The following is a 72,089-nucleotide window of genomic DNA, read 5'->3' on the forward strand; positions in this document are numbered from 1 at the left end:
TAGTTGTAGAGAGCAACTAAGTGTCCTCTCAGCCTTCTTTTCTCCAGGATAAATACCTCCAGCTCTCTCAGCTATTCCTTACTCTCAAGACCCTTCACCAGCTCCTTTGCCCTTCTCTGGACTTGCTCCAACACCACGATGTCTTTCAGGAAGTGAGGGGCCCAAAACTGGACACAGTTGCACAGGTTCAGCCTCACCAGTGCCAAGTACAGGAGGACAATCAGAGCCCTGGTCCTGCTGGCCACACTGTTTTGGATATAATCCAGAATGCCATTGACCTTCTTGGCCACTGGGGCACACTGCTGGCTCATGTTCAGCCACTGTTGACCAGCTCCTCCAGGTCCTTTTCTACTGGGCAGTTTTACAGCCACTCTGCTCCAACTCTGGTGTTGTTGTGATGTAAGTGCAGGACCTGGCACTTGGCCTTGTTGAACCTCATACTATTGGCCTTGGCCTACTGATCCAGCCTGTCCAGATCCTCTTCAGAACCTTCTTGCCCTCCAGCAGATCAACACTCCCACCCAAATTAGTGTTGTCTGCAAGCTTACTGAGGGTGCACTCAATCCTCTCATCCAGATCATCAATAAAGATGAAATAGGACTGGCCCCAACAGTGAGCCCCAGTGACTGGCCACCAACTGGACTACCCTCTAGACCCAGTCAGTTCTTAATCCAGTGAACAGTGTACCTCTCCAAGACATGAGCAGGCAGTTTCTCCAGGATAATATGGTGGGAGACAGCATCAAAGGCTTTGCTGAAGTCCAGGAAGACTACATCCATAGCTTTTCCCTCTACCCACTAGGCAGGTCACCTGGTCATAAATGGAGATCAGGGCTGTCAGGCAGGCAGAACATGCGTTTTGCAAACCTGTGCTTGCTGGATCTGATCCCTTAGTTGTCCTGTATGTGCCATGTGACCACATTCAAGATGATCTGTTCCATGACCTTTCCACCAAGGTCAGGCCAATAGGTCTGTACTTCCCTGGATTCTCCTTCTGACCCTTCTTGTGGATGTGATCACTGGCTAACTTCCAGTCACTTGGGTCCTCCCTGGTTTATCAGGGATGATGATCAATGATGGAGAGTGGCTTGGCGAGCTCTTCTGCCACCTCTCTCAGTACCCTTGGATGAATCCCACTAGGCCCAATAGACTTGTGAGTGTCTGAGTGACACAGCATATCACTAATTACTTCCTTCTGAATTACAGGCAGTCTATTCTGCTCCCCATCCCTGTCTACCGGCTCTAGGGAACTGGTTGCCCCAAGGATATCCAATCTTACCGTTAAAGACTGATGCAATGAAGGAATGAACTACCTCAGCCTTTTCCTCATCCTTGGTGACAGTGTTCCTCCATGTATCCAATAAAAGATGGAGATTTTCCTTGGCTCTTCTTTTGTTGTTAACGTTTCTATAAAAATACTTTTTATTGTCTTTCACAGCAGTGAACAGATTGAGTTCTAGCTGAGAATCTGCCTTTCAAATTTTCTCTCTACATGACCTAGCAACAAACTTGTACTCTTCCTGAGTTGCCTGCCCCTTCTTCCAAAGATCATAAACTCACTTTTTTTTCCTACAAAAGCTCCTTGTTCAGTCAGGTTGGTCTTATTTCCTGACAGGGAACGACTGGTGCAAACATTTTAACAGGGTCTGTTTTGGTAGAATAAGGGCTAAAAGTTTTAAGCTAAAAGAGGTAGATTTAGTCTAAATATAAGGATGCAGCTTTTCACAATGGGGCGGTGAAACACTGGAACAAGTTGCTCAGAGAGGTGGCAAATGGCTCATCCCTGGAAACATTTAAAGTCAGGTTGGACAGGGCTCTGAGCAAACTTGTATAGTTGAAGATGTCCCTGTCTATTTCAGGGGGATTAGACACAATGACTTTTAAAGGTCTTTTCCAACACAAGGTATTCTATGGCAAATATTTCATTCTACACAGAACACTTTTTTGTTACTAACTATATAAAATGTATGGTATATCACATGATTAAAAGTGAAAGTAAAAAATTAAGCACTAGCCACCCAACTATTAGAAAAAAACAACTGCAGCAATAACTAAACAGGCTCAAGCAAAGCTCCAATCAGTCCAAGTTCAGACAAAACCTGACAAGTTCTGTGACCTTGTTGGGTCAGCTTAACCTGCTGTCTCTTTACTAGTGATAGTAATTCCACATTTACCAGGCTGTAAGGCTACAACTAGGCCAATCCTGGAGTGCAGTTGCATGTCCAGTTGCACACACACATAATATTCCTCATCCAGAGAGTGGAATCAGCTCTAAATTGCCAAAGACTACAGGGTTATTGTCTTTTGTGTACAGTTGTGTCCCACGTCATACCAGTGATGAAATACCAGTCTCATCCTAACATGCTTGTGGTTGAGCCATGCTGGGCTTTCAAACAGACCAGAGCTCAGCAGTTTTGTAAGAAATCATAATTGAACTGCCTAATGGTAAGTGTTCTTCCCCCAAATTAGCACTACTATTTTCTTTCGTTGTCCTGTGTAATTTCTGCTCTACCCCATTTATGAACATTTTGTACTCAGCACTGTTCTTTTCTGCTTTAAAATCAATTTCAACCCACCTGGGAACTGCCTTTTCTTTTTTTCCCTTTTCTAAGAGTATCTCCTCCCACCTCCTTAGATCAAAATCAGACACAGTGACAGATCTGGATGCTTTGAACTATGACCTACTGCCCTAGTCTACTAGGCATTGTTTCTTCATATTTCTTATAGACACAGTTGTTCTGGAATTGTTTTTTAATACAGCTAGCCCATAAACACATGTTCTGAAGCACAAAGAAGCGGGTAGACAACCTTTTGCATGAGAATTTGGGGGGGTTCTTCCAAAAATTTGGGGGAGGAGGATTCGGGAATAAAACTTTTTTCGAAGGACATGCCAAGAGATGTAACTTCCCAGACCCAGTTGTTTTGAAAAGGAATAAATTAAAACAAAAACAAAAACAAAATTATTTAAACAATTTTTTTCTCTTACCTATTAAATTTCAATTCATGTAATCCAAACATTACTAAAATTGTCTGATTTACTTTGGAAATGTTCTCTACAGAAGACTTTACAAATTATAATCTTTCATGTCTGTAATGTGGCTAGAAAAGACAGTAATTGGCTAGAGCCCTCTCCTAATTCTACCTTATTAAAATCTTTGTTAGAAACCAGTTGAGAAAACAATTTGGCCTCCATGTGCCAATCATCCATCATGAAGCTTAAGTCCTTCTCATTTTAAATAGCTTCCTTTGCATTCTGAATATGAATGTGTCTGTTGATGCTATCACCACTTGACTGGGATTTTCCTCAGCTCACAGAGCTTGTTTCTAGCTGGACACAGCAGATGAAGTGGAAAACAGCTGGTAGATTCTCACCACCACAATCAAACACAAGACTCTCCTTGTGGCATCATTTAGGAGGGCTCAGTTTCCATCAGTGAGATGGAACAAATCCTCTGAAAGAAACATTGACTTCAAGGGACGTGCTTTTATTGCACTACTTATCTGGGTGAAGAAGTACCCAGAGGACTCTCACACTCACGAGACACAAGAATTTCCTTAGCTGTACCTCCACAGTGGTGTGAAGTAAAGCCCCTCTAGCCACAGTCAAACTCCATTCTTTGGCGCCTGGTGCAACCAGGTAAACTAAAGCAAAAGGGTAATTTCTAGGTAACCTAGCCAAGAAAGTGCCCTAGCTAGCACTTGAAGCTTAGCAGCTGTGATTAAAATCTGAAACAAGCTCAAACAGTTGTATAATAATATCACAGCTGATGGATTTGCATGATGGAAGATGGAGTTCATTACAGCACTGTCCAAAAAGAGAGTGAGATAATGTTAAAGCGACAAGAAGCCAATGCAAAAGTGCACACTTTGGTCTTGCTAAGTAATCTAACAAAGGCAGACCGAAGCTGCCATGGATTACTAAAGCATAGTCCCAGGTATCATTTAGGGTATGTTGGTTTATAGCTTTCACCAATTCATTTTCAATGCATGGGTTTATTCTGTATTTATATAAAAACTTCAAACTTCATTATCTGCCTCTTCACATACCTTGAAAAGAGCTTTCAATCTCCTGAACAAGTTATTCAGCAATGTCTGTGAGGGTTTTATTTTTTTTTTATGTTTTCATCAATTTTTACAGCTTTATTTATGAGGCCCCACTGCTGTGCTGCCTCAGAGGTTAACAGATTACTACTATTGTAGTCAGTGAAATAGGATATTATTCTTAGAATACAAACCATCCTCCTAGGAAAACTCCTTGAAATAAATCTTTAACTCTGAATATATTTCCCTTAAGAAAGACAGACTTGCATAGAATTACTTAGAGCCTATCAAGTCAGTTTCTGGAAACTGTCTTAATAAATAATGATCTGCTTCAAAAATGCTCCTCATTTTGAAAAGACCAGGAGCTACAGATATCTCTTACATGGAGCATTATTGAAACAGGATCTATTTTAAAAATCATGCTTACCTAGTATTTTAGGAAGTACTCTCAGCACTTCTATTGTGGGTTTTTCTTTCATTTCCTCTTTGCAGACATACCTATCTAAGATTCCTTTCAGCTGACCATATCATGTAGACAGGTTTGCAATACAGTGTTTGTCAAGGCAGTAACTAAAGCACCCAACTGACTGAGAGTAGAAAATGGAGTAAGTACTTTATGAAACTCACAAAGGAGCCAAAAAACAAATATCAGAATTACTGGCAGAAACTGGTAATGTACCAGATGCAGAGGACCACTTGCTGGAAAACATAATAATGAATAATTTTAAGCAAAAAATAATGTCATGATCAGTTCATGAACTTGCTGGGAACATTACATTTGTCTGACAGATAAATGATTCATTGTGAAATATTCCTCAGCACCATCCATGGCTAAAGTTCTCAGAGTATTGTACTATTATTTAACTAAGGACTTAATAACTTTAAAGCCTATCTTGTGTGAACATCCTAGAGTGGGGACTGCAGCAAATGTTTTGGTAAATACAAATGAATCACTCCAGGCATGAATGAGATAAAATAGATAATTATAATATTATTGATATTAAACAATCAACTTTTGGCATCTAGGTGCAGAAAATCACCAGTGATCGAGATTGGAGAAGGACAGGAACAAGTTAAAATGGAAGTATACACCTCTCTCTCTTGCTGACACATTCATACTCCTTCTGCTGTTCCCCTTCACTGATTCTCCCACAAGATGTGAATTCTGCTGCTCATGTTCTGTCTTCCCTCTAGTTCAACCAATTTTCTTCCTTCCACATCATTGCCCCTCCTCTTTGGTCTGCATCTCTTCTGTGGGATTCCCTTCAGAACAGATGCCTTCAGTTTTGGCACTACTGGACCAAAGCTGTCCAGATTTTAGCAATGTGCTCATCTGAGCTGGATGGTACTGCTGCTTCTTCATTTGTCCCTTGCCTTTCACTTTCCTAAAGTGTAAGAAAAGAGCCCCAGATGTCAGCTTGGGGAGAAAGGGACAACACACTCACCACTGAGTCAGTCAACACTCTCCTCTGTCCAAAAGCACACAGACCACCCTGAGAGGAATGTTTTGGAGGAACATCCCACACTGGGGTGGGGAGGAGCAAGAATCACATTATTCCCTTTTAAGCTTTCTGGAAAAAACTGTCTTAGTTCACAGCATTTTGTTTGTCTTAACATATAAGCCACTTCTGCCTCCCACTCCGAGGGTATTAATATGAAACATGGCTGCTAGTATTTGAAGGTTACTCCAAAACATTCTTTGCAACGTGTCTGTATGTATGCACGCACATGAACCACAACAACAGCACCAAAAAAAAAAACAAAAAACCAACCACCGAGATTTGCGTTCAAAAGGGGCAGGCTCACAGAAAAAGGTATGACACTATTGTGAGTCAACTCCACAGAAGAACTTTGCACTGTTTATTTTTGGCATTGATAATTTTTCTTCTGTCAGAACGCATCAAACACAGGCTGGGGTCTGCATAATGCTCATAATAAGATCAGGGTGAAAAAAAATCTCGTAAAAATACTTTTAGGCAGGTGGTTGGAAAGCAAAGAGGCTTTATGTGTTCTCCCTGTAGCTCCAAAATGCCAGCTGTACAACTAGTATTATTCACCAATACATCTGCTGGAACATATTTCAGAAAAGTAATGCTTCTTCCCTTACCCCCTCAAAAGACTCAACACAGGATGTCTGAGAAATGCAAAGACTTGCAGATGCTTTAAGACCCACTGTTGGCCTGCTGTTTCCAAATGTGGCACAGGTGCCAGAACTGCTGTTGGAAAAGTTGCGCAGAGCACACTGAGATCCAAATCCAGCCAGGGTAGTCTTGGCTCCTCAAATGCATCCAGATTCTTTGTGTTGAGAGACATCTCAGCTGAATTCTGAATCTGTCTGGGAGTTAGCTGTGGCTCAATCCAGAAGTTGCAATGAGATAGTTTTCCTTGCAGCTTTGAGTAAAAGCGAGGTCCCATATGAAGGAACTCAGGATACCTGAAACTAAGCTATGTACTTGGTGGAAAAGATTTCTTTTCTTCACTATTCAATTTGTCCTATTAATTGACACACCAGCATTATCTCTTTTCAACACTTGCAATAGCAGAAAGGCAATCTCCCTCATTGCTTAGCAGATTCTGTTCAGAGCAGAGTTTAAAAGCCCCCCACAAATTCTTGATCTCACAGTAATCAGAGAAAAAGTGGCTTAACAACCCACTAACTAGGTGATTAACAATTTTAACTTCCCTGTATAAATTAAACTGAAATTCTTACATAATGTCTAAAATTTCTGCCATTTAAAATCTTATCTTTCTTTACTCCCTCGAATCAATATTTTTTGCTAATAAGTCTTTTATTAAGCAAAAGCTTTGGACAGTGCTCCAGCAAACATATCTTCCCTCCTAGCTGAAGCTAGTCTGCCTCTTTTGAGTGTGTGCACATTTATGTAACAAAACATCTTCTCTTCCTGCTATATTGTCTGTGCAAAAATCTCAGCAAACTTTGTACAAGATAGTACTTTAACTAAAACCTAGGTCGAGATATAATAAAAATGTATTTCAATACACAGAAGAAAAAAAATTACCTGTCCTTCATGTGGGGCCTTAGACCCAAAACTAAAATTTAAGAACAGTCACAGAACTGAAAAAAGCCTAGACTTAGGAATGTAAAGAAGTTTGTGAAGGCCCTAGAAGCACTTCTTTCATCCTGGCTGTCACTTTTTTTTTTCTCTGATCAGAATTGTTATAGGGAAGAATAAGATATGAAGAGTTTAGAAAGAGCCAAACCTATTTGTGAGGAAGTGTATAACTGAGTGTGATTCTTGATTGAATTAGCAAAGACTGAAGAGCTCTACTTCCATAAATGAAGGTACTCCACTAAATATAATATAATGTTTACCAGTTCCTAGATTCCTAAAGTACTTATGAGCAAGATGCTTGTGATATTCAATTGTCCTGGTTCCAGGCATGACAGAGTTAATTTCTGCAGTAGCCAGGATGCACACGGGCAGGACCCTGAGGTTGTTCTATACCACCTCACACCATACACAGGGGCTGGGAAGAGAAGGGGTCCCTTTCAGTCAGGCTAGTGTTGGATAAGCAGTTGGGGTAGTGCCAGGCTCTGCATGGTGAGCCTTCACATGTGAGTGATTCGCCTCTCTTGTACACTCTTTTATTGATATTGTTGCTGTTACCTTTCATTTCTTACGCCATTGCTCTTTTTAGTAAATTGTTCTCATCTCAACTTGTGTTCATTATCTTTTGACCCTCCAATTCTCCTCTCCATCTCACTGCCATGGGAGAGGAAGTAAGAAAGCAGCACATGATTTGGAGTGTTTCAGTGGGAACATTAAATTTGGGAATACCATTCCTAAACCATGACACTCATTTATCTGAACATAATTAGTTGAAAGGTCAAGTATAATAAATCAGATCTGCACCAGCACATGGAGGCCCTGGTCAAAGTCTGTGTGCTAGAACTCACGTCATTCTCTTAAAACTTTTTACATAAAATTCAAGTGTTCATCACTAGTTATTTAGCATACTTAATTAAAGTGTATAAAAGGTACCAATTTATGATATACATGCTGCTAATGAATGTGTTTCAATGAGAAGAAAATAACTTTTCCTAGCCGCATCATTGGAAATATTGCATTATAAATATGCAATAAGGGTGATGGGTTTTCTTCCTTAAGAGACAACATGAGACATTGTTGGAAAGGAGATATGTTTCATCTTAAAGTGTCTGTGCCATCCTTTGATTGTAAAAAAATAATAATTTTATGAGACAGAGAAAACCAACCTTTTCACAGTCAGATTTCTTTAGGAAAGTTTAAGAACTACAGACATTTTACTCTGCCCCAGCCCAGTTGCACTGCTGTCTCATAGGCCCTAACCTAGTCAGTTCCTGCAAAAATACAGCACTCACAGCTTATCCTAACTACAATTCAACCAAGTAGGAATTTCTGAGGCAGGGTAATATCTTTTCTGATGACAAAATACAAAAGCTTGGTCAGTTCTTTTCTGGAGATATGCATTTGCAGGAAAAAGTGACATTTTTCAGAGGAAGTTCTCTGAAAGAGAAAGTTCCCTTTTTTCTCGGGAAAGAAGGTCAAACACAAAGAAGGTCAAACAGCAGAATTTTATTACAGAGGCAGCCTCAAACCTGACACTGATGGGAATTGCCAAGGACTATTTCTCCATGTTTTGAATACAAGACTTCTGAAACAGATACGCACTGTCATGATCCAAGCAAATACTCACAGTATCATGATCTTAAATCCTGCATTCCTTGTGATCCAGTCTGTAGTCATATCAAACCATGATTTTTTTAAAGTTATTACATACATAGCTATCCCAATTCAACAAGAAGATACTCTCCACCTTATTAATAATGTAATGTTAAACTGTTGAATCTGCTGCCTTTGAGCAGTACTTTACAAAGTAGATGAAATTTAAATTGGCAATCAGAAAAGCTACTTCTCAAAAAGAAGATCATTTTTTATGTGTTCACACACTATTTCCCTTATTCTTGCTAATGAGAAGGGATTACTTTCATTATTAAATATTCATAAAATACATATAGCACCAGAAATGTAGTTTTATGTTACCAGCTGTTACAGCATAAAGTGGAATAAAGACCAATACACTGAATTAAATGGGATCCAATCCACTCATACAGAGTGTCTAAATAGACAGTTTTTGGTGTCACCTTGACCATAAAGATATGCCCATATAGAGGAGAATCAAAAGAGGAAACCAGTTCCAAGCCTGGAAACACTCTAAGCTCACAGCAAGCTGGTAGCTGGCTCCACATTGTGACTCCAAGCACTGTCAGGAGTTTTCTCTTACAGCAAAAAACAACTTTGTAGAATACAAAAAAAATAATGTTCTGGCTCATCAGAAAGAGAACCTGACACAGCACACAGTAACCTGGGAGGGCTTTGCCAGTGATTTACAGCGTGTTTCCAACACCTTAAAGTTTTCCTGTCAACTGGAAGCCACCACTTAGTAAGTGCCAGGAGCTCACATACACAATGCCAACAGACACTTTCTTTAATTGCTTTTCTCTGTCTCATTAGCACTGCTCCAGGGACGCTTCCTCTGATGGGCTCCATAGCCCATATCATTAAAAACTACTGAATTTTCAAGAGAAAAAAGAGAAGAGCCAAAGGCAGTAACTATTAGCAGCTGATTCCAGCCAAGTTTAATTTCATTTCTCTTGAGGCTCAGCAGATGATCTTGCAGGTGGAGGAGTCAGGACTGCCAGCAGGTATTTGTTACCCATGCTGTACCATCCTCTGTGGGCTGCTGTCAGCCCACCTGAGGTGAGCAGGAGAAGTCGGAGGTAGCATTTTGGCCACCAAGGTTTATTAGTATAGACTGAGACAACCAGCTATCCATATTGACCTTATGCATTCATAAAACTCATGCCTGGTAAATAAGTTTTCAATATTAACATTTATTAATACCTGATATCTCTTCCCAAAGGCCTCTTTCAGTGACCCCTGTAAACAAAAGAATTAGTCATTGTCATGGTTTGAGATAGCCCCAAAAATCCAATTCCCTAGCTCCATTTCCCCCTCCCACATCTCAACCCAATGTGAGATGGGTTTTTCCAGACAAAACACAACCAGACTCAGAATGGGGAAAAGGGAATATATTACAATGACTGTACAAATAAATACTATAACACATTATACACACGATCACAACTATCTCTACCATGACATATAGTATTTACAATGGATCAGATCTCTTCTTCCCTCCAAATAAAAGTCCAGGAGGGAAAGAAGGACAGATCCCTTCCAGTCCCAAAGCAGCATCATCTCTTCCAAGGCAGCAGGTCTTCTCATCTCATGCATGCAGCAGCTGATAGCTGGATCTCTGCCAGCACTCACGAGGGAGGTATCCAAGCCCCCCCTCGGCCCCGTCGTCAACCAACCAAAGGGGTCTTCTGTGGGCTTCATAACCCCAGACAAGGCCGTTTCACCATGTCATATCACGAAGACGCAGGGGGTCTTCGTGACGGTCTGGTATCTCCAGGAGATTCAAGCTCCTTGCAGGGCCTCTGTGCCCTGCCTCAGGCTGCGAGCTTCTTTGTAGCTTGCAGCAAGGGAGGGCCTCAAGGTCAACCTCCACACACCGTCCCGGCTGAGCTCTCAGGATGACTGAGCTTCTTAGCTCCTTTACTCCATCTAGGACTTCTAATCAGTAAAAGTCCACCCCCTCCATTTTGGAGGGATCTCCAAGGAAGTTTAGGGGAGTTTTGCAGTTCTTACCCCCAAGTTTTCTCTCTGTAGAAACTTAGTTCTGTTCTCTGCTGCCGTTCTTTCTCTCTCAGGTTTGCAGAAGTTCTGCCTGCTTTGCTGCATGGTTGTTTTGCTGCTCTCTTATCTTTTGGCTCTGCGCCACCGCTTTTCCTCCGGTCCGTGCTGGCTGCCATGGCTTTCAGTATCTCTGGTTGCTGCTCACAGTGGAAAAGCATCTCCCAGCTTAACTACAGACACTTAGCCCAGTCTAACACTGTTCCAAGTCTCTGCAGTCCCCAACTGGGGCTGGGGGGGGGCCCAGAGGCCCCGAGGGGCTCTGGGCCCCTTTCCTCGAAGCTCCTACAACATGGCTACTCTTCTACCAAACCAAACTACAACTCTTCTCTTGTGATATGTTTACATTTCTGCAGGAGCGCTCATTGGACAGAACTTCAAAACTTCCAGGGGTTTCCACCCCTGGGGGTTACCACTTTTCAGCCTCTGGGGGAAAACAAGGTTCAAACCACTACAGTCATGTTGAATAAAAAAATTTTTCAGTAGGGTGTTGAAAGAGTGGTTTCCACTGCAATTAAACAAGACAAATCCCAAGAAGCCTACCCAAACCCCTAAGCGGTAACTTTTGAAAAGCAGTGATGTAATGAAAAGCATATTAGTAATGACTAATAAATTATTGTTGAATTCCTATGGGATTCTTTCCTCCCTCTTAAAAATCATAGCATCAGTCATATCAATACAATGACTATTAAAAAAACCCAAAAAAATCAGAAGTAAATAATAATGTCTTTTAGGCATTAATATTTACGCCATGAATTTTAGTTTCCAAATATTCCATAGTATTTATTCTCACAATATCTTTCCAAAGACTAAAACCAATGAGAACTGAAGGTATTAAAATGGAGTTATGAAGATTGTGGGTAAACAAGGAAACAAAACTGTATTGCAGATGCATTTTTACCCTCTGTCTGTACTGTTTGTATTTTACAACCTGCAGAGATGGCTGAATAACACAAGAAGCTAGACACTAAGACCGACACATAAAATGTATACTTTCACTTAACTGCTGCTCTTTGCTGGGAGTGGGATTGGAACAGTTTCTTTGGAGCATACTTAGAACTGTGCTAATAGATCCTTGTCTCAGCCCAATCCACAGAATACATCAGGCTGCTAAAAGCAAGGAGGCAAAAGGAGTGTTTTCTGTTGCAGTTAAAGAAAGTTCTGCACCACCCAAAGCTACATAGGGCCCCACAGAGCAATCAGGTTGATGCAAGGATGGTTGTCGTGACCAGTCTCTCACCCCGTGGCAAAAACAGGGAGATGGACCTGGGCGTCTCTTGCCCTATGTATCCTATGCAGTAAGGCCTTAACCCAGCCTTTCTGAAATGAGGAAGGCCATGCTGATAATTAGTCTCTGAGCAGTGGATGGCCTCTGATATATCCCTAGGTCATTACTAGCAGAATCCTCAGACCCTGTTCAGGAGAGCATGGACAACTTAACCATGGGGGATAAGCAGTTTAGAAGAGATGAAGGCAAGAAGGGACAGAAACAACACATGTATCTCTGCTTATTGAATAGAAAGTGAGAGAGAATGACAGAAAACTACAGTGCACTTAGGTGTATGCAACAAGGAAGGGTCACTATGCTGAAGAGTATTTCTCTGGTTCAGTCACCACTGTGCCAGCAGAAAATGGAAGCATCATAGACATCATGAAAACAATGAACAGTTTGCACCTCTGGTCTCACTACATGTTTATGATCTGAGCTCCCTGGTACGTGGCCTGTTGTCCTGCAGCAGGAGTACAGCCTGCTTAAAACACTAGCCATCAACAGCTATGGCCATAAAAACACAGCGCTGAAAGTCATAGGAACACCACACAAGAAAAATCTTAGCCTAAAATTAGTATGCTTGAAACTTTCTCTGGTTGTACTCTATTTACAAACAATTTAAGACAATTCTAAAAATATTCCAGTAACTGATTCACTATACATAATTATGAATAGTCCAATCATCTCTAACAATTACACTGTCTTGTTTTGGAAAGTTTCACTTCCTACAAAATTATATATTGACTCTTTAGAGTCCTAATGAAAACTAATATAATCTCACAATACTTGCATCTGATTTTTTACAGTCCCTTTTGATTGTTTTTAGAATAAAAAAATATCCTTTTCTTTAGCTCTGCTAATAAGTTTTATTTTTTTATTATTTTCTGCCCTAATACCTAGAACCATATTAACTGATTTAACCACCCTTTTTTTAAAAATACGTACCATTATAGAGACAGACAGTGCTAGAATATTAAAAACAAGTACAACAAGTCACTGTTAGTTTTATGGACAATGTCAGTCTCTGATAAACTATAATAATAAACTGATTAAGCCATACTCCAATCTGTAAAGACATTTTCCTGTCTTTTTAGATCCAGACAAAAATTATCTCTAGTTGTTCTTCTGTATATTTCTAATAATAATACTCTACTCGACTGTTCAATTAAAGGACAATAAAAAAACCCTTCACGCAGCATTAAAATAAGCTCAAATTCTGCAACGGGAGAAGGGTTGAGCCTTGAGGAGTTGGGGGTATCACTCCAGGATCCGTCATCATCACTCAGTGATCCTCTGAGTATGGCAAACAAGTTCTCTAGCTCTGAGAGGCAGATTGCTGGTCACAGCCTGCTGCAGTCCAGGAGAGCTCAAAGGGTCTCACTTTGGACTGCTGTTTATAGGGTCACAAGAGAGAGAGCTTTAGACACGGTAATTTTCCATCCTGGCTGCAATTCAGGTCAATAACTTTCTTTGTAAGTTTGATGAAAAAAGTATAATTCCTCTTGGATTGTTATTCAGGCAAGAAAAATAACTTTACAGGGCTGTTCATTAAAAAACAGGAGCTCATTAGACAGCACTAGTTCCCAGCAACAGACACTGTTTCTGAGAAGCTCAAGGGGGGCTTAGCTAGGTGCTGTTCGTCAGTGTAGAGGCCTAATGAGCATTTCTTAGATCACAGTGCGGCCTGGGGGGCAGAGGATGCACCACCACACCAGCAGAGCCCGTGCCAGCTGGCTCCAAGACAGACCTGCTGCTGGCCAAGGCCAACCCCATCAGCAACAGTGGTAGCACCTCTGGGATAACATATTTAAGAAGGGGAAAATATTATTGTGCAGAAGCAATTGCAGACAGAGAGGGGAGGGGAGGGGAGGGGAGGGGAGGGGTAAGAAATGTGTGAGAGCGAGAACTGCACACACCAAGGCCAGTGAAGAAGGAGGGGAAAGAAGTGCCAGAGCACCTTTGCAGCCCATGGTGAAGACCATGGTGAGGCAGGCTGTCTCCCTGCAGCCCATGGAAAACTCCACACCTCATTAAAGCAGCAGCCAATTTTAGCAATGAACTATGCAGATTAACATCTACCCTCAGATTTGCCTCATATATTTTTCATTCTGCTTTTACTTTTGTACAGTATGAATAAAAAAGTTGTGGCTGCCTTTGAGTGGAAGATGAAGCAAATCAATCACTTTTCACTCAGCAGAAGAAAAGCAGTCTGTCTCAGTTTGATGAGACTGGAATGTTTGCTAAAGAGGATGAGTTATGAGACAAACCAAACTTTTCTCTCTCAGCAATTGTAAATCCAAAATTAAGGGGGTTTTAATCGAGGAAGTGTGGAAAAAAAGAAGAAATAACAACCCTTTATTAAAAGATATATGTATGTTGGCAAAAACAGTAACAGAAAAAAAAAACAAAAAAACCCAAAAAAAACGAGACAATAGTCCTGTACCCAAAAGTCCCCCTCAAACAAAGGAAAAAGAAAAAAGTCTGAATACTTCTCTGTCCTTTAGTGCAGTTCTAATCACGGTCGGCAGGGGGCGCTGTTGGGCTCTGGCGGTCACCACACAGGGAGGGGTCTGGGGGGTGGTCTCGGGTCACGGGAGAAGCTGAAAAGAAAAACGAGGACCCTTCTCCCAGTGGAAGAAGGGCAGAAGGAAAAGCAGTCCACCCCCACAAGACTCACTGTTGTTCTCAGATGACGGTGTCTCAAGGCTTCTCCTTTTTTCTCCCAGTGAGCACAGAGCTCTCCGATGAAAACACAGTAGGTTCCAGCTGGAGTCATGAGGCAGCATGCAAAGCCAGCCGAGGACGGTGGTCAGGCCTCATCAGGATGAAAGTCAGAAAACCTGGCCTCCAGGCTTTTCCTCCAAAAGCACACACACAAACCCTGTCCCCGTTCCAGAGAGAGAACCCAGCAATCTAACTTCTCCATTGTGAGGAGAGCCAGCAACCCCCCCCAAAACTCCTCCCCTCTTCCCCCAGCCTCTGATAGGCCATCCATTAGGAATGCGGTTCAGCCAGCAAGGTTCTTTTGTAAAGCTAATTGCCCCCCCTTTCCATTCAAACTCCGTCTTTCCTACAGTGGGGGTAGGGGGAAGAAAAATTCCCCCCCTCGGATTTCTAACCTATAACACAGTCACAACTGAGTTAAAGGTTGTTGATTTCTTCCCAACCCTTTTCAAGACAAGAACTATTTGAAGTATTCCAAAGGCAAGAGGCAGAGGAAGGACTTCTCAGGCAGCTGGGTCCTTACAGGCAGCACAGACAATGGGACAGCAGAAATTCTGAACTACTGATTAGAGATTGCAGCTGGTCACTGATAATCAGAACATGAGGCAAAGTAGCCTTGGGCTGTCTCGAGACACCATCTTTCTGCAGGGAAGTGCATTTTTCTTTACTGATATGAAAAGCTCACCATTAGGCATTACAGAGGTTGATATGGAGCGCTGTCCTTTGCAACAGATGGCAAGGCACAGATATTGTTATTAACTCTTGGAATAATAACTGGATTCATCTGAATACTGAAAAGACTGTTTAATAAATAATGCTCTGACAGACAAAAAAATCTCAAAAAACCAGGACATTTGTAAAACGTGCTATAAAATCATCTGCAGAAGCAGTCACATCGCTATACATGCTTTGTCAATTGGTGAGCAAGAAATATTCACAAATGTCCAAAATATTTTGCAGCTAATTAGGGTAATGATACCAACATTTTATCACATAATTACTGAGGAGAAACCCATGGGAACTCAAGTCTGATTTCTCTGATGATATCCAGTCTCATGCTATGGGTTCACCACCAGCCAGGTGCACTTCAGATTTCTTTGTTGCCCAGTTGGCAGGCTATGGTTAGTTGGATGTGGATTAGCTCGCACTGTGGCCTCTGACACACAGAAAAAAAAAAGTGGTTGTGAGCTGTACCATGAATTCCTGAACTTTGTCCTGAATGAGTGCTAGAGTGCTGGGCATGCACACTACCGAGGATGTTACCAGGAGATGGCTCTTATTCTTCTGCAACAAAAATTATCTTTGCAATTCAGTTTCCTCTCTCTTCCACAGTTTTTTATGGACTTCAGATCAGAATGAGATTACATCAGTTAATGGTTGCATGCTGACTCAATCATCCCAGAAGGAAGTAGGTACTTTCTATTCTTTCTCTGATCATTATGATGGCTGAGTTACCACAGCATCAACAACACAATAACATCTGCAAAGGAAATCCTTTCAGGACTGCTTTCTGGATATACCTGTCCCAGAAAATACTTTGCACACCTGGACATGAGGAAATACTCTTCATAGTCTCCATGAAGGTAAAGGGACAGCTGAGTGGGATCAATACTTCTTCCTCTGACCCTCTTTGCCCTTCTTCAAGTTATTACAGCCCAATTCCACCTGGCTTGCAAAGATTTTGGGCCAAGCCGTAACACAGTATAAGGGAAATTGGGTTAGAGGGGGCCACATTCTCTCTGGTGTAATAGAGAAGACAAGAATGCTGCACTGTTGCTCCTGGTTCGGCAAATCTTATTATACATAGCTTTTTCTCTTCAGGAAGACAAGCTGCCCATGGAAAACCTCCAAATACTTTTACATAAATGCTTTACAGCCCACATCTACTAAGTTGAAATAAGAAGGAAAAAAAAAACACATTGAAAGAAAGAAAGAGAGGCTATGAGCAATTCTTTCTCTGTTGAACCTAAAATGAAAGCCAATAATAACCCAAATGATTTCAGGAGTTTTCAAGATCATTTATCCATTTTTTCCAGCTATATTAAAATGAACTCATGTGCTCAACTGTGCCTAATCAAACAGTTACTATGGTCACAGGCGAGTTTTTTTCTAAAGGTAGTACAGTATATGAAATAATCAGCCAAAATGACTATGTATAAACTGAAGGCAGGTGGGCAAGCCATTTTAAAATGCTAAGTAAACAGAAAAAACCCTCAGTAAAAATAATTCCTCAATATTTATGCCATTACTTTATTACATTGTAAATATGAGTGCGGTAGTGGAGAGAGGAGAGGTAAAAGCAAATGCTTGAAAAATCATCCATTTAACATTTGTAATACAAGCTACAAAGGAGCTAACTATAAGATAGTATACAGAGATAAGCAAATTAATATACACTATAAGACATAATTCAGTGGAACTACTCTTTATAGAGAGAGCTGTGTGAGATGTATAAGAACATTATTAATCAATGCAGGTATATTGATTCACAGACAGAGAAAATAAAGCAAACCAGACAGACTATATTTTACAGTCAGGACTCTGTATAGGTTCAGCAGTTTGGCTTACAGATGACCTTTCCTTCTCCACAAGAGAGAAAAACATCCACATCCATAACAAAAGAATGACCAATATTCACAGGAATAAAACTTTGTTAACAAGACTGATTTATGTATGAGGGTACTTCCCTCCCCCTCACCTTTTTTTTTTCTTCATTTACAATTCAGATCAAATTTTGGGTTGTGTGAGGTATTTCTATAAGTAATGGCCAACATTTGCCTGCAAAGGACCTAATAACTGACAGGAAACAAGCATTTTGTGAAAAAAGTCTCCTGTTATCTTGTTCAGCACTATGGTATTAGAGCTTAATAAGAGCAAAAAGTATTAATAACTTGCCTTGAAACAAGATGACAGAAAGCAGTCTCAGTCTGTCTACATTGATGAGAACTGTGTAGCATGGCAGCAGCCCCTCCATCTGTAGCCATTACCAAAAAAAGGCAAGCTTGTAACAGAGTCCGTATCTTCCCCTCAGTGCTGGGAAAAATTTATGTTATTCTGGCTTAGAAGAGCACTCAGTGGGAGTTGACTTCTGCCTTCTGGTTTATCTGCCTGGTACTCCCCAATAATATCCCTTCTTCTCCTTGGTTCATATCACAAAGAGCAGCTCTGTGAGCTCAACACCTGCTACGCTGCAGGATAAAACTGGAGACCTCTAATTTGTAGGGCAATTCAAGGAACCACATTTAGAATTCCAGAGGACCAGGCTCATTAAGTACTTGCTGTCATGATCTGAAATACTGTAGGCTCTTCCAGCAGTAGAAATAGTGCCTATTCACGCACAGGGTCACATCCTGCAGAGAAAATTAAGTCCCTCAGTTTGGAATTCCTTACTGTAAGGCCACAGTTTAACAAGTAGCTCAGGGGAATGGGGGAGGAGGAGGGGCATGGGAATTGACTGATTGACCAGGAAACCCATGGTAAGTCGTTAAGACAGTACAAAGAAAAGGATACTGAGTGAGGGGGCACACTGACCATAAATTGGATTTCTTATTAGGAGGCAAAGGGAAGCTTTCCATGACAGAAGGGATTCTTTCTCCTCCGAAAAATTTTCTCATTTGCAATTGCTATTCAAAAGGTGCTTGTTTGGTGCTTTCAGGGAATGTATTTAAAGGCACACTCCTTCAGAACTGTGTGCAGTGTTATGCAGCTTGTTACCTCACCTGGATGTTGGCCTACAGAGAGCATAGTCAGGCATCACAGAGCAGCATCCTGCCAGCCTGGCCTGTGCAAACTCTTGAAAATATTTTCAGTAGTATCTTATCATTTGAGTGTGATAACTAACTTCCAACTAGCCTGTAGAAACACATAATTAGCACATCCTACGGTACAATATTTTAACAGGAAATCAAGGCAAGTTGTGGAGCAAAGATTTCTCTAAAGACTACACAAGTCTGGAAATGCAGAAGGGTGATATTACTGTGCTGAATCTTCCTCCCACAAATAAGCAGGTTTTCTCATTCCAAAAGAGGACATTACAGCTTCTCTATTACATCTAAGGTGCATTGATGGGTGGAAAGTTGGTGACTGTTGAGCTGATTGGCATTCTTCTTGCATAAATTTCATTACATTCCCTTGCATTGTACATTATATGTAAATTTACTGTCTTGGCCCTAGGTTCGTAGTCCAGAAATAGAAAAGAAAGCAAGTGACAATTGTTCATTTCAAAATTCTCTGCATGATTATGACAATACAAATGGGTCATGCAGTCATAAAACCAAAGATAGGCCAAGCATCACAGTAATTAGGAGCCCACCAAAAGAACCTTATATTGTAACATAAAGGACCACGACTTTGCCTGAGCAAATGTAAGTAGAAATATTTTTTATTGTCTTTTAGACCTGAAAGGTATGTCCTGAAATCTTTAACACCAACAATTTACAATGAGGGACTAAAATGTCTCTTCCTCCTGGCCGGTTTTCCCTTCATTCCAAAATGTTTTCACTCACCCCTCCCTATCCTGAGCCTATGGAGCACATTTTGGAAAATTTGGGGCTCTATGGTATCATTTTGGAGTGGTTTTGTTAAGCCAAGAGAAAGGAACTGGATGCCCACAGTGACCATTCACAAAGAATACAGCAAATGTGACTTAGAGCAAAATACCTCCAAGCCCTCATCTGCCACCTCCTTTCTCAACAAGAGGGTGCTATGGGACATGGCAATGGGTGAGGCTCTACAGGGGATTTAACAGCAGTACTTTCTAGCCCATTCATATAATTTTAGATATGTATGTTTGGCTTCTTCTGGTCTCCAAGATAACAGCCTGCAAAAGAAAATATTCACTTGAGGTAAAATTATGTATTTATTTACTGGGGAACATAATTGTTTCAGTAGACATAAGCTTAAACTATTGTCCATCTTCACTGGAAGTGTTCTGCAGAATTACAGCATCTCTTTTTTTTATTATTAAAATGTTTGCGTTGATGCTTTTTGCACAGAAAAGTAGATAATGAACAGAAATGAAATAATCTGCTAGATGTGATAATCACTTTATATGACTTTCTCTGACTTGTTTTTGGTTTTATTATCGGTGCATATTGAACTGTCCTTTTGACGGGATTGTGGTCCTGCATTAGTTTCACATCTGTTTCAGATTCAGGGATATTATTATTCGACTGGAAGAAGCAAGACTGTAATCAGGTTTTCCATCTTTCTGTAAAGTACAATTGTCATAAAGGTTTTGTTTTCTTTGTAGCTCATAATTTTCTTTCTTGGTTAATATGCACTGTGATTTGTGCCTTTAGGCTCAAATTGGTCTCTGTTGATTATCTTACATTTACATGACATATTCTATTAAAATATGTAAAAAATGGTAAAATCACTGTTGGACTTTTAGTCCCTTCTAAGTGAAATAACAAGTGTTAAAACTGTTTTTGCAATAAAGAAGAAAAGATTCCAAACATCACTAAGCAGAAAGAAATTTTAATAACCTGCAATCCTACCAAGAAAATGACAAGAATTATGGAAGCTGACCTAGTAAACAACACCAAACTAATAAGCATTTGGAGAGACATAGAAGTATTTAGTATGTGGATTTAAATTTTTCAGGCTGCTAAGGAAAACATGCTATACATTATACCTATAAACATTTCTATTATAGAGCTGAACTGAGAGCTGTGATCTGTATGTAGGAGATTAATTCTTCTTGACCTGCAACTGCAACAAGACACAGAATTTACGGAAGAAATTTAAGAGACTTATTCACACTGAAAAAATGGGATAGCTACATAATACAGAAAGTATTTTTACAGTGAATACATGTTGCTATTTCTCAGTAGTACTGTGGGACAGTCAAATATGAAGATGAATTGAGGCCAATTCAAAATCATGCATGTTGACATTGTTCATCTATATTCGTAAATGCTATTGCCTACCCATTTCCATTGCAGTAAGAATTGAAGCTCAAATTTTGTTCTCATTTTACAGCATTAACAATAGAACAAGGGATTTAAGGATGGACAAAAGCTACATGTGAGGAAGCAGAATCCACAGTGTCCCCTCCCCTACATTTGGTCTAGAACTCCTCCCCTGGGCCTAGGCCACGGAGGAGAGAGGTCCTGGACCCAGGACTTTTTTGTCAAATCCTGTCCTCCTGGCATAAGGAATCCCTGTCACAAAACAAAACGCAGATGGTAAGATCTGAATTGTTTTCATCTCCCAAGATTCTCATGGAACAAAATAAGCTGGGTCTTTTGCACAGTGTAGTACTGAGCTTTCTCAAGAGCTTTTTCTTTCTCCCAGAAAATCCTCCAAAACCGGCCAAGAAGTTGTCTTAGTTTCCTAATGTATTACATTGAACTTCCGTGCTTGCTTTGCAGGGACTTTTCCAGAAGAAGTGTTCACTGTGGGGTTTTTTCCTGGATTTCAAAGATGGAGCTTTCAAATACCACCCAATACTACAGCTGAGAGATGATTCATTTGCTTCAAGTCATTATGATGTCCTTGGGATCTGCCTGAAAAATTTACAAATTTTGATCATTTCTTTGCTAGAAACTTATTCTTTGACAATCTGCTCTTTTACACTATTGCTGTAATTGACTTTTCCTCTTAGCACTAGTTTAGTGAAAAGGTTTTTTAAAACCCTTGTCATGGAAGGGCTGCTTAAGTTTTAGATTACATTTTCAACAGCTCCTATTTATTCTTTTAATTGCCCCTCTAGTTCTAAATTGTTTATAAGGAAAACCACCTTACTTTGCCTTCTCTGTTCACTTTGGTGAGAGATGTAAACTCTTGGACCATTCACTCTTCTAAAACACAGAGGCTTTTTCTTGTACATCAAGATTAAAGTAACCAATCCCTCAGAGCAGTTTTTAGCATGCAAGTGACATTTACTGTAAACTAAGCTTGCAAAACCCTATTAAATTACTTGGCACTCTGTGTCTTTTGGTGCACTTTTCCTATTTCTCATTATTTTTTGAAAATATTTTTAAACAAAATCCATTGGGATTTTTTTGCCTTCAGCTATCTGAAAGTCAAGACTGTACATTTATTTCTGCTGGCACTTTTTCCATTGTCCTACACAGACAGTGCCCTGAACCTCAGAGAAATTAATTTTGATAGGGTATGTGAGATGTTTAAAAAATATTCTTGGTCCAGGGAGGGCTTTAAATAAAACAATTAGAGAAATGGAGAGAAAGAGGTGCTATACACATGAGTTTTTATTCCAGGTGTATAAAAGTCGTCTTCTTCTGTCTTTTTCCTGAGGAATGGCTCACAGACAAAACAAGAGAATCAAATAACAACCAGTTTGCAGACTTGTTTTTCAGCTTCATGGAGATGGACAAGTCTGCAGGCATTTTGAACCAAGCATGAAGGGCCATATGCCAGGGTTCCCATCTCTAACAAACACACTCTCCTGTGCACCTCTCTGCATCCCTGACAGAAGTGCTGGGACATTTCTGCAGCAAGTGTCTGTCAGCACTTTTAACTGCATAGAGGTAACCAATTTCACAGTAATTCTGTGTCTGAGACATATACTTTTAAAAATTCCTTTACAAAGTATATACATCTAGATTTAAAGTCTGAAAGACACTCTTTTAACCTGTTTCACCTTTTACCTAAAAGCTGAGTGACCCCTTAAAGGAAAGGGCATAAACTCATTATTTAACATTTTGTAGAACAAATCTCAGCCATTAGAAAGGCTGGTCACGGAGCATATCGCAAACTCTGCTTTCCAGCACAAAGCCAGTCACCTTTGGATGGGAATGATGCAGAGCAACATGTTTAATGGCCCAGTCTACAGGCTATGAGCTGCCAGTTGCCTGCCTTGTGCTGCCTCATTCCTAGTTTTAAAAATCTTCCATTTTAGGCTGCAATACTCATGACTTATACCCTGATTCTGCTCCCACTGAAGTTCAGGACAGCTTTATAATTGATTTAATACAAGTAGGATCATGTCCTGAATCTTTTTAATTGTAGATTTGGTTAGACAGATGAACAGTTTTATAGTGTATGAATTATCCATCCAAATACACATTGGTTCCTCAAAGCAGTTTTATCCATTAAACCATGTTTAGTTACACAGTTAGTATAATAAAGTTCATCTCACCCGAATTCTGAATTCACCCTATATTCTAATCATCAGCAGTGAAAGAAAACATGGAGGATAGAAGATTGACTTTGACTAGATGCATTAACCTCTTTGAAATTTTTATTTGAACTGTTTAGTGATTATGTACATAACCTTCTTCTGTTCCTTCTGTTCTATACTGCTTTCTTTTTTTTCCAAGCTTTATCCAAATTGCTTTCACATGAGTAGCTGGAGGGAAAAGTTGTAATTACTCTCATCTTAGGATAATCCTACTCTTTAAAACAAATCATGACAGTTACATCACTCTTCTGTGTCTTGAGTTAGTGAAATGGAAGAATACACACAAGAATTCTCCAGCAACAGTGGATGTGGCATAGCAGCAGCCCACAATTTAGACATCTTCATAGGATTCAGGCTCCTAAACATTTACCAATACAACATCACACTTTAGTCCTTGAGAAAATCTTATTCAGCAGGTACCTGGGCAGGAGTATTCAGACCTTCTGTTTTACAAATCAGGGTTAGACTCTTCAGAAGAAGCAGTGGGAAGTGGCCCATCTGTCATGCCCTTTTATGATTCCCCACAGTACTCCACATCTTCCTGCAAGTCGTCTGGCTGGTCTAGCTCCTCCACATCAGATCCCTATTTATCAATTTTTTAAGAGTTGAATCCTACAAGAAGTTCAAAGAAAATTCAGTTCTATTGATAAATAACAAGTACTGCTCAACATGGTGAAGGTCAGCAGCTTCCAGTCTATATAACAGACTGGGGGGCAGGGGTGTGGAAAGAAGAAAAATCAGTTGAGCAATTAGAGACCGTGGGTTGTATCAGCAATCAGTGAGTAATACACTACAGGTATGAAAGCTGGCATGGAACTGATGTGTCCCTTTACGAAAAGCAGTGTATTTCTTTCACAGGCCAGTGCAGTGGGAGCAAACATCCTCTTTTCTCCTTCAAGAAGAAGCTGCTAGTTCGGCTGCATGGTAGTCATGCTTCACTTGGACTATTTACAAGTTCCTTGTAAGTTCCCTGTGCCATTCTGCTGACGGGGAAGCAGTGAGCATTGCTTCCAAAGTGACAAAAGCTCAGCAAGGGTGCAGTGAGACTGGTCAAGGTTTGTAAGGAGCAGAAAAGTTCCTGGACAACCTTGTCTGTCTTGCCCTGGACTCAGGGCTCCCTGCTCCCTGCTCCTTCCAGGACAGCAGGCAGAGCTGATCCCCACAATATTTCAAATAGTACTAGTCATGTTTCACAGAGTTATTCCCTGCAGAAGTCTAATAGAACCCATGTTCTTTCATTGAACTATTTAACATGATAGGCCAAGTTTGAAACTTATAGAAGGACTGATTTTCGTGTCATTACCTTTATATAGCTCAGTGACAGCTCCACTGAAGCCAGTGATATTTCCTTTCAACAGAAACAAAATCAAGAAGGTTAGCATCAGTTTCCTCAATTATCCCTGCAGCAAAAGATTCCATTCTAATAAAGAAGATATATTTTATCCTTAAGGGAGACAGCTTTTTTAAATTTATAATGTGAATTTTCCCATTTAGAATGAAAGGTTTCATATAAGTACATCAATTGCCACCTGACATGTCCCAGGATTCTGATTTAGTCTACTGTTTGTCAATGCTACTATGCTGCTAGAAGGTCCTCCACCAATAAACAGAGAAAAAACCCTCTTGTTTCTAGCTTGTGTCATGCAATTAATTTCCACCTGTAAAAGGCAATTGATACATTTTGATACATAGTTATATATTAAATTACATTCATCTCTTCATCACTTAACCACAGTCAGGCCCTAAGGAAGAGAGGACCTCCCTACACAACATTTTGACATGCTGACTCTGGAGGACCACCTTCAGGCTACATACCAGAATCAAATCAGATTTCCTGCTCCAAGCACTCTGCAGCTACTGCAAATGCTGCAACCTGCTCTAAGGAAAACATTTTTTAAAAACTGGGAGGTGGGGATATTCAGAAGAGAGTTCTCAAGACCATCCTAAAAAAATACAGAAATACAGACACTAACAGTAAAGATGTTCATATCTCAAGAAGCCTGTGAATCGTATAGCTTAGGATGAGTGTTGGAGGACGTAGCAAACAAGCAGGAAAACAGAACAGCAGCTCACTAATATCATTTTTTCGTTTCTTTTCCCAAATAGGACTCTGAGCATAAATGAGTGCATGACCACAAAAGCGACTATGACATTTTAGTACTTCTTGCTTGCCTGTTTTTTGAGCGGAAGAATGGGAAGGGAAGGCTGCTTCTTGCTTTCTCAACTTTTCTTCCTTATTAGTACTATTTCCTTCATTGGAAACTGTCTGGAGGACATATTTGAATAGCTGGTAGCAATCAGCAGAGGAACATAAAGATAATTTATTTGCAAATAGAAGGGAGAAGGGTGCATGCTGGAAATTAGGTGAAAAAAGTGTCCAGCAAAGTGTTTACAAAAAATACTCAGTAGAAAATGAGTGAAAACAACCAGAAAATATAAGGTCATTATAGAACTCATCTGAGTGCATAGATATGTTGATGAAAAGTACACATGGTATAATAGTAGAAATCATTATCAATGCAGGAAGATTGAAATATCATGTAGAAATTACTACATGACCTTAAGATCAGGGATAATTCAGGCTGATTAAATGAATTCATACAAGGTACAAAATAATGTAAATGTAAGAAATGCCTAGAACTTCTTCTATAACCTCACAGAAGATCATTTAGAATTTACAAGGCATGTTAGCTAATGCCATCAGCGAAACACAACCACAAAACAAAGTAAATGCTCTTTTAGGACATAACAGGAAGTATTTAATGATAGAATCATTAGTGCCATTGTAGAAGAATTGAGCTGCAGCACTTCTTGAATTCTGCCAACAGTATTGTCATGAATGTGAAGATTAACTCAAACTAGGAAAGGTACTGTGAAAGGCCATCAGCATGCAGATAAGACTAAATGAGTCTGGACCAATTGATCTGCTAGAACAAAGGCTGAGAAAAAAAGACAACTGATGTCTGTGTGAGATACTGGATTTGAATCACACTGAATTATATACTGATATGGGTCAGAGCCAATTCACTGCAGGGGGAAGGGGGGGACTGGGGGCTAGGGGGGGAGAAGAGCTGGGCTAAGGCTTGCGGAGAGCACATGGCCTGCAGCAAACAGGGCCAGGACCCCTGAGAGCCCGTGGTAGAGCCAGAAGGCCTGCAGCCAACAGGCTGCACCCACACAGAGCATGCGGCAGAGCTGACGGCCATTGTAGCTGAGCTGTCAGTCAAGGCAGACCTGCCTGGTAGCCCACCCACACCACACTCCCTGGAGACTCTGGTTGGCTACAGCACACCTCACTCTGGCCAGGAAGACACTGAGTGGTCAATGACCAGATATCCTGCCTGAGAAGCAAAACCAATTTATATAAATGCATGAGGCTCCAGGCGAGCTGTCTCCTCCTCTCCTGTCTCCTGTCTTCCAGTCGGCACCATGTGAACCAGCAAATCTTGCCTTTTCTATCCTCTCTCTCCTTTTTTTCTCTCTTCTTTCTTTACTCTCTCCATCTGTTTTCTTCTTTTACTCTTTTATTTCTCTTGTGGGTACTTAAAACCAATGAACTGTGTTTTACTAAAGCTGGTATATTGATTGTTTGTGGTGGGTGTTTTCTGTGGAATGGGTCTCTGTGCTGGATGTTTTAGTAAAATGCCTTTCTTCAGTTATATGTTACCTGCTATATGTTATATGTAAAACTCTTTTGCCAAAATGTCTTATTTCTCTCACCAAATTAAAAGAAATTCTCTTAGAGAAAGCATATCAGCATTTTCTCCAGATGCAAACTCAAGGTCAAAACAAACCAAAAGGCTTTTGAAAAGTCTTATATAAATGTATAAATTCTGGGCAGCTTGTGACTTGGCACTGGTGAGGCTGCACCTCCTGTGTTCAGTTCTGGGCCCCTCACTTATTAAAGACATTGAGGAGCTGGAGCAAGTTCAGAGAAATGCAACAAAGCTGAAGGATCTAGAGGGTAAATCCTATGAGAAGCAGTTGAGGGACCTGGTTTTTTTTATTCTGGAGAAAAGGTGGCTGAGAAGAGACCTAATCACTCTCTAGAGCTACTTAAAAGGAGGTTGTAGCCAGGTGGGGGTTGACCTCTTCTCACAGTTAACTAGGGACGGGACTAGAGGAAATGGCCTCAAGCTGTGTCAGGTGAGGTTCAGGTTGGACATCAGGTAGTATTTCTTCATGGAAAGGGCTGTTAAGCATTGGAATGGGCTGCCCAGCACAGCTGTTGGAGGCACCATCTCTGGAGGTGTTCTTGAAACAACTGGACATAGCACTTAATGATATGGTCTAGTTGACAAGGTGGTGATTGATCAAAGTTTGGACTTCATTATCTTAGCATTCTTTTCAAACCTAAATGATTCTGTGATTCTATGATTCTGTGAAGGCCAATGGTACCTTGGGCTGCATTAGAAGAGTATTGCCAGTAGGTCAAGGGAGGTGATCCTGCCTATCTACTCAGCTCTAGTGAGGCTGCATCTGGAGTGCTGTGTCCAATTCTGGCCTCCTCAGGACAAGAGAGACATGAAGCTCCTTGAGCAAGTCCAGCAGAGGGCAACAAAGATGATTAAGAGACTGGACATCTCTCTTATGAGAAAAGGATGAGGGATCAAGGCCTGTTCAGCCTCAAGAAGAGACACCTGAGAAGGGACCTCTTCACTCTATATAAGTGTTGTGATTTAGGAATGGTATTCTTCAATTTAGTACTCCTGCAAAAACCGTGCATTGTTTCTCCTCCAACTGGAGGCGCAAAGGCAAAGATCACAGGTTGAGGTAAAAACAACTTACTGGAAACAGCAATGAGATAAGAAAACAAACAGTAACAGCAACAATATTAATAACAGAAGGTATAAGAGAAAGAAACATTTTATATGGAAAGCCCCCAGCAACAAATAATACCAGATGGCTTCCCCCATGATGTTTTCTCGACCAGAAAGAACCTTCTCCTTGGAAGCAAGAGTCCCTTTCCCCTGCCTCTGGCAATGATGTGAGGTGGTACAGAATAACCTCTGTGTCCTAGTCATGCCCTCTCCTAGCTACTACAAAAATTAACCCTGTCCTGGCTGGAACCAGGACAATAAGTGTCTGAAGGAAGAGTGCCAAGAGGATGGATCCAGGCTCTCCTTGGTAGTGCTGAGCAATTGAGCAAGAAGCAACAGGCAGAAACTGGAGCACAGAAAGTTCCACTGAACATAACGAAGAACTTCTTTACAGTGTGGGTGACTGAGCACTGGAACAGATTGTCCAGACAGGTTGTAGAGTCTCCCTCACTGGAGATATTCAAGAACTATCTGGATGCAATCCTGTGCAATGTGCTGTAGGATGACCCTGCTTGAGCAGGAAGTCTGGACCAGATGACCCACTGTGGTGCCTTCCAACTTCACCCATTCTGTGATTCTGAAGATGACCCTGCTCATTGCAGGGTTATTCAACTAATTATCCTTTAAAGGTTGCTTCCAACCAAAACCAATCTATAATTCTATGAAAACATGTGACATGAGATGTGAGAGGGAGACAGCTGGGATGGTGCAGGAAATAAGACTGACTGAGTTCCACTGAAGAGATGTAGTAAACTCATTTTAAAACTGTACTATAGCAGAATATCATAGAAACATTAAGGAAGGACCTCTGAAGGTCACCAAAGTCAGTCGCTACTCAAGTGTAACCCCAAACACTAGATCAGGCAAGTGACTGCTAACTAAAAAAATCCTCTTGCAGAAGGATTCCTGTATTTCCCAGGAAAACAAGAAAATGTTGGCTCTAAGGAAATTAATTAATAATTTTGCTTCTCAGAACACCATTTGTAATAGTGGAATAACTCTTCAGTACGAAACAACAACCTAGATAAGAAACAAATTTCCAGTGATTTCCATAGCATGTCACAGTTTATCAGCTGTATTACTCTGCAGACAGCAGTGTTGGAGTTTTACAGGACTCGAGACCTGATGTTCCTACATAACTGGCTTGCAATCTATGGCACAGGTAGTATCTTTCCAAGAGTTAACAGGGACAATTTAATATCATCTTTAGCTTGACTTGTTCCCCCAGTCCCCTCCAAAAAGAGAAGTTTTATAAAAGAAGCTTTATTAATCCTTCAAACAATATCAAAAGGGAAGTGGGAAGGAAGGGGGTAGAATGGATCTTGGAATGTGCTATGCCAAGGGAATTTTCTCCCCACAAAAGGAACAGATTACTGCAGAATACTTGCCCCTTCCTGTTGACTTGCTTCAGTATTATGAGCCATCTTACAAACAGATGTCTATCTGATGGAAAAAGCACTGGTAAAAAAGAATGAAGTAATACGTGTAAGATATAATACCTTGTCAGAGTGATTCTTTGTGAATCCTTTGAAATCAAGCTCTGAGTGTTCATATATTGGATTTCCCCAGTTCACTCCTCATTCCTGCAATGCAAATGTCAGTGATGAGTTGAGACAGCATAAAAAGATCAAGAGAGCTAACACTTGCTCCAGATTTTCCAACCCTAACTGCTTAAAATAATGATCTGTCATTACATACCTAAGTAAAATTGTTCTTAGTGGTGTTACACCTAGGCATATTGGAGACAACTACACTTGCTGGATTCAGTCCCTGAAAATTGGTGAAGTACAGGCAAACACAGAGCATGTGGATTTCATGTATTTATTAACTTTTTTTGTCCAGAATTAAAGGTTTCTGAGGATGTTCAGAAAAAGTTGCCAGACTTTGATCTCAGGCAAAGTCTGGTCTCATGCACCTGCAAAGGATCACCCCTGAGCAGGGCACTGCAGCCCAACTATTTTCCTTTGCCCAGCCAAGGTGGAGCTGTCTTTCAAAACCAGTCTGGGAGCTGGTCCATGGGGCTGCAGCAGATAACCTAGTCAGTGAGGATTTGGGGAACTCCACTCGCAAGGGGACAGAGGAAGACAAGAACCAATGCCAAGAAGCTGGGTAAATTTGACAGCCCAGACCCCTGCTGCACCGAGATGGAGACTGCAATCAGAATGGTGGTTACAGACTAAGCCCAAGCAAGGGTCTTCTGCTGGAAACTATTCTGACTCAACCAGAAGTTTCTCAAAACTGAGCTTTGTTTCAATATTTTTATAATAGAAAAATTTATAATAGAGAGAAGAAACTCCTGACAGCACTGAAATTTTCCAGGCTGGAGTCTCACAGAAGGAAAAAGTATGATTAGAAACTTAATTTTGTGTCACAAAAGCACATGGACAGGGAAGGTTCCAGATATTCAGTGTATTTCTTGAAGGCCTCTTTCAGTTCTTGAAATATCAAACACTCAAACATTGTCATGTGAGGGTGCCAAGAAGCTGCAGGGAGTGTCACTTCAGCCTGAAATTAGGTAAAACACTTACAAAGTTAAAGAAAATAATTCATTGCTATAAGTCTTTCTAGAGTTTCCATCTATAGCTCTTCCTTGCTCGGTTTTGGTTCTCAAAATTTAAAGAGACTATTCTCATGTTTTCTACTACCCGCTGTGGTACAATCTCTTAATTTGCATGAATAAATCCTGACACAGTCTGGAGCCCATGACTGACTTAAGCAGCAGACAAGCTCACTCTTTTTATAAGAAGCTTTTTAGTTCAAACAGCTCACCTGATTATAATAATGCCTGCTAATTGCAAATATTGGGGTAGAGCCTGGGTATTGTGGGAACTACAGCCAGTACACCAGGCCTTGCAGTGTTCCAACACAGAACTGACAACAGGATGAAACACTGCAAGGAGAAAAAAATCGCTACTGAAAGGAAATATTCCATCTTCCATATCCAGCAGAGACAATAGTCCTGACCTCCACTGTTCAAGTCTCAAGGACATTGGCAAATCTCCTGCAAACTACTGAATGTTGTATACAATGATTGGTTACGGGCACTCAAATGGCTGGCTTACATTTCTACCTGGCTGTTTGAATAGCCAAAATATAATTTGTGTATGCTATCAGACTAGATGTATGTGCAAACAGCAGCATTGCTGTGTGTGCAGCACTTACACTGTACACAAAGCTTTGAAGCTGCATGGTGAGGAACAGCAACCGCTGCTGCAGGCAAGCAAGGAGCCTACAGGCAACCCCTGCATAACACACACCTTCATCCGTGGGGCATAGTCCCACAGAGGCTGTGCACATCATGCAGAGCTAGGTTTGGTGACAGGGTCCTTCAACAGTCCCAGACACATCAGGGAGCTCAGTCAGGAGGAAAAGAGATGATACCACACACAAAAATGAAAGCAAAGCTGCAACATGGGTCCAAAGTCCATCCTGCCAACATGACCAAAGGCAGGACTGGAGACAAGCTACAGTATATACCTGGGATCCACCCAGGAAACACACTTACCCCAAGCATGTCCAAGACCCATGCCAGAGAGAGCTGGAGATGGGGACATCCCTAACTCAGCTCAGGCACAGACTGAGCCCAGGCTGAGCCCAAATGGGACTCCCATACCCTGGGAGATGGAGCAAGCTACATGGTAGAGGTTCAGGCAAGGCTCCCATCAGGGCCATTAGCACATACTGGAACTCTCAGGTCCCAGTCATTAGAGCCTGCCCCTTCTTTGTGCTTATATGGAGCTTCAAAAGGACATTCAGTTTTGTCCTATCAACTTTAAAAAAAAAAAAAAAATTTAAAAATTGCCTTAGAACCCTCATATTGGGATAAAAATATACTCCAGGTTTCTCTAAATTTTGAACCTTACACAGAGGTATTAAACAGACAGATTTCTTGTGACATCTAGCCAGATTACTGTGAGCCTGTCAGATCTACTGTATTTGGTTTTGTCTTGATTACTTGGTCCTGTGCCAGGAAATCTGCATTTCTCAGACCTTTAATACAGTGTAGTGCAGTAGCCTCCATATAGGATCTTAAGACACATCTTCAGTTCCCTTGCTTCACTGACATCCTGCTAGGGATCACGACAGGGTCCAACATGGGAGGCAAGGAGCATGGCACAATGTAGAGCCTTGGGTGCAGAGAAGCTCTTATAGCCAATACAGCTTCTGCCCACAGCAACGTGCTGTCACTGCCCCTTCAAATAGTAGGATCAAGAGAATTTGTCAGGGCTCAAAGGTCAGCAGCACGTGTTGCTGGTTTTTGCACAGGTCCTCCATTCCTTCTGCAGTGACTTTCAATTTTCATAAGACAGCGAGGCACTTCTAGTAACAAAATTGTCTAACCTTCTTAGGCACAGGCAGTGTTAAGCTCTGGCAGACACTTGTGCATTCCTACGGTCTGTATTTTTTTGGTTGCACTTAAGCTATTTGCAGTTTCCTCATCTCCTGCAGCACTTTGCATGCTCCTTCAATTTAGAGCTGTGAGAGCCAGAATTCCTGACAGATTTGTTCACTGCTTATACCAATTTGCAGAGATTATAAGTCTGTCAGAAAAATATCATTGGAGATTTAAGGGATTGCTTTCTAGCATCATTCTGAAATGACAGTTAATGTGCAGAGAGCCTTCCATCATACTCTTCCAACCAAAAAAACTTCTTACGTACAGTAAGGTATGCTGTACATACAAAAACGCCCATATATTATGAAACATGTTTGTGAAGAAATATATATATATGTATTTTTATACAATTCTACTAATTTTGGAACCACCACTTTTCCTATCATTCCCTTCCCCTGAGGAGTGGTATAGAAAAGAATCACCCACCAGTCTGGTTAAAGCATCACACATAATATTAGAGTAACAGGCTTGTGGATCTAGCTTATGCTGGCTATAGCAAGGAGAATACAACATAAATCTCAGAAACTGCCTGTGGTTTGTTGCACTGCATTCCTGGTTATGCAGAAACATGAGCATGACTCATGAATGATGGGCCAGAGGCTCCTTTGATAACAAGATTCAACAGCAGGAAATACGTACTGGTTTCAGTTAAGCAGTATAGTAGTAACATAACTAACATTTAGGTTAACCTAATTTTAATGGTGACTTTCCCTATAGTAGTGTGTGAAATTAAAAGCTAAAAAATAAATGGTAGAACCAAATGGAAAATCACTGGCTAAAAATGGCTTGTTTTCCTGGCATTTTCCATGTACCAAAAAGCTCCACCTCAAAGTCAGGTTCCTACAGCAAGAAAAGTGGGAAGAACTCAAAATATTTTTGCTGTTGTTAATCTGTTTTAGACCACAATTCTGGCAGCTGCGGAACATGTTTTAAATGAAGGGATATGGAGGCATTAAATAACAGCAGTATCCTTTTTTCATAAACTAAAACCATTCGGTTGAAAAAAATTCAACTGTAGATGTGTGACTGTCTTGATCTATTGTTCCACCACAGCAAAGGGCAGTCAGCCACCAAGAAGCAGCTGGATTGGAACAGGACTTAATTCCTTAATGCCAAACAAGATAAAAGTCTTAAACAGCAAGGTACCTCACATCCTTTGTATGAAAACACAATGCTCACAATTCATTGTCAGAACAATAAGTAAGATTAACTTCTTGGATTAGAACATATAAAGGATTTCCTTGGAAAAAAAGAGCATCAGGACAAGGGAGGAGCTGCTCAGAAAAAGGCTTAAGGTTGGAGGTGAACAGTTCTGAAGTGTGTCTTGAGGACAGACTAGGTTTTATCCATACACCTGGCCTCCTGAGATATATGTTTATTCATTTTCTTGGCTAGAGAGGAGGTGTGCTTTTAATCTTGCTTTGTTGCCTGTACAGGTAATTTTTTTGGTGTTTGGTATTGTGTTTTCGATAGCCGTGTTGCTTTGGGAGGTAGTCTTAGTTTTATGCAAGTAATTCTCAGCACTTTCTGCAGTTACCAAGTACCCACAGCCTTTCTCTTTATTCCTCTTTCCACAGTTTTCTTTCTTCACATATTGGTGTAGTTACATGACACCTACACCGTTTTTATCCCTTTTTTTAGCTCCAAACAAAGTATTTTTTTCCCAAACAAAGTATTGATGGGGGGAGTTGTTTGTTTGGGTTTTGAGAGATTTTTGGTGGTTTTGGTTTTTTTGTCCTGCATTTTGTGTGTGCGTGATAAAGTCTTGAGTGTTTTCATATAATGATATTTCAAAGTGGGTAAGTATACATGTTTTCTGCTGAAATTAGTTAAAACTTCAGAGGTGATGAGGTCAACCTGCAGCTTGATCTCCCATGGAGCTACTGATAGTGAAAATAAGCATTTTAATTACTTCTGATTTTGCTGCCCCTGCATGTTTCCTTATCTAAATTATTCACACACAGAAGACAGCATTATCAAGTGTTAATTATTTGAAGAGCAGCACAGGGACAATCAGGCTGACTTGAAGAGCCAAACAGTCATATGCATACACAAATAACTTTGAATGACAGATATATATTTCTATTCTTGACTTAATGGTCATGTTTGAACTGTGGTTTGTTTTTAACATGCGCATCTTAGCAAGTATAAGAAAACAAGCTTGCAATTTTAAGAGAACAAAACTTTCTTATCAAATCTTCATTGCAAGACAATGCTGTCAAACTGTAAATGTTCTCCCTATCAGCTATTTCAAGAGAATAGTTTGATCTGTCTAATTTCTAAAACACAAATTAGGAGACAGGCTCCCAGTGCCCTTTTTGTCTTCTCCGACTCCCTCCCTCCATGCATACTATAGATCTTCAGCTGTAAAGAGATGCTCTGCAGTGTCAGTACATATTTATTCTGTTTTCTTTTGAGTATCTAAATGCATTCATAATCCTAAACTCCACATCTATCAATAACAAGGGAATCTAGGTTCATGTCTTCCAGCTTGTTTATATCTTTGAATAAAATTTACACATTATTGTACACTTCGACTTGACATTTATTAGAATTGAACAAGTTGATTAAACATATTGATCATCCCTCCAGCTCTAATCAAATACCTCCTCTTCAAAATTCATGTTTTTATGCCTCAGCATCAAGTCTAAGCAAACAACACATACAACACTGAATTTCTAAATTCTTTGTGCTCCTGCAGCTAATGGAAGCTCAAGTGTTATCTGCTATGCTTAAAAATGTGAATAAATTTCCACAGCTCAACCTCCTCTCACTATGTTTGCGTAATTACTTTTCCAATAAGTCATTATACAGCACTGCTAAAGAAAACTGTATTACATGTTATTTATGGGCATCATAAGTACACAAGGCTTTGCTGTAGGTAGAGAAGGTAAATTCAATAAGCTTTTCTCTTCAATTTAAGGATAAACCTTGCATAATACAGTCTCCCTAATAACAGAGTAGAGCAAAAAAGTACAGTGTTTAATGATAATGTGTTTCTTTACAAAACAGACAGATTTTCACAAGTGTTTTTGATGGAACAGCAGAGTGTTTTACAGGGCAGGAAGTCCCAACCATAAGAAAGGCATGAGTGAAGCAGTTAAGAGTTCATAAAAGGTTTGATGCAAAGCTATGTGAAGTAAAGAGAAATAGTGTCATGGGTTTACCAGGTATTAGAATGTGCTCAAAAAAACAAAGCAGAGTGAAGAGGAAGCAGAAGACCTTGTGTAATCCAACCATGTCTATGTGGAGAAACAGATTCTTTGGACAGCAAAAATTAAACTGCTGTATTAGGTCTTGGAAACTGAAAAATAGCATGGGAGATCTTGATGTCAGGTGCATTCTCCAGAGCCGTAGATAAAGGTCCCCACAATTACCTTTTGTGGTACCAGTGCACACTGCTGTGTGCCCTGAGGCCCTAATGCCACTTGTCTCTGCTGTCTTCAACATGTTGTTTTTCATGTTGAACTGGATGTCACAGGAAGTTTCTGCGTACTTTCGAAAAGGGTTTAAAACACTGTAAAATACTTTCAGTCATATTTCTCTTCCAAAGGACAAAAGTATTATTCTCATGTTATGGCATGGGAGTGAAGGCACAGCCATGAAACATGAAAAGAAAGTTAAGCACTGACAGTCACACCTCGAGATCAAGAGCCTATGGAGAGTGGGCTTGTAACGTGTCCAGGAACACTCTCAGGCACTGGGATCTTCTGCAGAGGCCTTCCTGAAACCAGAGGAGGTCTCAGTTGGTGACTCAAAGCTGAAATTCTCCATCAGCCTTTAAACCAAGATGGAAGCAAAAGCCAGGAGCAAACCCACACAAAATCTGCACTTTTACTGCTTATTTCATTTATCTTTATTTGCATGATACAAAAGCCTGTGCAGAGCTGCTTGGTATGCCTTGACAGTGGGAGAAGTGGTAGTGAAGGATCCATCAATGGTGTCGGAGAACTTTGTGATAGCATTAACACGAGAGATTGGAAAAATAATGAAATATGTAGCACTGATTAGCTGATGATCTGCTGCTGAATCCTGTTTAAAATGCTGGTCCACTTTTCAAATGCTTCCCTCGTGTGCTGCATTCCATCTTGCTTAATAAATGAGAAGTGTTTCAAGATACTGTTCAAGTGCTTTTTCTCAGCAAGCTAAATGTATTTTGCTGGTGATTGAGAAAGCCTATTCCAGTCTCTGGCAGGAAGTGACCAGGGTTGTTAGGTCAGACTGGGTAGAAAAGAATGACAGTCTCCTCATACTCAGTCACCCCCCAATTACAGTTTATCAGCAAGAGAGCATATCAGAAATGAGTTTCATTACAACTGGATCTCTATGCATACAGCCATATGAGACTTGTACTCCATATCTAATAAATAGTCCTTGGTATTTAGTTCCCTTGGAACAGTTTATCTGTCTGATCTGCCTGCTTCTTTTTAATATTATAGGTTTCTTTAAATGAGAAATGAGTATCAAAATATCCAGGCAATGAGAAATACTTTGATTGTTTGTTTAAGTTTCAAGCAAAACCTGAAGCTTTATTCTTTTAGCTTTATTCAAGGATTTACCTAACTTTTTTCCCTTGACAGATCAGTTTATTCTGTGATGAATCTGTCATATTTTGAAAGCTAAACCCTTCCAGACTTCGCTAAAACTCATCACAGTCTACAACTTCCTCATGAGGGGAAGAGGAGGGGCAGACACTTGGTGACAGGACCCAAGGGCATGGCCTGAAGTTGTGTCAGGGGAGGTTTAGGTTGGATATCAGAAAAAGGTTCTTCCCCAGAAGGTGGCTGGATACTGGAACAGGCTCCCCAGGGAATGATCACAGCACCAAGCCTGACTGAGTTCAAGGGGCATTTGGATGATACTCTGAGGCACCTGGTGTGACTCTTGGGGATGGTCCTGTGCAGGGCTAAGACCTGGACTCGATGATCCTTGGCGTCCTTTCCAACTCAGCATAATCTGTGATCCTGTGAAAACTGTGAAACTTGACACAGCAAAACTTTTCTCCTGAATACACTGTGAACTCAGATACTATAGTATGTCTGTCTACTTTGCTGAATATTTCTCTAAAAATGTTTTGCTGCCTAAATAAACTAAATTCCTTTTCCCCCTTCCTAAAATGATTTTAAAGCCTATGAGGTAAGAACAGGTTATGTTTTCGAATAAATATCCTTATTTCTTTTGAAATGAAAGTGACAAAAGTAGCAAAATCCCTACTATTCAGATGCAGAAAAGTTTTATTTTATCTGTTAATCTCACATTAGCCAAAGTCTACCTCAGTAATCAAAAAACCACAAATATTTCAGCTGGTGATTGCCCAAGCAGTAGAAAATATTTTACCCTGCTTTATCCTATTGTCATGCAGAGTTACACATAACTGACAGAAACACACTCCAGCAAGAGTACAAAGTATAAAAGAAAGACTACAGATTTTGATTTAGAGACTTCAGTAATAAAAGGGTTTTTTTCTCTCAGTGCACACCCCATAGATCTGAATTATCTTCTTAAAGTAATGAAGTAGAGACCCCCCAAAAAAAGTCTATTTACTCAGCTAATTGATGTTGCTGGCATGCTTCATGTAAGTATATACATGCATATAGTCCTTATTTAAATATGTGTGTGCAAAAAGAGGAACACGGGTTTTGTTTTATATAAATCTATGCCATAGTCACATGTATATAATAGACTGAAATTTATACTTGCAGAATATAATTTACTGTGGATTATTGTATAAACCTATCTGGTCTAAAATATAGTATTATTTTAAGGTTTCCTTTCTGCACATCTTGCAGGTATCTAAGGAGGGAAAAAAAAGGCTTTTAGGAAAGAAATTAGTTCAGTGACTTAAAAGTTTACTTCAGCATCTGATCCTGTCTGTGTGCAAGAGAGAAACTGCTTCTAGTGATTAATAATACCAGCCTTCCCAACCTCAAATATTCTCTGATTCTGTGACCATAATGGCTGCAATTTTTCTAGAAACAGAGAACATCTAGAATATAAATCAAAAAGTCCCAGCTGAAATGTTCACTGACAGGTAGTCTTGTGAGTGCAGCAATGAAGGCACTTGATGCCAGGGGCTATCTATCAGTTCTCAAGCAGAAGCCAGGATCTCAGGAAGGATGCTGGTACAATTTTCTAAATTCTACAGTGTTCAGCATCTGATGGGCCAGGAGGAAGCTTCAACATTCAGATCCTACAGCAATGTGAACAGCATTTATTAGTCCTGAGCACAGGTCTTCCTCTGGCATGAACTATCACAACTCTGCTGAAATTAATGGAATGTACCAAATTCCATCAGCCCAAGGATCTCTTCTGGTTTTTGATGTAGGGAAAATGAGGAACTAAAACTAGCAAGTTAAAGGCCTCTGTCAAGTTTGTATTGTAACTTTTTCTGAAAGAACTGAAGGCATGGTTCAAAATGGACTCCTTTTTTCCTAGTAATACCTAATTCCTTTTCTAGGTGCAGAATATGCTCACTGACCCTTAATTTCAAGTTTCTCCTACTCAGTGTTTTGCCCTTCCCTCAGGCTTAGGGGGAAACAACTGCTATACTGTCCTTGACATGGGGATTTCCTTACTCTTCCTCTGGTCACAAAGGGTAGAGGAGGCTCCTTCCAACACTTTGAATCAAGTAAGTGGTCTGAATTTTCTTCTTAAAATGAAAACTGCCAATTTGACACCACTCTCTTAGACTGCTATGAGTACTTGTGCTGTTGTATCTGAAAGGGAACAGCCCCATCACCACCACCACTGGATGGTAAAGAGATGAGACATCTGAGATTATTGTAATTTTTTCTCTGTTTTTTTACTTTTTTCATTGTTGTAGCAAAGAAGAAATTTGGTTTCATTCCTTCTGCAATACTCAGCAATGCTAAGATTGAGTATTTTGAATTTTCCATGTAAATGCTCACGCTGATCTCCCTTGGTTTTAGGAAAAAGAAGAGGGCTTTATTCCCCTGGACTGTAGAGTTAATGCAGCTGGAGTTTTTCAAAGGTGCCATTAGCAGGGATCAGACACCTCAGTTTTTAAATCAAATCTTGGTCTGAACGTCAGAGAAAGTTGCAAAGCTCCATTACTCAAAGCTTTGCAGCTGTCCTTTGATCTATCACTGATAATTTAATACAGAGCTTTGCTGGCTCTGGTGATTTTTTTTTCTATTGTTGTTTCTGTTCTAAATGGCTTCTTGCTTTTGAGTGTTACACGTATTTTTGTACACCCTTCCCTGTACTATAGGGCTGTAGAGAGCAAATTCAATGAGAGCAGAGAGCTGATCTGTTAACGTAATGATTGCAGCTGCAGTTAAATGAAAGCCGCCACAACAATGCAGGCAGCAATACTTCACTGATCACACAAAACAAAAACATGACTAATTTTGAGCTGCATGCTTTTCACTTCTGACTGAGGAAAAATCATCCAGCAATATATAGAAGAGGCTTTAAAACCTTCCTTGGCAATGGTGCTGGGGAGGAACATGCACTGCTTACTGCGTGGCAACTCGGAAGAGTGCTCCATTTCACAGTACATTTACATGTCAGGGAAGCCATGCACACCACAAATCCTCATGGCAACTATGCCCTTGACTTTTGTAAGGGAAGACTGTATTTTTCATCTATTCTGACTCTTCACAGTCCATGAGAATTTTACTTAGAGGCTTAGAAAGGTCCCAAACTGAGCCAGACTCAAAATTCATTTGTCTCAGTGCATGACCACTTCAGGTGATGGAGAGACTGCAGAACAGTGTGGCAAACTGGGGCCAGGTATTTCATGGGGCACCACTTACTCCTTGGGTAGTATCAGTACCAGTGACTACCTAACTCCTTACTGCACACCTGGGCCACGCCTTTTCTTCCTTGTTTCTCCTCCACCAGCCTTCAAATACTTCCTTTTGCTTCACCCATTGAAAAAAAGATATTTGAAGTAAGTGAGGAGAGAAGAGCCAGATAAATGTAATCCAGGAAAGCAGTAGGGAATCACTGTTACTTATCCAAGCTGAAGGCCCACCGTATGAGCAAGCACTGGTCTAAAAGACAAAAAATGCAGATAAACCACAAAAGTTAAGTCTGGCTTCTGCTGAGTAAGTATTGATTTAGAAAATGGACTTCACGACTGTGAAGAGTTTTTTTCAGCAGGTGCAGGCAGGGATGAAAGAAGCCCAGAACAGCTCAGAGACCTGGGAATATTCTGCTTTTGAAGAACCTAAAAATGTAACTGTTTCCTGCTGTGTTCATTAGATTAAACATTAAAAATAGCAGATACAGACTTTTCATAAAGCAAAGTTGCCTTAGGAAGTACAGTCTGCAGTGACTGGTCTGGCAGGGAAGGAAAGGAGTCCCTCCTGGGCAGGCACGTCGGGCTGACTGTGGCCCCTTGGGCTCAGTGGGATGCATCTGGCAAGACAGGTAGCTCCAGGAACCTTCCTCATCATCATCTTCCAAGGGATGGTCAGTTACTCTTCTCCAGGAGGTTGTGGCTCTCTGTGTTAGCACAGAGCTGAGCACAGATTACAAAGGGCTCTGTGGCAACCACAGACAGCACAGAGCTGTGCCCAGCTCTGGCACATATCTTTGAAAAAATATATGGTCTTCCTCTTGTGCCTAAAAAGGCAAAACCTAAGCAAGAGTCAGAAATTAACACCTGCAAGACACAATAAGGCACAAGCAGAAATACGTAGACCTGGGGAAGGACAAAGTTTCAGCTGCTTGAGAAAAGCACTGCCCTACCACGAACACCTTTCAGTCTGCTGGGATGTGAAAGCCATGGTGCACAGAGCTCCTGCTTTTCCCACTTTTTGCTTTCTTACCCTTTCCTTAGCCTTATGTGGAAATTCACCTTGTATAACTTCCATTTCTTGTGTTCATATTCACTTCTTCTTTGAAGTCCTCAGTGAAGTCAGTACTTCATTTCCCTGCCTGTATGACCTCTGATTTTTTATTTACTCCATGCCCCCATGCCTCCAAATGCCTTGAGGTCTTTTGGTTTAGGTATCCCACAAGGAATAATGATGGATATGACATTGTAACTAGAACAGCAGGATTTCCATTATTTCCTTATTTTGCCTTGAATATAGAAAGTAATTCTTTTTTTTTTCTTTTACAGAGTTTTAATGTCGTGTTCCAGACAAACCACTGAGTACTTTGATAGCACATTCCAGTAACAGTGCCCTGTTGGCTTTGAAAAAGTAATTTCCTGCACTCTATTAATATCTTAAATTAAATATATTGATCCCCTACTATGAGACGTAAACCACCTACCTCTTACTAAACCTAATTAAAAAATATTATCAAAGAAGACTTGAAAACTTCAGTATTACTAGACTGATGGAAATTTCTTGCCAAAAGGCTACAGCACCAGGTTGTTGAAGTCCTAAATTCTATCGCTTTGAGGGCATCAACATCTAGTTCCACAAGTTCAAAACAGATGTTTTCTTGATTTCATTTGTTTTAAAGTCCATCTTGAGAGCTCAGTTATTTAAAACTGAGGAGTTAGGAGCTGAGGAAAGAACATACAACACACTTACCTCCTAGGTCGCAGGAATAAGATGACAGGGAAGTATATTTTCAAATCTAAAATCTGGAAAGATAGAATGACTGAAATTGCTTATTTCACATATGTAATTTTCCTTCTAGAGTAAGTTGATTTATTTTAAAAGCAAAATATTTTGATTACTTCATAAATATTAAACTGCATATAAATTGTATTAAATAAATATGCTTAAAAGGATTCTTTTCTCAAAATTTTCGTTTATTAATTAAAAGTATTGAAATACGTATTTTAAAGATGAAAAATCATTATATCCACTTTAGGGTTTATACTTGTTTATTTTTCAGTCATGACTTAAATTAATTGAATTGAGTCACCTTGAATGTCCTATGAATGTCTTATTTTCTCTTAATTAGCTCATAACTGAGCTTAGACTTCAGAAATGCATCCATACATCAAAAGTGGAACAGTTATGACAGACACAATTTTCCAAAAGTCCCTTTCTCTTTAACACCTTTTCTTCCAGAAACATCTCACCTAGTGGAATAACTTCTGAGAGAATCTGTTTACATTTGTTTCCTTTTGAACATGTTTGTACCTTAAAAAATTGCTATTATTCCTTCTCCAGTTATCTTTAAGTAATTTCCTTCATGGGTAACCCACCCAATATTCAAGAATCACAGAATCACTGAATATCCAAATTGGAAGGGATCCACAAGGATCACTGAGTCCAACTCCTGGTCCTGCACAGGACCTGTGCCTGAGAGTATAATCCAAACGCTTTTTGAACTCTGTCAGGCTTGGTGCCGTGACCACTTCCCTGGGGAGCCTGTTCCAATGCCCAGCCACTCTCAGGGTGAAGAACCTTATTTTAATATCCAACATAAATCTCCCCTGACACAACTTCAGGCCATTCTCCTAAGTCTTGTAACTGATCACCAGAGAGAAGAGATCAATGTCTGCCCCTCATTTTCCCCTCAGGAGGAAGCTGTAGACTGTGATGAGGTTTCCCCTCAGTCTCCTTTTCTCCAGGCTGAACACACCAAGTGACTTCAGCTGCTCCTCATATGGCTTCTGCTCAAAGCCTTTCAACACCTTCATTGCCCTCCTTTAGATGCTCTCTAATGGCTTAATATCTTTCTTATATTGTGGTGACCAAAACTGCACACAATATTCAAGGTGAGGCCACTCCAGTGCAGAGCAGAGCGGGACAATCCCCTCCCTCAACCAGCTGGCGATGCTTTGCCTGATGCCCCCCAGGACATGGCTGGCCCTCCTGGCTGCCAGGGCACTGCTGACTCATATCCAACTTGCCACTGACCAAGATTCCCGGGTCCCTTTCAACAGCATGGCTTTCCAGCTTCTCATTCCCCAGTCTGTACATAAATCTCATGTTGCCCCATCCCACTTGCAGAATCCAGAATTTCCCATTGTTGAACTTCATATGGTTGGTGACTTCCCAGCCCTTTAATTTATCAAGGTCTCTTGCAGGGCCTCCCTGCCTTTGAGGGAGTCAACAGCTCCTCCCAGTTTTGTGTCATCTGCAAACTTACTTAGTATCCCTTCCAGTCCTGTGTCCAAATTATTTATAAAGATGTTGAAGAGCACAGGGCCCAAGATGGAGCCCTGTGGAACCCCACTAGTGACAGGTTGCCAGTCCAATGTCACCCCATTCGCTATTACCCTCTGTGCTCGATCCATGAGCCAATTGCTCACCCACTACATGACATGTTTAGCCAGCTGTGTGCTGGACATCTTGTCCAGAAGGATCCTGTGAGAGACAGTGCTGAAAGCTTTACCGAAATCCAACAAGATTATATCAACTGGCTTCCTTTCGTAACACTTCTTAACGAAACAGGAAAAAGCAAGTGCTAAGAGGAAACAAATTTTGCATACCAGCTTCCATGGCAAATGCAGAAATACTTATTAGATCAACATAAAAAAAAGCAAAATGATGGCACTAACAAGTTATTAGTCATATTAAAATAGCATGAATTCGCTAGGCAATCACAGGTTAAAAAAAAAATTATTTTAAGTGAAACACCACTTTTGGGAAAAACATTATTTGTAAATAGCAACTACTTTTGAATAAAGTTGTGTGAATTTGTAAGTACAAATTGTAACTAATTTGGCAAGAAAGATGAGACATCTTTTGTGATTCTTTAGGAGTCATTATTTTTATTTTGAAAGAAACTAAAAAATTTGAACCAAAGTATCATCCCTGGTTTGCTGGTTGGTTTTGGAGGGGTTTTTAAATTTGCATTAAAATGCAGAACATCTCAAATTTGCTGATCAGCCTGAAACCATGACTTTTATGGTTTAAACTGAAGAACAGCATTGAGGACCATTTCATTTTGAATATTTGTAAGTATGAAAAATACCAAAACACAAACTGCAGCTCACAGGTAACTGATAATTAAAGTTATAATCTTGTCATCTTTGTTTCACATAGTGGGCTAAAAACCTCCAAAAGTAAACACACATGGAAATAATTAATAAATAAGCAGCATTATGCTTATTTTGGATTTCTTTGCTCTGAAAAGTAAATACACTTCACATATTTAACCTTTTATTCTATTACACAGGTAAAAAAAAAATTATCTAAGCTACATTTGCAGCCAAAGGCATTAAAAGTAAGATATCAGTATTACAGGGCAGCCAGGAGAATGAGTAAATGCTAAGCAAATGTTTTAAAGAGTCATTAAAGTTGAGCAGAGATACATTCACTCTCTAATGGACAAGAATCATAGGTACTGTAGCATGCAACATCTTGCTCTGTTTCCAGCAATATCTGATTAAGGGAGAAGCCATTATCTTCTTCATAGACCTCAGGAACTTTCATCCTGACAAGATGAGTTAACAGAACTCTGGCTTTCAGACTGTAAGAGGAGGTGAGAGGAGGCTCATTCTTCTTTAAATTTATGCCACCAAAGCTCCACCTCAACTCTAAATTTTCTAAGTTCTTCATTTTTGTCAGAAAAAAAACGTTTTGGGTATGCTATTTCTGTGACATAGAGGAGATTGCTAAGAACCTGATTTTAAAAAGAAAAAATGAGGTCATGTATCATTATTCTGCTTGATTTTTTTAAGCCTTATTTCAAAAGCTGCTGTACTATGTCCTTAATCCTCTGCGAATAGATGGTTGTTAACCATGAACTGTCCTTATATTTACAAGTTTTGCACTAAATATTAAATGCACCTTTTTTTTTTCCTTTGGCATAATATCTCCCTTCTCCATTTCAACCTTTCAAAACAAAACCAAAATGACCTAAGTATTCATATCCATTTCCTGATTTATTATCCATCTACTGCTAAGGTCTTTTCTAAATTATTTCAGTGATGCTAAAGCAACCATAGATATTTTAGACAGATATAATTGGAGGTGTCAGTTATAGCCACTTAATAATAAGCATGTGCTCCTTTTGGTAGATAAACAAATGAAAGCTGCTAGCCTAAATTAAGACTTGCTTCTATCTAGTCCCACTCCTGCAGGTACTATTATGCTTTATAAATGGCTTGTCAAAAACTAGCAGAGAAGATGCTACCATAGCATTATAACTGTTTAACCAGAGAGAATTTTCAATTTATTTTTATATTATCTATAATTTTTATAGATTTATTGGGAGAGTGGGAATAAAACTAACCTTAGTTTTCTGAAAGAAAAGTAATTAAGAGTCTGCTAGATAGCTATATCGAAAATACAGCTAAAATTTACTGTATTGTTTGGAAGTCTTTCTTTCTATTAAAACTTGTAACTGATGAAGTCCACGTTGCTGATTAAAGTGAGCAGGCAGAAACTTGGGAGGCAACAGACAGAAACTGAGGCACAGGAAGTTCTACCTGAACATGAGGAAGAATTTCTTTACTGTGCGAATGACTGCACACTGGAACAAATTGCTCAAGAGAGGCTGTGGAGTCTCCCTCACTGGAGATGTTCAAGAATCCTCTGGATGCAATCCTGTGTAATATGCTCTAGGATGACCCTGTTTGAGCAGGGAAGTTGAACCGGTTGACCCACTGTAGTCCCTCCCAAGCAGATCCATTCTGTGAATCTGTGAATACTGTATACAGTCAAAGTAATACATCCACATTTCTCTGTGCAAAGAATGCCCAGCTGGAGAGCAAATGTGTGTCTGCACTTGCCAAGGGGTAGATCAGACAGTTCCAGTTAAACGCTTTAACCTGGTTTATTGGTCTGCATCCAAACAAGAGAATTCTTATGGATTTGGGCAAGAGAAAAAGGAATAGCAAGGGGATAAGAAAATTAAACTAATCCTTCCATAGAAAATACTGAAGGAGATAAGCATCAGTAGATGTAAGTAAAAAAACATTTCAGACAAGATATTTTAAAATAAACATTTGTCATTTTAAAATATCAGATATGTAAACTGCAGATCTTTGCTTTACTTCCATTAGCTGGGTTTTCAATAAACAGAGAAATTATGCTACAAAACCTCAAGCAGAAAATTTGTTTAATTTCTGGGTCACAAAGCCTAGGAAAAAGTTTCTACTTCTCCCACTGGACTCATACATGATTTGCCGATATTTTATAGTAGTATGAGGTTGTCATGGTTTGAGATCCCAAAAATCCAATTCCCTAAGCCAAGCCCCCTCCCACATCTCAAGCCAGTGTGAGATGTTTTTTCCAGACACCACACGAGACTCAAAATGGGGGCAAGGGAATATATTACAATGACTGCACAAATAAATACTACAATACATTATATACAATCTTAATTATCTCTACCATGATATAAAATTATTTACAATGGATCAAATCTCTTCTCCCTTCCAAATAAAAGTCCAGGAGGGAAGAACGAAAGATCCTTTCCACTTTCAGAGTAGCATTCTCTTCAGAGTAGCAGTCTATCTCTCCCTCTTCCATCCAGCAGCTGTAACCGGACCTCTGCCAGTACACATGAGGGGGTATCCAAGCCCCTCAGCCCTTCATCTCCAAGCGAGGGTAGTATCTTCCATGGACTGTGTAGCAGGGACAAAACTCATGTCACCACATCATATCATGGGGTGTAAGACCCTCATGAAGGTCCCTTTCTCAGGGGATTCACCCCTGAGTCAGAACATCTCAGGCACCTTTCAGTTGAAGGCCTTTGCCTCAAGAGTTCTATCAGAGCTTCTGTGCTCTGATCTCAGGTTGCTAGCATAGCTTGGCAGCAGCGAGGGGGGGCCAAGGTCACCCCTCCACATTCCTTTAATCGTCCCGGTCCAGCTTTCCAGGACACCTGAGGTTTTCAGCTCCTCTCTGCAGTGCTGTAGCACTCCACGACTCTTTCAAGTAAGAGTCCATCATCCTCCTCTTTTCTAGGAGGGGTCTCCAAGGAGTTTGGGGGTTTTTGGTTCAGTTCTTACCCCAAACTCTGTCTCTCTGCTGCTGGCTCTCTCTCTCTCTCCTTGCAGGACTCCTCTCTGCATCGCTTCATGCTTGTTTGCTGCTTGTTCTCTCTTATCTCTTGGCTCTCTGCCACAGTCTGGACGCTGTTCCTGCTGCTGCTCTGTCTCTGCTCACTCACCGTGGAGAAAACTTCTTTAGCTTTCTAGCTACAGGTATTTAGCCCAGTTTTACACTGTTCCAAGTCCCTGCAGCCCCCCCTGCCGGGGGCTGAGGGGGTTCCTGCCCTTTCTCCTCGTGGCCTTACAACATGGCTACTTCTTTCACAACAACTACAACTAACCTTCTCTTCCGTTCTGCTTGTGATATGTTTATATTTTGCAGAAGCGTTCATTGGGTAAAAACCTCAAGGGTCACTACCCCCTGGGGTTTTACCATTTTATAACTTCAGGGGGGGAAACTGGTTCCCCCCACCACAGAGGTGCCTGAAAATACAAATGCTAACAGGAACAAATAACAGGCATGCATGCAAATGGCCATTTATAGCCCTGGTTTGGTTCAAGCAGGTTAATGTGGCTCACATCAATGACCTGACCATTTCTAATCAGCTACAATAAAGTCTAACTCGTCTGAACAATATCTGCTCACTTTTTTGGTTCTATTTAAATAACAAAATTGTATAAAAATAACCCACTCCATTCTAAGACAAAAGAAATGTCAATCTCTAAATCTGCATTGTCCATTTGCAACACTGTTTTAATGTTGTCTCCTAATGTTTGTTGTCTTACAGTAAGGCATATCAACACAATTGTTGAAAGCCAGGCAAAATCCCTGGCCTTCCCAGGCTCTCTGCCTTTCCCAAAAGCAGCCCATCCTCTAACCCAAGCAGCCACAGAAAGGATTACCAGTTGCTGGGGGACAGCCAGCATATGCCTAGGGTCACACACAGCCAACCCACGAACTGCTGTCACTGCACAAAGTTCTTTTAAAAGGGACACAGGTAAGAAGGAGGGTGAAAAAAGGTCATTTTTCTTGAGCAGTTCCTTTAACAGTCATGAATCACCCTGGTCACCAATTTTACAGCAGCTGCAGCCAGTGTATGAAGCTAATGTGTTTGTTCACGTCACCAGATACCTGCACCATGAGAATTACATGCTTTTCACTGGTTAATTTTTGTCAGATTTTTCCTGACAATAGCCTCTTTTGTTTGTATTATACAAAATGAGTAAGCTTCCACACTGTACCTAACCTTCTTACAACAAAATGAAAGTAGACTGCCACAAAAAAATAAGCCTCATTGTCTTCATATCAACGACGATCTCCTCTGATATCAGGGACTGAAACTATGCTGCTAGATGAGTTTATTCTGCTATATTAAACACCACTGATTTTACTATTTGTGCCACACTTTCTTTCACACAGGTAAATTGCTTCATTTTGTCAGCTAATACTTGTGACAAAAAGCAGTTGAATTTGTTCAGGAAAAACAAGTCAAAATACCTCTGTATCTAGAAACCTACAGAGAGAGTAGATGCTATTAGTTTTTTAATAATTAATTCTGATGGCCACACATTTCTGAAAGCCAAAGTAATACATTCACAAGACTACATAAAAGCCCTCCCAAAAAAGCTCAAGACTCACTATTTATCAGTGTGCAGTGAATCACTGGTGGGCCATAAATTATGAAATGCTACAACTGCAGAACATTATGAAAACACACAAACGTCCCTGTGAATGGGAAGGAAATAAAATTGGGGAAGATGAAAAGTAATAAATATTGAAAGCATGCCAGCTTATATTTCATTGAAAATGAACAATATTCTGGGAGCATTGGAAAAAGAGCATGTGGATTATTTTCAAAATAATAAGAGCATCTCAGGTGGTGTTTTAAAATTCTGAGGTTATCCTTCGGTTATTAAAGACTGTAGAGTGCCAGGAGATATCACAGGCTTGAGGAGAGCAGCAGAAACATAAAAAAAATAACTCTGACCAGGTATGCTCAGGTGCTTGGTCCATTCAGTTCTTGCACCTGCCGCAAAGGCTTCATGTTGGTGTAAGAGGCATGCATTAAAGGACAGACTGCTAAAGATAGAGCTGCTGAATTTACTTGTTCGCTGGAATGGTCTACCCTCATGGCACAGTTTATTTTGGCTGACTGAAATGGCTGTTAAGAGCTTTCAGCAATATCCACAGAAAAGGATGGGGTGGTTGGGCAAACATAGTATGCACTTGAACTACATTGTGAGAAAAAAAACCACCAACACTCAAATAACTAAGAGTAAGAGAAAGTTCTGTTGCCTTTTGTTATTTACTTTTATTTTTATATTGCTAGTAACATCAATAAGATCTAGTTGATGAGAATGTTCAGAGAAAGTTTGTGCCATCCACAATGGCCAAACTGCTGCTGCCACCACTCTGCTGCTGTTAAAAAGAATCTCCTCTAATCCTGAAGCAGAGTCTGTACTAAGTGACATCGGAAATCAGCTGCACCCAGAGGTGAGGAATGGGAGATGAGCAATGTCACTACTCATGAACACCCAAAACCAGAATATGCCACTCACCAAGCACGTGGGAGAAACTGCCCGATGGGACTTTTCCAAAGCCAATGGCAACGCTACCACACCAGGGAGACGTGGGTGTTAAAGGAATGGAGTATGTTAATTAATAGCTTGTGAAAACAACAAAAAACAAACAAACAAAAAAAAACCCCAAAAACAAAAAAAAACACACACACACACACAAAAAAAACAAACTGATAAATTCTCAGTAATTTGTCCACAATAATAACTTCAGCTTTGCTTCTCAATAATACATGTATCTCCACTTCAACTGCTGTATGAAAGTGTGTTACAAGAGCAAATACAGCAAAAGTTCATTTTCCATTCCTTCCTCTTCTGGAGACTACTCCTCCACCCCAGAGTTGGTAGCAGTAAATAGTAGCTGAAGAAATCTGCAATCTGATCAGCTTTCCCTGAAGTTGGCCCATTTTAACTGACCTCTCTTATGTTTTTGTAGAAAGGTACTTTTGATACACCACTACCTAGCCCAGGTTTGACATAGCGTTCCCAGAGAAAGTACTGTTGGGCCATATACCAGCCATCCAGTAGAATGAGTACTGTTTGCAAAAAGCTCCTCATTACATGGCATTGCAAATCCCATGCAAAGAAAGTTCACTGAACTGTGAACAGCCTTACCGAAGATTAAAACAGAGGGACATGGAGGTTTAAATTAACATTAAACCTTTAAGTTATGCAGTTGACAGACATTAGAGTACATCTGGATACAGCAATGTGAAGAAGATATTTGAAGGTGGTGTCTTGACTTCCCAGGCAAACAAATGATAAAATACAACCTAGGGAGATCTATGTTCAACTGCCATTCTAGGTAGAAAAACACTCCCCTTGGTTGTTTTTTTTTCAGACACATCCCTTAGAATTGACTTCTGAGCTATACAACTTACAGATACAGCTATTTTGGACTGAAAACATAAGACTACAAAGCTGGAAAGTGTCTCATATCCATCAGAGTCTGCATCTGCTGGTGTACAGCCAGACATGCCGTTCAGCCAAACTTATATTGACCCCATTTGAGATAATGTGGTCTGACTGCCTGTCTGCCAAGTCTTGCAGTCATAAGCATTCATTCTGCAAGGTTTTAGATGACATGAAACTGAGTGGGCAGTGGCCTGAGGAACAGGATGCCATCCAGAGTGATGAGGCCATCCAGAGCCACTGAGAAGCGGGGACATGTGAACCTCAGGGGGTTCAATGAGGCCAAGTGCAAAGTCCTGCACCTGGTTCAGAGCAATCCCCAGTATCAATACAGGTTGGGGGATGAAGTGATTGAGAACAGCCCTGACAAGAGGGACCTGGGGGTGCTGGTAATGAAAAACTGCACATAATCCAGTTGTGGTCACTCACAGCCCAGAAAGCCAATCACACCCTGGGTGGCATCAAAAGTAGTATGGCCAGTAGGTCTAGAGAGGTGATTCTGCCCCTCTGCTCTGTTCTTGTGAGAGCCCACCTTGAATACCACATGCAGCTCTGGAGGGCACAGGAACACACAAACTTGTTGGAGTGAGTTCAGAGCAGGGTCATGAAGATGATCAGAGGGATGGAACACCTCTCCTATGATGACAGAGTGAGTTGTTCAGCCTGGGGAAGAGAAGGTTCTGGGGAAACTTATTGTGGACTTTTCAGTATTTGATGGGGGCTTATACAGAAGATGGGGACAAAGAGTTTAACAGGGTCTCTTGCAATAGGACAAGGGACAATTGTTTTAGACTAAAAGAGGGTCGATTTAGACTAGACAGAAGGAAAAAAATTTTTAAGATGAGGGTGGTGAAACACTGTAACAGGTCACCTAGAGAGATGGTGGTAGATGCCCCATCCCTGGAGCGCATTCAAAGTCAGGTTGGATGGGGCTTTGAACAAGTAACTTGATCTAGCTGAAAATGTCCCTGCCCAGAGCAGGGGGCTAGGACTAGATGATGTTTAAAGGTCCCTTCCAGCCAAAACCAGTCTGAGATTCTATTATTCTCTGAAAATACCAACTGGATTCAGCTCCAGATAAAAATCATTTCTCTCTTAAGGGATGTATTCCAACGTGTCGGATATCACACCCATGGAGAACTGAAATACGAACTCTAAAAACTGTCATATACAGTAAGCTGAAATGTACATATATGTCTACATGTACACACATATATATGATTTTACAGTGCTTCTTCTTCACGAACATGGTGCTTGAGCGATAGCCAAGGTCTGTTGGTAAAAAAAGTTGTGTAAAACTGAAGTTACAAGGATGAGGCTGACAAGTACAAAGAGAAGAACCTAAAGAGCTGCAGGCTTCTGGTTCAGTGCAGGCACATAGCCCAGCTCTTGGTCTTTAAGTTGGCGCGTATCTAAACTATGTGATTCTCTCTTGCTTGGATTGGACACTTTATCTGGATGATTACTTTCCTAATATTTAGCAGCAGACTAAGAACAGCCTTCCTTCCTCCAGGTATTTTATGGCCATAAATGTTAAGATGAAAAATTTTTCTCTAGGGAAAGAATTTGGTACTTTTTTCCCAGTGTATCCTGCTCCATCTACACCTCTGAGATTTCTCACTAAAAATTCTTGTAGCAAAATTGTATATCAACAACTGAACTGAGCCACAAGAATTTTATACCTCAGGCATTACTATTGAAACCTGTTTCATGCACACTATTATTAACTTCACAATTTTTATTAAATTATATCCTTAACATATAAAACCAATAGAATAAGAAGACTGTAAAAAAGTAATTCTATCTGATTTTTTAAAATACCAGCATGAATGATGTGTCTGAAAACTGATGCTTACTTCATCTGATGCTAGTGCCGCATGCAATTCATTCCTTCTTTCAGAAACTGACTGTATCCCAGGGCTGTTTAACATTTAAATTTCAATGTGCTGCAATACATTTTTTAATAAACTTTTGTCTGGTTGAGGACAGCAATTAAATGCTAATGTTCTTCTGCATTCTGCCCTTGTACACACTGAAAAGAAAAAAGAAAAAAAAATTGAGATTCCTGTCAATTTTCCTGTTTCATAGGGAAATATAAGGAAAGGAAGAAGGCTGCATGGACTGTCCTGGCCATTACTGACATCAAAGGATTAAATATGACTTGCTTGCTGTGTCTTGTGATTCCAATCACAGCAATATCTTCAAGCTTTGGGAACAGCACTCTTTTCATCAGTCTTTTAGGTTTTCAAGAAGTTCAAGCCAAAGCTCATTTCCTACAGTACTTGCTGCAGATCTCTTGCCCTTCTGACTATCCTCTGATGAGCATCTAAGCAGTCGCACAGTCAAATCACGGTCTCAAAGTGCTACCACGTTTCTGGTGAAGTAATATTTCAGTTACAGGATCACAGAATTACAGAATCATTAAGGTTGGAAAAGACCTCCAAGATCATCGAGTCCAACCTTTGAGCAACCACCACCTTGTCTAGATTAGAGGTTGTCTAATTAGAACTGGCTGGTTTATTTTTTAAGTAATGTAAATATTTTGATATTTATTAAATAAATATTAATATTAATTAATATTAATATATATTCCTGAACTAAATGCACTTTTAAAATTTCAAATTACAATTTCAATAAAACCTAAAATCCACCAAGAAAAGGAAAGAAAAAATTCAACTGCTACATAAACAGCAAGCTTTCCACTCAAGGAGAAAGCTGACCGTAATCATGCTTACTTGTTGAAAGATAGTGGAAAAAGTTGACTGAATTATGAATGAAATTACATCCCTTTTTTTCTCTCTTTATTTAGCAAAATCTGAAGGAAGTTCATAGGAAAAAATGTAATTGTTTCTCCTGCCAAGGCATATTTTACTATCCTTTATTTTTTTTTTTTTTAGTGAAATGCAGAGACTGAAAATTAAAATGTTTCCATACCAAAAAGGTAAGTCATGACTGGAACTTAGGTGTTAAAGAGAAATAAAAAGCAGTCCATGTCTATTGAAATTCTCTGCTTGTTGCCATGCAGGTGTGTTTATGATGACCTCATAACCCACTGCTAGTTTCCTCTCTTAGCAACTTATCACCCTTGTCTTCAGGAGAACAATAAAAGCTTCCTAGGTCAGCACTGGACTGATCTGACTGTTGCAAGTAAATACAAAACTTGCAAAAACCATTCATTTACAAAAGGCTTCAATTCCACTTGTAATTTATCTATTTCTTATTCACATTTTTCACTCTTTTTTTTTTCATAAATACTATCAAATTACATGTCCATATATTTAAATCTCTTATTTTTCAGTGGGAGTGGTGCAGTTTTCTGTAGACAACATCACAACACCAATGCTTAGTAGTGGGTAGGCACTGTGGTATCACGCTGGCACCTGGAACCTCCTCAAGAAATCTACGCAAATCTGATTATTTTAGAAATTCTACAGAACTGCAGATGTAGTCTTCAAAGACAGATCTCAGAATAATTTAACAGTAGTCATTTGGAAATCTAGAGACCTTTTACCCACCATTTATGAGCAACTAACTGATTTGCTCATAGGAAATGGGGAAAATAAATTCTGAGGGCTACTGAAAATGACGTTTTCAGGCAACTAGCCCAAGGATTTTCAGAATAGTCTGTAAGTACAGTGGAGGAAACTGCCTCTTTGATGCGTATGGGTATTTTGATTAAATGTGCATGCACTAAACTATGTCAAAATAAGGTAGCATGTCAGCTGGCTTAAGAAATAATAAACTACATTCATGCAGTCTGTGATTCTTCTGAAGACAGCACTATTCTTTAAGGGATAGAGTCAATCCAATGTTTCTTTAATTTTTTTTTCTCAAGGCTGGGAGAGAGACCATGAATTCAAAGGCAGGTGGAAAAGCCTGTCTGCCTGGTTTGCACTAAGTTGGCAGTAGCTCTTAGCACCGGGTACAGTAAAGACAAAGTTTGCTGGAGATAGTTTTCAATGGCCAGTTTGGCCAGATCAGACCCTCTTTGGCTCAGTGCTGGCCTGGCCTGAGGTTTACAATGATCTGCTCAGTGGGAGAGAGCAGACATCTTCATTTCAGGAGCAGAAGTTTCCAAGACTGCTTTTCAGAGTCAAGCCTCTTCAATGAAAGCAAGCTTAGCTGATTCTCTGTCCTGAGTACCTTTCTGACTGCTCCTTTCTTGCCTTGTAGACATGGAAACTGCCAAAAACTCATCCAGGGCAAACCCCAAAGACTATCACCAGGAGCTCTCCCCCAGGGCTTTTACCTGCATTTTACCCATGTTTTTCACCACATATGGGAAGATAGACAAAGAGGCTGGAAGATTATAGAAACTGAAGGATCGCAGATTTGAAGGCAACACCCAGCCAAACACTTTGGCTGCATGAGACCTGACTTTTCTACAATCTCTGCCTAGGATATGTGTCTGGATGACAGACAACTAGCCAAACCTGACTACAGGCAACACCTCTGAGTGTGGTCCAGGTGTTGTTTCTGATGGTTTGGGTGTCTTCAAATCCAAGCCCCCTTCACTTCATCTGGAAGAATTCTTCCAAAGGCCAACCAGAAATTGACATCTACTGGGATCCTGACTTTAGAGACATAACATTTACATGTAAAATTTAACAGCTTCCCAAATATTTCACAACTCACTTTGGTTCAAAAGCCTTATGTTTGGATTACAGTAGTTCAAGCAGATGACCATTGTATATATTTTGTTTTTACACTGGATCATTAAAAATCATAACCAGTATCTATAATATCAAACTGAAAAAGGACATTTTCCTTCTGAGCCACTTGAACAAAAGACTCCAGTATAAGCCTACTCCATCTTACCAAACAGATTTCACTTTAAAGATTGGATTGCACCTGGCATTCACTAGTGACGATATGCCTGAAATGATATAGCATATGCTGTATAATACTCACTGTTATGTACAAAATCTGTTTGGCCAATGTTGTTTTTACCAGACCTACAGCATGTTTCTGTCAGGATGGGACTGACATATGAAAGAAAGGAAGTCTTAAACATTTTACGTGTAAGATTTCTATTTAAATAGACGAAATTGTATGGTCACAAAATCTATTTTGCAGTTTGGACCAACACATCTTAAGCCTGGACATCTTTCCCTTTTTCCTACCCCTTCATCACCCCATCTTCAACCATAAGTACAGTGGGCCAGTGTAAGTATATTGCTATTGCTCTACCAGCATTCTTGTTAGATGTATGATTCAGTCCCAAATTCAGTCTTGACCAAAACCACAGAGAAGATAAAATTTAAAGTTATTAAACTTTCTTCTCATTTTACAGCAGCTGAAAGAGGCATTTTTAAAGGAAGATGTTATATCTATGCCTATCTTTGATAGTTGTAACGGACTCAAGTTGTTAAAACCCAATTTTCTGTGGCTCGGTTTAAAACATAAAATCTTTTGCTTTCTTTTCAGATTTTTCTTTGTTCGTTGCTTGAACTTCCATAGGAACTTTAAAACTGAAATGAAGCTCTCTACACTGTGAGGAGATTGCTCGTTAGTGGAGCAAATACAATATTGCAACTAACCACAAATACTGATTTAATACAGAATTGATTTCTCCCTTAAAACCGTTTGTTGTTTGTTTTGGGGGAGTTATTTCGTTTTGGGGGGGATTTTGGGGTTGGGTTTTTTTTGTTTTAAATCTTCGTGGAAATCAAATTAAGAATTTGAAAACTACTATACGGGAAAAAAAGGTCCATCTTTCAAAGCAGGCCGTTTCCTCCACATTCCATAATTAATTGCAAGAGAGCGGAAAAAAAGAAAAAGGAAGAGACAACAGAGGGAGTGAGAAACGTCAAACTGTTCAGAGAAACAGTCCCACGGAGGTCTGGGCCGGTATCTCCGTCGTGGCCGGTGCGGAGCCCCGAGACCGGGATGAAGGAGAGGGATGCGGAGCGAGCCGCCAGTGGCACCGTGGCTGCGGCCCCGGCGTTGGCGCCTCCGGAGTCCGGCCCATGCGGCCCTGCCGCGGGCCGGAGAGTGGTCGAGGGGTGTTTTCCCCGCCGAGGCGAGGCGGAGAGGCTGGTGGTGGTTGCGAACGTCGAAGCACGAGTGACCCGCGCTGCTCTGGCGGGCCCCTGACAAGGAGAGTAGCAGCGCTGTGGGGCCGCTGCCACGCTTCCCCTTGGAAAGAGGAGGCGAACGCCGGCACAGGGACACAGGCCGCAGACATGGACGGGAAACGGCGCGTCTCGCCTCACGGTACCAGACGGAGGGATGTGCGCTCCCAAGCTCAGGAGCAACCCCGCACCAGCCGGTCTGGGGCATGGCGGCCCGAGGGCTGCCCTCGCACTCTTGCCATCCCCGCCCTGCAGTGCGGGCGGGCGAAATAGATACAGGCAGCACAGAAGGGGCGACCCTTATGCCGCCCTGTCTTATGCGGCTCCGGGTGTTCTCTGCTTCGAGGTCTTGAGGCTGTCGGAGGAGTCGGGAGGCCCTGCTCCGTCCCACCCCGAAGTCAGGCGCCAACCCCCAGGGCGCGAGGGGACCCCCCGCGGTCTATGGTACAAGGCCAGAGGGCGCCCCACTTTCCCAGCTGGGATCGTTGCCGAAGAGTTTACAGGAAGGTTTACAAAGAAAAAAAAAACTAACTGGAAAAAGACAAAACGTGGAAATGCACTTGCCAGAGTCAGCGGGATGATAGAAAGGAGGAATTGAGAAGAACAAACCCCGCTGCACAGCAGCAATCCCGCCGCACCGCCAGCGCATCCAGGCCCTCGCGTCCCCGCTCGCGTCCCTGCCCCGCGGTGCCCGGCAGCTCTACCCAGGTGTTCCCGAAGTCACCGGATACCTGAGCGCTCAGGAGAAGTTTCGGCTCCCTAATCGCTCCAGGCTTACTCCTCTGACACTCTGGCGGCACTTAAGGAATATCTGGGACACCGTGGTTACGAGTGATCAAAGAAGAGATAAGATCAAAGATCACTTTAATTGCGAAAATAAGGCCAAATAGGATTTTCAGAAAATCAGCTACATATCCAAGGTTGCTAAAAGCACTATTTTCGTTTAATGTAAGAGAGTGAAGTTCAGAAATTACTGGACACTTACATTCACGTGACACACATATTTCACATTCCCTTTTACTTACAAGTAACACAGATTACACAAAAATAAACAGGAAAAAATATATATGTGTGTATATATATATATATATATTTGGTCAAGCATTCATTCCACGGGTAGGCGGGAGCCGGCCCACTGCCATTATCCGATCGAGCGCCGTCCCCTCCCAAGGCTGAAAGAGGCCTCGGGTCCCGGCCGCAGGGGGCGGGGGAAGCAGGGCAGGGGCAGGGCGGGCAAAGGGGCTGTGCGGCGGGCAACGCAGTCCTGCCCCAACCCCGGGCCCCGCGGGGAAGGAGGGGCCAAGCAGCTGGGCCAGTGGCAGAGCGGGGACCCTCTGCGGGCAGAGCCTGGCAGAGCCGCCGCGACAACCGGCCGGGCCGAGCTAGGCTCTCCTTGCAGTGACACTGCCTGCTTCTGTCCGCGGCTCTCAGCTTGCGGGGAGGGTCGTGCTTACCCCCGCCGGCGCTGTCCCGGGGGAGGAGAGTGCTTGCTTTCCCCACCTACGACTGCCGCTGGCAGATGCTCTCGGCCCCTCCCCTACTGCTACAGAGCACATGGCAATGTTTTGGTTGATCAGTTTGGATCGTCGTGTTGTTGTCTTTTTTTTTTCTTTTTTTTCCCCCGAGCAAAATGTGCCTCATCTGGCTGCCTCCGAAGCAACCGCAATGTCTCGGGAGAAACTTTCAAGCGGCTTAAGGAAGAGGGGGGGAAAAAAAGAAAAGAAAAAAAAGAAAGAAGCGCCACTTCGCAGGCTGCTTAAACTCGCTGTGCCGTTGCGAGCGGGGTATACTCAGAGATAGTCGCACAGCTCCAAGCCTTTCCTTGCTGGGAAACACTTAGTCGAAGGCATTTAAAAAAAATAATCCCCATAAATCTCCATATAATGAGGCGTGCGGTTGGGGTTTAAGTCCCATCATTTTCCTGTGCTGTAACAAAGGGAAGCCCGATGAACTGGAAGGTCCTAGCATAGCAGTAGAGCTGTCAGGCACAGGTAATGCAAACAGGGACACTGCTCTAAGTACTTTGCAAGATTACAAACCATGGTCGGTTTTCCCAAGAACACCCACTTGAAGGTTTCACAGCCCGGGAAGCAACGCGCCCAAAGCTCCTTCCTCCGCCTCCAGCCTCCACACTCACACTACTGCCAGACCGAGGTCGGACTCTTGAGTCCGCGTCGCCTCGTAAATCCATGAATAATCCCCGACACGGAGGTTTCCTGCATAGGGTGGTTTGTTTTTACCGATGCTACTTGGGCAGACACAGTGGCTTACAGCTACCACGAGCAACGACCTGCAAACCCTAAGTCTACCCAGAATGATGGAGGGGATGGAGGGAGGCGGGAGCGCCGGCGCCCGGCAGCGGAGGCCATGCAAGGCGAAGGCGGCCGCGGAGCCCTCCTGGGCCGAGCGTCCCGCGCCCTTCCCAGCGGAGCCCCGTCCTGCCTCGCGGGGCTTGTCCGGCGAGCGAAGGAGCGAGGGACTACGGCGAGCTGCGCGAAGGGGGAGATGGCGGGGTCCCCCACCCTTCGGACGGCGCTGTAGAGGAGCTGGGAGGGGGCACTCTGCGGCGCACGGCAGGCGGGTGGAGCGAGTAGGAGGACCCCGCTTGCCCCGTCCCGTAGCGGGGGGCTTCACTGACGGCAAAATTTGCACTTGATAATTTTCTTAAAAGCACTTTGGAAGTCTTTGTTGAAATAGGCATAGATAATGGGGTTGAGAAGGGAGTTAGAGTAGCCCAGCCAGTTGATTACTGCCCCCAGCCACGCGGGCATGTAGCACTTACTGTCACAAAAGGGCAGGACTAGGGCCACAATGAAAAACGGCAGCCAGCAGAGGATGAAGGTGCCCATAATGATGCCCAGGGTCTTGACAGTCTTCCTCTCCCGGGACAGAGCCATTCTCCGTTTGGCCTCCGTGTTCTTCTCATTGCGTCTCTCGAAGGAGGATGGCGGGGGGGAGTCGCACGCCTCGGTGGGCAGCGGCAAGTGAGTCTTGGAGGAACTGTTGCAGCGCTGGACCTCGATGATCTCCAGGGCAGTCCCGTCCTGGCCCTGCCGCACAGCGCCGTTAACACAGGCACCAGGCTTGGGCTCTACAGTTCGCCTCCAGCCCTTGTCGGGCTCCCCGTTGCCTTTCTTCTGCACGGTGGCCGGAGAGAGGGTGAGGCAGGTGTCGGCGATTTTCTTCTTCTCCGCTTTCTTCACTGTCTTGCGGATTCTAAAGCGGGCCGCCTTGAAGATGCGACCGTAGAGCACCAGCATGAGGAGAAGCGGAATATAAAAGGCGCCGAAGGTGGAGTAGATAGTGTACCCGTGGTCCTTACTGATGGTGCAGGCATCGGGGTTCGAGCGATCCTCCGGCGTTCTCCAGCCCAGCATGGGTGGGATGGATATCAGGAAGCCGATTAGCCAGGTCAGGCTGATAAGCACGGCCGCCCGTCGGGGAGTCCGCTTGTTAACATAGTCGATGGGGTCCGTGATGGCCCAGTACCTGTCCAAGGCGATGGCGCACAGGTGCAGAATGGAAGAGGTGCAGCAAAGCACGTCCAGCGAGATGAAGATGTCGCAGATGACCTGCCCCAGTGTCCACTTGTTCAGCACCTGATACAGGGCCGCCATGGGCAGAACCAGCACGGACACCATGAGGTCGGTGACGGCCAGCGAGCCGATCAAATAATTGGCCACGGTTTGCAGGGAGCGCTCCAGGGCGATGGCCGCGATCACGCAGGCGTTACCGCTCACGGCGCACAGGATGAGAGTTCCCAGGAGCAGGGAGGTGAGTACCTGGTAGCCCAGGGTCACCTCGGCGAGGCCAAGGCTGCCTGTCCCCTCGGGGGAGCGCGGTGGGGAGGTAGTGTTGTTGGCCACATCCATGCCGGGCGGGGGGGTCGCTTCAGGAGACAGGCATGGGAAGAGGCGCCGGTCACTTGTGCGCTTCCCTGGCAGGAGGCATCGCCGCCCCGTGCGCTTTGGCCACGCCGGGCACCCCCCGCTCAACCACCCCTCCCTTCCCTATATAGCGCGGCGGGAGGCGGCCGAGGCTCGGAGGACGGCGGCTGACGGAGCCGCCCCGCTCCCGCCCATCCCCGCCGCCTCTGCCCAGCGCGCAGCCCCGGGCCGTGGGGGCGGCCCTCCCGCCGCCGCTCGCCGAGCTGCTGCCCCTTGCTCTGCTGCTCTCCCGCGCCGTTCCTCCCTGCTCTGCCTCTTCGTGCTCCCCTAGCTTTCTCCCTCCCATCCATCCTCTCCTCCTTCCCCTCCCCTTCCGTCCCCTCTCCTTCCCGCCCTCCTGCGGGGGGGTCTGGCTGGGTCGCCGTCGTCGGGCGGGCAAAGGTGTCCGTCACTCCCTCCTGCCCCCTCTTCTTTGGGGGGGACACCGCAGAGAAACTCTCCACGACTGCCCTCGCCGTCTCCCAAATCTCGCCGCAGCTCCGCCCCGGCAGCGGTGCTCTTAGCTGCCCCTGGGGACTGGTGCCGGGACGGAGAGGAAGAGAGGCGAGGGGACAGCATTCTGTGAGCAGGCAGTGCCGGCTGGGGCGGGAGGGCACCGCACCGCCCGGGCTGCCCGCGGGCCGGGAGCGCCGAGGCGGGTGGCTTCGGAGGTGCCGATCGCCACCTGCAGGCAGGCGGCGGCCGCCTGAGTGCCTGGCGCTCGGCGGGGTTCGGCCGAGAACCGCGAACACGGGACCGGGCAGACTTCGTGCGGGTCGGCACCCTCACCCCCGCTCAGCCTCCCCAGGGCGCTGCCGGGGCTGCCCGGGGAGCAGCACCAGCCGAGGTGCCGCGGGTGCAGGGACAGCGGGAGCACGGGCAGCAGCGTCCGTGGGTGTCTCGGCAGGGACTGCTGTACAGACGCCCAGGGCTCCCGCTCACCGCTGACAAGTGTTGTAGCGATGAAAGCCCGATTCGTTATGATTCATGCCATCGGCCCAGCGTCCTGCCGTCGAGGGCTCAGCTCCAGTGCGCGGCTCCTCGGCCCCGTGGTTCCCCGCTTAAAGGCGGCATCGCCCCCCGGCCCTCCCGAGGCGGGAATTGCAGTGCAACACGCTGTTGAAATCACTGCTCTCTTACAACAGTAGCAACAAAGGAAGCAACAATAAAAAAGTGGTTAAAAAAAAAAAGATTTAAAAAAGCGTTATGATTCCTTTCGACAGGAGGGTGAAAGGCTGTGTCTGAAAGTGAAATGAGAAAAATATCACTGAGAACAATCTTGAATTAAAAAGTGTGTCAAATTGACACATCATAAGCAAATCAGTTATTATCCAGTAAATAGAACTAACAATCCTGGGAAGAATCTATAATTTAGAAAAAAAAAAAAAAAGTGGTGGTGTTTACTAACTCCGTCTGTCACTGAAAGACAAAGGAAAGTCTCTAACACAACTTCTGTGACACGTTTTCTGCTATATTGCGGCTCTGTATTTTGAACGATGGGAGTTCTCTCATTCCGCTCTGTAATTCTGCAAACTCAGAAAACGCAGAAAGCCGAATAAGTGATTGCTTAACAAGAAGATTTGCTGATTCTAACTTAATCAAACTTGAAATGAGGTTCACAGACTCTGGTTTGCACACCCTCACATTTCCTTCATCTTCTCTCAGTCAACACTTAAAAATAAAGTTGAGTTCATAGCTTCAAAACGTTTGGACAGATTTCGGCCGCTTTCTCTTTACGACGGTCCAGACCGCAGTCCAGACTGCATTTCTCCAGCCCTAGGCTTGCGATTTCCTCTATCTGATCGGGACATGGAGATGCGCTAGATAAGCAGATCAGAGCTTCACCCCTGCATGCCCGTTGTCTCAGCCGATCGCATCAACATTTACACGCTGCTGAATGAAGACTTAATGCTGTTGAGACACAGATTAAATGTTATCGGTATTTAAGTATGCAGTACGCCTTCACTACCAACTGCTATTTTCTTTTTAATGTCTCCTCAAATGCATGGAACGGTTAGCTTCTTAGCAGCTGCCTCTTATAAGGTTTTCCTTCAGTGAATCTGAGTTTGTTTTTGTTGTTTAGAGTCAGCCTGATTAAAAAAAAAAAAAAGGTACAAGTCTGGGAGGCAGGGAAACATCAAGGAGATTGTCCCAGCTTTCTTGCATGGTGGTGGGCAAGCCATTATACTAATTAGTTTAACCTGAAAATAGCGTTTCAAAGCCACGGGAGATGGGGGGTTTAGGAGTCCAGAATGGCTCTTGGGGAAATCGTCTCCAGAGGTGTTTTGCGCTGACAGGGCCAAGTGAAGTCAATCCCAGACACTTTTTCTCGAGAAATCCAATCGGAAAAAGTCGACAGGGTCCTTTTTCAACTGAAATGTTTTAAATTGGCCCCTTTTTTTGTTTTTGTGTTTGTTTGTTTTTAGAGATTGAAGGTCATTTCACTTTTAATTAAATTGAGAAGCAAGTTAGGCAACCATGGAGGAAGAGGAGAGAGTAGGAGGTGAAAGATGTAGACGAAGCTAAAATTCATTCTTTTGATGTGATAGTGTCTTTAATCCTACTAAGCACTTAAAGACCGAAATGCCTGTTAAACTTTCAAGCAGCTAAATGATGTGCTAATGTCTTTAGATAACCTAGGTGAAGCACTTAGGGAAATTCTTAAATAAAACCATACTCTCATAAATCCAACCTGACTTGAGAGTAAATGAATCCTTAAGACCACACAACCTGAAAAAGTCAAATTAAAATATTAATATTATTTAGTTATGATACAGCTGCAGCAAACAAGCGGCTCCTCATTAAGTAAAAAAAAAAAAAGGCATTAACAACAGTGGCAGAAGATGCTTTTCTGGGCAATTTCATTCCACCCATTTCAAAAAAAGAAAAGGAGACCTACATATTCTTGATGCTCTCAGATTATGATTATTATCTATTTGTCAATTTAAAGCTGAAATGCCACAATTTGATGGCAGCATTTTGTTCATGTTGTTGCATGTTACACTTTGGTTTGAAAAGGATTTGAGTCTTGGGCTTTTTTTTTTGCTATTCACCACAATAAGATACAGCATTTGTGACATTTGGGAGTTTATATTCCAGTATTGGTTTCAAAGCCAATGGGTTTAAAGACTAGGGAGCTAAGGAGATTAATTGTTTGAGTTTACTGAAACTGATAAGAGTATGTACAGTTTTCTGTCAGAGAAATTCCAAACAGATGTGCCAGGACACAACCTATTCAACTACAGCCCCCTTGAATTTTCTTGTGATGCATCTTTGAAGTACAGTCAAGAGGAATTAGCACTACTCCACACTGTTTGAAACCTTCTGAAAAACACATATAAATTTAAAATACAGAGAAGCAAACAAGAATTTCATGGCTGAAATGACTGTATCATTGAAACCCATTCCTTTCACACAAGTACATGCATTTCAGTACAAGATCCACTTCAAGATATCTGCTTCCATCTTTCATAAAAGACAAAATGTTTCACAGTAGTTAAAAAAATAAGCTTTGTCCTATAAAAGACTGAAAGATATAAGAAGGTGACAGAAAAGTTTAAGGTCATTGCTAGTATTGAAGCTGCATAGCTCTCAACAAACTGTTCTGGATCAAAATTAGTCCAAATTTGGCAAAGGGTTTAGTCATGACTTTGTGAACAAGATGAACCAACCAGGAAACTAAATGATTTTCAGTAACAGCAGCAGAACTATTCCCTATGTCCTATCTCTAGTTATGGCCAGTTTGTGAAATCCTGGACATCCAACTCATACTAAAGAAGAGGGACAAAAAATTCTCAATTGAATCTTACAGCTAGTCTATTCAGAATAAATACACTACAAATCCAGTGCAATAGCACAACAAAGAAGCCTAAATTTCCAACTTTTGGATCGCCTTTGTGCCATTTCAATACTTTTTTTCCTCTTTTGGGGCATGGAGGTGGGCTGGGTAGTTCTCCATGCTGTCCTGTCCAGACAGCCAGGAGCTGGCTATCTGTGACCCACTAGGAGTTGTGCAGCACTGAGACATTCCTGTAGTTCTGCTAGAGTCATCTGGGGTCTAACAGAGGCTACAGCATGAGCACTTTACTCAGCTTTAGGGCTGAGTTAGGTCCTATAAGGTACGGAGATATCTCTCAAGCTTCTCCTTAACACTCCCAGTTCTCCAAACACAGAACAGTTGCACCCAAGGTCAGGTCTGGAAAAATCTGTCAGTTCTATGCTAGACATGCTAAAGTAGCAGTGCTTTAAAAGCATATCTTTAAGAGGTCCTGGGAATGGTACAGCTAGGTTCACAGGCTGCTAAATCAGCTTCTGGTGGCTCTGCACCTATCCCAGTCAGATTTCTCTTCCCTCTTCATTGCATATTTAGAACCATACCTGTAATCTAAGCCTGATAACCCTGGAAGTACTTCCTGGAAGAAACAGGAATAACTGGAATGCCTGTCTATTATGTTTCCCATGGTATTAACCATGTTTCCATTGCCTGATATATCCCAGTTGACGCTGTCATCATAGAAAACAGTGAGCTGATGGCAAGTTCAGTGCCCTATTTTCATGCCATTCAGCTGTCTTACTGCAACTCTTACATTAGTCAATTTTATTAAGGATAGAAACTAATTATTTATAAAATACACACATTTTTATTTGCTGCTTCTATCGTTCTCTGCCAAGAGCTCACAGTAGTAAGTAAAATTACAGCAGAACTCAGAAAAACTCACAAAAGGAGATAATTCATTCCACCTCACAGTGTTAGAAGTAATAGAAGAGTATGTGAACATTTCATCGAGAATGAATAAGTGTTATGTATATTCAAGGAACATCACTGAAGTGAAACTGTTACTAATGATGCCTGCTATCAAAATCCTGGGGCAGCTTTTATGTGACTCTAGAAGTTTAATTTTTAAAGATGTTTGCTTTCATATTCTTCCTCTGTGAAGTAAAGAGACTTTCAAGAATACTTGTTCAAACATAAGTTTTCATAAGTTTGCAGAAACTTATCAGAATTTTGGCATTGTGGGAAAAGTTGACTTTAAGCTATATTTTCTGTCTTACCCCTTCTGTTACACAGTGCAGCTGTGATGAAGAAAGAGCTGGGAGATTGTCTTTTAACCATTTGTGCATTTTCTTGATGCTAAAGCTCCTAAGCACGGATTTGACTCCAGAGAAACTCTGGGAAAATCTGCTTACTCAACTCTAAGCACACTGCAGGGAACAGAGCCATGTACCAGCTCTGCTGGGGTTTTTATCAGCACATCTGTGTCAGAGACAAAGGAGAGCAATACACAGAACTGGTGCATTAGGAGCTGGTCTCTGTGAAGAAAGATTTCGTAGCTGGTTAAGAATCACCTGTGTGGTGCAATACAGTCTCAAGAAACCAGAATATGCCTGCATGGTTTTTTAAAAACTATATTCTGATATTGGTAATTTAATTATTAACACTAGCTCACAAGAAAGTTTTTCTCAACTAAATTTTGCAAAATAAATCACCATCAAGCCTTTTTGTGAAGAGTTTAAAGCCCACAATTACAGCAGCAAAACACATCCTTTAACTTCTAGTGATTCCAGGGACATCATTGGGACTATTTGAATACTTAAGAGTTAACTCCTGATTCAGCAAAATACTTATAAAAGTGTTGGAACCTGCAGGCATTTACATTCTTCAGTGTTACTGAATGAGATCACATAGCTGTATGTTTGCTTGAGGTTACAGATCAGTACACTGTAGTAATTTCAGCAGTGTTTTTGCCTTAGGAAAGCAGATAAATCTGTCAAATTTCTAAATCAGATCAACACATTGAATGGTGATATGGACACAAGAGGGAATTCCTAGAGCATGCATGCAGTCTTGAAACATAAGTAGGTGAGAGTACCGTTTAACTATATATGTACAATGAACCAACATGTACTGGTACTCCAGACAGGTACCCCGAATTTTTTCTTTCAACCACCTGGGACTAGAAATCAGTTAATAGGTAAAATACAAGAAGCCTTAGAGTATATATAATACATAATCCTCAGCAGTTCCAGGATGAAACCACTCAGTTTTGAGCTTGGCAAATAGCATTCTATAAGCTTCCTATAGGGGTTGCTGTCTTTGTCATCATTGCCTTTCAAGTTGGCAATTCTAAAATTAAACCAGATCTCAACTGCTGCTTGGCCTGCAGTGAAATACGAAGAATTGCCAGAGATGCTGCCAATACTCTCATGTACACCTGAAAACACCAAAGCAGGTTGAAAGCGATGTAGGAACTTTCACAAACTGCTTCTGTTTTAACATAAGTAATCCAAGCAATACAGTAGCTGTGAAATACATTGCAATAACTTTAAGTAACAAATTAGCTCAGTTTACATCATATTGTCTAGGGACCTCTTGTTTATTTGGGGCTTGGGGTGGGATTTTTCTGTTGATGAAGTAACAATTATATTTGAAATAAATGCATATGGAGCCAAGAGAATATAGTTTAGTAAATATTTTAAGAGGAACATAACCAATTGATTACAGGCTTCAGGAAGTCAGTTGTGCAAAGACAATAGAAAAAGCAAGAGCAGTTTTTCCATGGTAGAAGAAATAACTCATCAGCATTCTGATGAAAGAAGTCAGTGTCCTGGCTGACTTGAGCTGCTAAAAGTCATTGTTTAGCTGGGAACCTGCCAAATGTCCCTCATGTACACAGAGTGGAAATACTGAAAAAAATTAATGAACAAATAAAAGCTAGTAAGATATTAATCTCTTTTGTAAATAGGTTTGTGGAGCATAGCATAATGAAGTTGGAGAGAACTTTGTCACTAAATTACTGGTAGCTCAACTTGTAATACCCTCGTCAAGGGTTTATATTATGTGCATTTTAAAGCTAGGGCTGAATGAAATACAATAAAAAAAATATTGGCTGGAATTAATATAATCCACCATCAAAGAAAGTCACAGTTTAAAAAACAATCCTTTAAAAGGAAGGTTGTAATGGTCATAGCTGCATATATGGTATATATATTTTCTTCTGTTGATTTTGTTTCACATTGGCACCAAACTGCTCTGCAGGCTTAGAATAGGATTGCTGAAATAGGATCTTGCTGAAATCAGCAATATCCATAAAATGAGAAAATATGCAACATGTGGTTAAGCAGGACCCTCAGCTAGTGAAATGGCAGGTTTGGCAGTACTGAAAAAAATTTTCACATTTCTAAAATTAAGTTCTGAAGGTCATTTAGCCTGGTCTTTTACATGGCACAGACTGTTTTATTTCTGCCATTTACTCCAACACTTATCCAAGTAATTTATTATGCAATTTTGATTTGAAGGCCTTTGGTCATTAAAAAAAAAGAAACTTTCGTAGTTTATTACAATATTTCAAACTTTTGTTGTTAAAGCCCATGCTTAAGATCCAGTTTGAATTAGTCTCATTTCAGCTTCCAGTTCTAATTTACATCAATTAAACCTCTAATATCTTTTTTCTTTATAGATACTGAAGACAGTTTTTAGCTGTAGGATATTCCACAGAAAGAAAATTAAAGAATTATAGTAACTGTCTCAGTTTAATGAGACTGAAACATTTTGTTAAGGAGGGTGAGTTATGAGGGAAACCAAACTCCTCCCTCTAAGCAATTGTAAATCTGAAATTAAGAGGCTCCAACTGAGGAAGTATGGAGAAAGAAAAAATAACAGCCCTTTATTAAAGGATATATGTGTATTGGTAGAAAAACAAAAGAACACAAAAACAACCAAACAATAACCCTGTACCCAACAGGTAGAGAGGCTGATCACATCTGTGGGCTGGGCTGGACTAGGCATTGATCAGTGGATGGTGAGAAACTGTATTGTGCATCATTTGTTTCTCTTGGATTTTATTCCTCTCAATGTCTCTCTCTCTCCTTTTCATTACAGTCATTACTATTATTATTTTTATGATTATCATTAGTGCTGTTATAATAACAGTATTTGTCTTTGCTTCAATTATGTGACTGTTCTTATCTCAACCCGTGAGTTTCACTTTTTTTCCCAATTTTCCTCCCCACTGGGGTGGGAGGCAATCAGTGTGGGAGTGAGCAAGTAACTGGATGGTACTTAGGTCTGGGGTTAAACCATGACACATCCACAGGTGAAACAGGGGGGAGATTTTTTTACCAGTTGTGATGTACTTGCAAAAATAACTGCAACTATGGCATCAATCTGTAGTTTCTTGACACACTGGGTCTGGCTTTAGGGCTCCCATTACTAGATCAAAATCAGTACCATCACATGACACAAGAGCACTGATACAGCAGAAATTATTGGCAGTTTGAGACATTTTCACACCTTTTGATGGGCTTTGTACCGTAAAACCAATATAATCTGACCTCCTGTGTTTGGCTTTTGGCATAAAACCAGTCAGGAATTTCACAGTGTGCTTCAGCTAAAGCAATATAAACACAGACATAAACTGCATGCTTGATTTGAATCAATTTTCTACAAATAAGTGATTCAATAATGTGAGTTTTTTTGGTATTCATAACTGAAACTATAGTCTCTCTCTGGAGTGATACAATTCAAAGCAACAGCCATTAAAGAGATGTCAGTGGTACAATTATCTCACTGGTTTTTTAACTCTGACATCTGATGTCATTGCCATGAAAGTCTGGGAAAAGTTCCCATTAAACAGAGTTTAGGACTGCAAAGAGGTGGTCAAGTCACCTTTTCTCCTATATACATATATATGTACTTCCAGTGCCCCCTCCTTTTTCTACTCAAGAACAGATTTGGTCCAATAAACTGGAATCTTTCTTTGAGTTAGGGATTGCGTAAACAGGACAGTGGCCTGCTCCACTCTTTCATCCTTTCTTACCATGAATTCAAGGGACCCCTGTTGGTCTAGTGGTTAGGATGCTGCATTCTCACCACTGCAGCCTGGGTTCGATTCCCTGTCAGGGAAACTCCCCCAGGCAGATGGTGCTTGTCAGCCCTGTAAGGCCATCCATCTAAGAGAAGGTCACTCTAAACAAACCTACGTCCTGAGGACCTCACTGCTCCTGTCCAAGCTTGCTTGGCCCCGGCAGATGAACCTTAGGATTAAAGGGTGGGCTCAGCTCAGCGCACACTGTGTCTCACCTAAAAAATCCACTGCGCAGGCTCGAAGGGTAAAAAGCTTTACCAAATCTTCGTTCGCAAAGACTGACCATACATATACATACCATGAATTCAAATGGCAGATTCTTTGTATCCTGTGATAAAGAATTCTGTAATCTTTTTCTGATAACTATTGTTCACATTATTCACAAAAGAGGAGTCTCATGCATTGGTGAAGGAAAGTTTCTGTCCACATATGTTTTCTGGTCTCATATTCTCTTCCCAGCCCTCACAGGAAAACTGGACCAAGGATTCTACTAATCTAATGTCTTACAATAAGGAAAGTACATAAGGTTCCCCCAGTATCTTCTCCCTTCACCTCAGAGCACCAAAAAAAAAAAAAAATTACAACTAGAAATGTTAAAGGGAGATCCAGATCCCTGTTTATTATAATGAAGAGGTCTGGTGTCACACCTCATGAAACACCACTGCAAACTGTACTTCTCCATTTCACACCAAATGGTAGGTGGTAAGACATGCCTGAGTCTCCACTGATGCATTTCCAAAAAAACTAATGCAGCTGCACTGGAGGAGCACAAAAGGAGTCAGCGAACTGCAACACCAAACACGGTTGGGGAAAGTTCACAGCACATTTTAGGAGTACTTTTCCACAGAGAAAAGCCACAAGGGAAAAACAGATATCAGAAATATCTTGTTTTTCTGTGATAAAATTATTCTCCATATGTACAAACTGGTGTTGCCAGTTTAAACAACCTGATGATGTGCTTATGTATTCTCTCCCTAGCATTAACAATATGGCCTGTTGTGCACAATATGACATCAGCTGTTTTTTTAAATTTGCTTTTCCATTGTAGTTCTAAAATAATAGACTCTTTCCTTTCTGTTCACTTCCCGTCATGTTCCATTAGTATCTCCCCACAGAGTAATAAATTCTGTGATTTTCCCCCACATATAGTATATAAACAGGGCCAGGAGTTGGACTCAGTTATCCTGATGGGTCTCTTCCAACTCAGTGTATTCTGTGATTCTATAATTCTGTGATTCTATGATATATGATTATGCTTGATCACTTGTTCCTAAATGTTCACCACAGTTTATTTCATCTATCCAGTCTGGTTTGCTTCTCCTGGCTATGTTAAAACAGCTCCTAATGATATCAGTTACTTACTCAATTAATCATGAGAATCTTACTCAGCTATTCCTCAGAAAAGATATACCCTTCCTCTGTGATGTTGTGGGGTTCAATGTGGTGAATCTCAGGGTTATTAAATTCTGCGAAGACCGCTGACTGCTTATTAAGATATTTTTCCCTGGTTTGTTTATATTCATGTCATGAATTTAAAGAAAAAGCTAGCCTTTAAAAATATAATATATACAGATAAAAGGAATATTATTTGCATTTACTTTTTGGATGTGATCACAAAAGGAATGTTCTTTTGAGTGTCAACTCTTTATTATACTCTGAATTCAAGTCCTCCTCTCTTTTCTCTCCGATATTTAAAACCCTCTGTAGTACAATGATATCTGCAGACTTTCTCTCTCTTTTTTCCACCATCCAGGCCAATAACTAAAATTTTGAACAGAAGCATGCTATAGACAGGTTTATGCGGTAGTCCTAGACTGAGAGCACATGGCTGAGAATTGCGTTGTGTTTCCGCACTGGATGACGGTTTCATCCAGACCACCTTTCCAGCAAATAAGAATGTCAAGCAGGACAGTGACATACTGAAGCCAGTATCTCATATAACCTGTTTCTCCCTTATTTAGTAGGCTGGTTCTACCAGAAGAGGAAATTACAGTGGTTTTCATTATTTGATCTTGAGAAATCTACATTGGATACTTTAATTGGCATTGTTGTCCCACAGATGCTCACAAAAGTGAATGTTCTAGCACTTTAACTGTTGTTAACATTAGGCTGACAGACTTATAATTTGTCAAGTCGTTTCCTACTCTCTTTCAAGTTATGTGCTGTACTTGCCTTATCTTTTCAAGATTTGAAGCAGTATTCTCAATTGATTCCAAGGTTGCTCAGGATTTTTTCAACAATCAAAACTGAGTTTCCCCAGTCCACGCAACCTGTAGTCATACAGCATATCTACATATTTTATTTTCCTTTGTGATATAGTCTGTTTACCATTGTAAAGAAAAGTTCATTAACTAAGTGGTAATAAATGGCTCTTTTCTGGCACTCATGACTATTTAACCACCACCACCCCCCTTTTACTGAAAAAGTCTCTCTCTGTAACAGGGCACTTTGCCATTCTTATTTCAATAAAGTTTCTTTCACTACTTGCTTTCTTTTACATATTCCTTGAAATGATCATGCTAAGACCCCACTGTCTAGTACTTTGCATTCATTCAGATGTCCTTTCAGGAACATAAGAACAGCTGAATTCTGTCTTATATCAAAGTACTCCAAATTTCTGAGGAAATGTAGACTTTTTACACCTGCCCTCTTACTCCTACTTCTGCATGCATGGTTATGACTACCAATATGTGAATCTAAACAGTTTCTACTTGCTGTTTAGTAATTCATGTTCCCTAAGGAATTTTTTGTT

The 72,089-nt window shown here is 41.4% G+C and overlaps 1 protein-coding gene and 2 long non-coding RNA genes across 3 annotated transcripts; 1 reads left to right on the forward strand and 2 right to left on the reverse strand.

The window, feature by feature from the left end:
• The first annotated feature begins 19,609 nt into the window (after positions 1 to 19,609).
• On the forward strand, positions 19,610 to 22,063 carry LOC113943426. Its single transcript, XR_003526317.1, has 4 exons — positions 19,610 to 19,639; positions 19,945 to 19,991; positions 20,778 to 20,983; positions 21,170 to 22,063. It is a non-coding gene; the product is annotated as an uncharacterized LOC113943426 (long non-coding RNA).
• LOC113943427 lies at positions 21,198 to 29,349 on the reverse strand. Its single transcript, XR_003526318.1, has 4 exons — positions 29,261 to 29,349; positions 24,245 to 24,289; positions 23,362 to 23,553; positions 21,198 to 21,304 (listed from the first exon to the last, which is right to left on the reverse strand). It is a non-coding gene; the product is annotated as an uncharacterized LOC113943427 (long non-coding RNA).
• Positions 29,350 to 57,471: 28,122 nt separating this feature from the next.
• On the reverse strand, positions 57,472 to 60,568 carry HTR1A (5-hydroxytryptamine receptor 1A). The gene has a single exon (XM_027634861.1). The coding sequence runs from the start codon at positions 60,417 to 60,419 to the stop codon at positions 59,178 to 59,180; it is 1,242 nt and encodes a 413-aa protein (XP_027490662.1). The 5' UTR covers positions 60,420 to 60,568; the 3' UTR covers positions 57,472 to 59,177.
• Between the last annotated feature and the right edge of the window lie 11,521 nt (positions 60,569 to 72,089).

Source organism: Corapipo altera, unplaced genomic scaffold (genome assembly GCF_003945725.1).
Source record: "Corapipo altera isolate COAL_440 unplaced genomic scaffold, ASM394572v1 61411, whole genome shotgun sequence".
Taxonomy (NCBI): Eukaryota; Metazoa; Chordata; class Aves; order Passeriformes; family Pipridae; genus Corapipo; species Corapipo altera.

What these genes read in the sequence shown, in the direction of transcription:
- HTR1A (XM_027634861.1), bottom strand. Translation starts at nt 60,419, where the DNA reads ATGGATGTGGCCAACAACACTACCTCCCCACCGCGCTCCCCCGAGGGG.